Source organism: Octopus bimaculoides, chromosome 7 (genome assembly GCF_046866305.1).
Source record: "Octopus bimaculoides isolate indiv1 chromosome 7, ASM4686630v1, whole genome shotgun sequence".
Classification (NCBI taxonomy): Eukaryota; Metazoa; Mollusca; class Cephalopoda; order Octopoda; family Octopodidae; genus Octopus; species Octopus bimaculoides.
Genome location: NC_142934.1, coordinates 76,690,224 through 76,762,312, shown reverse-complemented (window position 1 = coordinate 76,762,312; position 72,089 = coordinate 76,690,224). Strand labels below are relative to the sequence as shown.

The window sequence follows — 72,089 nt, the reverse complement described above, 5'->3', positions numbered from 1 at the left end:
CGACAATACAATTTTAATTTCCTCCTAACTTTTCCCATGCATACGCATCAACCACATACAGTCTATCATCACACGCCAAACCTACATTGATTCCATAAGCAGGGACCACATGAGCGTCATCTGGTGGGGGCTATGCCAATCTTGACTCTTAGGTAGTAGAATGAGTTCGACGCCCGACTTTACACCATCTAGTGCTTGCATGCCTTTAGCAGACTCCACTCTGTTGTAAGTAGTCAGACCAGGTCTCTTGTTTTGGGGAAACCTTCCAAATACTGCAAAAATAAATAAATACTTGTGCAGCACTCAACTAGAGTTCGCTCAGTCGCTCCGGATTATGGATTTTGCTATCAGCGAGGATTTCCTTGACCGAAAGCACATTAGACACGAACCCCTTCCCTTTATATGTATTATATGTATGCGCAGATAGATAGATAGATAGATAGATAGATGGATGGATGGAAACAGACACACATGCACACGTACATTTGTACATACGTACGTGTGCATGTATGCGCGTGTATGTGTTTTAATATAACGTTGGTAAAAAAAAATATGTGCAACACTTTAAGACGAAGTCAGCAAAATTTATTTGTTGTTTAAACTATTTATAGAACTATAATAATAAATTCCACGAAACCTGCATATTAAACTATGTTTACATGTCAAACAATTTTTCCCCCCTTTTACTTAGCGATGCTGAACAGAGTTCTTTGCCCTCGTTCCCATCACACTCGGTTTATAATAATAATAATACAATTAGTCATTTCTTTGTTTCCACATATTCTACATGTTTCTTTCCAATAGTAGGCTACGAAAGCAAAGTTGCTTGTTTAGTCGGTTAGTTATGTGTATATAAAGATGTATCACTTAGTTTCTTCTTTACTATCGTTTAATGTCAAGACTAATTTTGTAAATGTTTTGCATGACAATGACTTCTTCACATTTCTGCATCTGTCACATCTAACTATATTGAATAGTGAAGAGAAATATTAGAAAACAGTAAGTTGTGCACATATATCTCTAATCATGAACAACTTGAGATTAATTGCATTGATTATTTTTAAATACGATGAGAAAACTTTAAAAATAGTCTCCTAAGTCTGTGAAATTTCTATTTCTGTTTGTTATTCACCGAAAATATTTTCAAACAAATTTTTCGAGAGGCATAAATCAATGTGCGCTACACGGTTTTGCTTTTCGCGGATCACTTAATTATTTCGTTTTCCATGTATCACTTAGCCATTTCACTTTTTACACTTATGTCAACTACACTACACGTAAAAAAGATATAAAATTACAGTTTTAAGAAAATATGACTTGTTCAGAGTTGGAAGGTCATCGATCATGACCTTTTTTTTTTGTTTCCGAAAGAGAGTGGTAGTAGGTTATCCGACCAGAGATTTGGCTCGAATGCTTACAACAGAGTTCGTCCGATAAAAGCATCCAAGAGCCATGTGATGGTGTTTAACTATTCCAGGGGTTAAATACTGCTCAAGAGTAGGAACAATCGCTTCTTTTATATTCTATATTTTGCTGTCTACGCCTTTTCTCTCTCCGGACTTTGGTGGCACTCGGCGATTTATAGAAAATGCTTGTCCAAAATGCTGCATAGAGGGATTGAACCCGAAACCACACAGCTGATTGTAAAGTAACAAAATATAAAGAGCAGACCCCCACCTCCATCCTATTCTTGAAACATTTAAATCAGTAAGTAAAATAAATAAATTAGAGAAATAATTTCAATAACATATTTATAAGTGAAGGCACAATAGCTTTGACGATGTCTTTGTGACAGGCTAAGTTCTTTGATGTTTATTCTTCGTTTCCTCACAATTGATTTTGAAGAAATTGTTAGGTCAGGTGCGAAACTGGCACCAAGATCGAACGTGGAACCTCGTGATTGCAAAGCGATCAAACTCATTTTTATACTCAAAATATTAGTCAACGTAGAATTAGTTAAAGGCGATCTTTTGAATTCAGTATTCCACTTTATCGATTAACAGATGTTTGGCGGTCGGCGAAGATTTTCTTTTTCTTTTCATATTCTACCTAGCAACTTCGATACCCTATTCATGAATTAAATTCAGTACTCTATTTATTTCAGCATTTTATCATTTTAGTGTGAATTCTCTGGAGAATGTATCAGATTATTTAGAATTTATTATGATGGAATATAAATTTTGGCAAAGTTACTGTTTACCATTCCGTTCTCACTTTGTCAAAAGAACTTTTCATTTGACCTAGATCATTCCATATTGCCTGTCACTTCTGATGGTGCTTTGTCGCGACCTTTAGCTTTCAGTTTGGTCAATCTTTATCTCTCCATTTGTCTTATGGCAACTAATTTTCTTTCAGCTTACGTCTACCAAATCCACCCAGGTTTTGGTCAGCCCTAATTATAGGAAGACACTTCTCCAAAGATCTTATAATTGTGTTGCTTGTAAAAGGATCTCGGTCAGTTTCAATGATATTGCCTGTTGTCAGGGAATATTTGGGGTTGCAGTTGGAGTTTTTTTTTTTTTTTTTTTTTTTTTTTGGAAGGATGTGATTGTATCAGATAATTTAAAATTGTTTCTGTTTTTCATTGCTGAATTATTTAAGATATCAGAGTGAGTGAAGATAAAATAAATTTAAATTATTCATTTAATGAATGATTTCAATTATAATAATAATAATAATAATAATAATAATAATGCTGTAGTAGTAATCATTTTAAACAAATGAAAATAATATTGTTAGAGCAATAATTAGTGCCGTCCTTGATGCCACCAGTGTCAAAGTTGCCCCTAGCTGCTAACTGACAGAAGGGTAGTCCTAAATTCAGTTCTACAGCAACAATAAAAATAAACATTCAAAATAAATTCTGTTCATTCTTGTATCTTTGGGTGTTCAATTTTCTGTTTCTTTTGTATAGATTTTACCTGTCTTCAAATTAGATAAAAATAAATACTGTTGTTTAGCCCCAGATCACCAGCTGCCAAATCTTCCTTGTTAATTAATACAACCACTATATTTGAAAACCTGGTAAACAGGTGTCTACTGTTACCTGTATATCAGTATAGAGCTTCAGTGACACGTTGGAAATGAAAAGATCTCTGATAGTTGGAAGTTAACGAAGGGACATAATACTTTTATAAAATAGTTTTGTTGATATTAACATTGCTACACTACAATCATTGACAGATCTCAAATAAGCCTTCTTTCTACTTTTACCATATATTGCAAAGATGGAGATTTTATAGACCACACAACCTTGATGGTTGTTTTCATTTAAATATTAAGATATTACAGTTTCCACCATTTTCACTTAATCTTTGCTAAACTGAGGTTGTATATTCACTAGGGGATACCCTCATTGATAGTGAGGGATTGGATTTGTAGCTGCTTTGAAGGGTTTTTTTGTTGCATGCTGTTAATGTTTTGAGAGATAGGACATATTATTGTTATGTTGTTGTATGTAGTGGTTAAGTTCTTGTGCTGTTGAAAGAGATGTTTTAGAGGTTGGTGTTTCAATATCCTTTATATCTTACAATACTGTTTCATTGTTTCAGGGTATTGCTCACCTTTGATTCACCAAGAAATTAATAAAGGATAGGAAAGACTGAAGAATAATCTTATCAAGATGACATGTAATGTCAGTTACATAACTTTGATATAATTTATGAAATTACGAAGAAAAGAATTAAAGCTGTAGTTTATGACCACCAAACAACAATATGGAGGAGACATGTGAGAGTCAGACTCATGATGAAGCAAAATCTGAGAAAAAAAATATATCTCATAGGACACAGTTAAATACACCAAAGAAATTCTACACCTGTAATATATGCTTACTGATATTCTCTGATATTGACAGTTTGACTAATCACAAAAATATCCATGCAGATAAAAAGCCATTCCTGTGTAATGTGTGTGGTAAAACCTTCTCTGAGAGTTCAAAATTAACTCGTCATAAATGCACACACACAGGTGAGAAACCATACCACTGTGATATTTGTGGTAAGACCTTTTCACAGAAAACTAATTTAACTCGTCACAAACATGTGCACTCAGAAGCAAAACCATGCCAATGTGATGTCTGTGGAAAAACTTTCTCAACAACTGGAAATTTAGCTTCTCATAAATGTATTCAATCAGAGGAGAAATCATTCACTTGTGAAGTCTGTGGGAAAACGTTTTCTAAAAGTAAAATATTAACCATCCATAAACGTATTCACATGGATGAGAAACCATACCACTGTGATGTCTGTGGTAAATCATTCTCCCAAAGTGGGTATTTAACTTACCATAAGCTTATTCACACAGGAGAGAAACCATACCACTGTGATATTTGTACTAAAACATTTTCTCGAAATGATTATTTGAAACGTCACGTACGTGTTCATACTGGGGAAAAACCATATGAATGTGATATCTGTGGAAAAACATTCTCTGGAAGTGGAAATCTAACATGTCATAAACGTATACATACAGGTAGTAAACCATACCATTGTGATATCTGTGATAAATCATTTTCAACAACTGGAAGTTTAACTTCTCATAAACGTATTCATTCAGGTGAGAAACCATACCAGTGTGAAATTTGTTTGAAATCATTCTCTCAAAATGGACAGTTAACTAATCACCGAAGTGTTCACACAGGTGAGAAACCATACCACTGTGATGTCTGTGGCAAAAGATTTTCTATAAGTGGTGATTTATCTCGTCACAAACGTATTCACACAGGTGACAAACCATACCAGTGTGATATCTGCCGTAAAAGGTTCAGTGCAAGTGAAAATTTAACTACTCATAAACGTATTCACATAGGTAAGAAACTATACCAGTGTGATGTCTGTGGTAAAATATTTGCAAGGAGGAGGTATTTAATAATTCACAAACGTATTCACACTGGTGAGAAACCATATCATTGTGCTATTTGTGGTAAAACATTCTCTCGAAAGGAATATTTAACACTTCACAAATGTATTCATTCAGGGGAAAAACCATATCAGTATAATATCTATGGTAAGGCACTGACAGAGAATTCTGAATTGACTTACCTCAAGCAGCTTACCACAGATGATAAATCATACACTTGTAATATCTGCGGTAAAACATTCACGCATAATTTGGTGTTAGCTATTCATAAACGTATTCACACAGGTGAGAAACCATACCACTGTGATATATGTGGTAAAGCATTTTCAATGAGTGGAAATTTATCTTCTCATAAACTCACCCATTCAGATAAAGAGCCATATGGGTGTGATGTGTGCGGTAAAGCATTTTCTGAAAATGATCTTTTAACTAAGCATCGAAGTATGCACACAAGTGAGAATCTACATCGTTGTGATAAAACATTTTCTCAGGCTAAAGATTTAACTTCTCACAAACAGACTCACATTAATGAAAAACCTTACCGCTGTGATAGTTCTGATAAAGAGTTCACTGTAAGTGAAAATTTAACTTCTCATAAAAATATTTACACAGGTGAACAACTACATCAGTGTAATACCTGTGGTAAAGTATTTGCACAGAAAAGAAACTTAATAAGACACAGATATATCCACAGCAGTGGGAAGATGTACCATTGCAATATATGTGGCAAGAAATTCTCTCGAAATGAGTATTTGACACTTCACAAACGGATTCACACAGGAGAAAAACCTTATCAGTGTGATATCTGTGGCAAAGCATTCTCAATGAAGAAGAGTTTAACTAGTCATAAACAAGTTCACTCAATATAAAAACTAATGGATGGATGCAAATATGGTCATGTGGTTGGCTTCACAATCACGTGGTTGTGATTTTAATTCCACTGATTGGTACATTAAGTAAGTATTTTCTGCCATAGCTTCAGGCTGATCCTAGTGCAGGAGTTTGTTGAGTGGATTGTATCTGTTGTTGGGTGGTACATTTAGTCCATTGCTTAATTAAGCATTATCACCTAGTCGTTGGGTGTCTTTAGAGGAGACCACTTAAAAAAAAAAATTCAGACAAGGTCATCAAGTATCATGATTGCTGTTCTTCTTTCCCATATAATTCTACACTTCCTCTTCAGACAAGCCATGAAGTCATATCTTATAATGATGATTGTATCTCGATATGTATATATGTGACTAAAAAGAAATCTTCTATCACCTTTGCTAATTAAGTCAGGCTATAGAGATTTCAATTAGTAATAATTTCAAAAGCAAAACTTCTACATGCTGCAATCCAAGATTCAACTAGTAGCTATCAGATCTTCAGTCTAACTCTCTCTTTACTGAGCTGTTTCAAGTATATGCAAATGGCTTCATAACTTATATAGAAATATATTTACTGTCATTAAAATGGAAATGTTTTCTTAATGGGTAGAGAAAGAACTCATTCTTAATTAACTAGTTATTAAAGGTACAAGAAGTTTGTTGTATTTTTATACAATTTTACATGTTTTTGATTTGAAATGTGAAATATATACCAGAAAACTGCTTGAGGTTGTGGTGGGGTATATTTCTGCTAGTTGTCACAATGAAAACACTCATTACATAATTAATCACAGTCCTATAAAAGTAATTATTGGAATTCATATAAAATGTTGCAAAATTTGTGAAAATTATATTTATAGTGTTTTCAAAACACTTTAGTTGCATTATTTTGAGAAAACTGTATCTTTCCAGTAGTTGAAAGTTTTTTCCCCCTCAAACTAACAAAAGTTTGAGAGCTTTTCTAATTTTATTTCTCTATTTTTCATTAACTTTATTATAGAACCCACCATAACATTGTATTTAAGCTGAATGTAACAGTTTATGTATCATTATAATCATTAACATGGTCATATCGTTGTGTAAATGTTAAAATTTGTAATTGGGCTATTTATTAAAAAAATGTGTCTATGTTTGAAAATATATATTTGCTTGATGTTTACCTGAAATACAGAAGCAGACAAGAAGAGGAAAAAAAAAACATTTTCATGAGATATTTCTACAGTAATAGTTATTTGAATTTTAAAAGATGACACTTTTATGTACCTGAATTTTATCTGTCCTGAAGTATTGTTTTAAAATATGAAATGGTAAAAGATGGAACAAATCAGCAATATAATGTAAAGGAGAAGGAATAAATAAAAATATATTAAATTGCTTGAAAATACAATGAATGTATCACATGTTTGTTTTGTATTTTAAAAAAGGCACAATTTAAAATTTATTCCTTAAATTTTGACTCTATAGAAGATGTAACCAACTGTAAGCTTTTCCCTTGTTTGAATATCTGAATGAAATTATAATTTATGTATTGTTGATGGCACAAATCTTTTATTTCTCGATGGTATTGCACCAGTAATGTATTATCTACTAATAAATAGAAGACTAATGATGCTGTGTAGCCTTGTGGTCAAGGTGTTGGATTCCTGATGTGATGTTGTTGTCTGATGTGACTCCTGATGTCTGATGAGATTCCTGATGTGACGTTGAATTCTCTGAGTACTATATTGTATACTTGAGCAAAATATTTCATTTCATATTGCATCTGTCCACTCAGTTGGAAATGTGTGCCAGCAAAAGCTGGGAGTAACCCAACCTTGTGACAAATTTGCATCTTGGTCAGTGAGATGTATTACACTCTGGGTTGCTCATGCACCATGGAAACTTGAAGAAGCTCTGACTCTAATGATCCTGTAGACTAATGTCAGACCTATTTCTTTTGTATCTCTCTTTTAACTTGTTTTAGTCATTGGACTGCAGTCAAACAGGGGCACCACCTTGAAGGGTTTAGTTGAACAAATCAAATCCCGTGCATATTTTTATGTCTGCTACTTATTCTTCCAGTCCCTTTGGCTGAACTGCTAAGTTACAAGAATGTAAACAAACCAACGCTGGTTGTCAAGCACTGGTAGGGAACAATCACAAAGACGTACTCATATTTATTATATATATATATATGATAGGTTTCCATAATGTTTCCATCAACCAAATTTACCCACAAGGTATTAGTCAGTCTGGAGCTGTAATAGAAGTCACTTGCTCAAGGTATTGCACACTGAGAACCTAAAGCCACATGGTTGCAAAGCAGGCTTCTTAACCACACAGCCATGCTTTCACATATATCATCATCATCATCATCATCGTTTAACGTCCGCTTTCCATGCTAGCATGGGTTGGACGATTTGACTGAGGACTGGTGAAACCGGATGGCAACACCAGGCTCCAGTCTGATTTGGCAGAGTTTCTACAGCTGGATGCCCTTCCTAACGCCAACCACTCAGAGAGTGTAGTGGGTGCTTTTACGTGTCACCCGCACGAAAACGGCCACGCTCGAAATGGTGTCTTTTATGTGCCACCCGCACAAGCCAGTCCAGGGGCACTGGCAACGATCTCGCTCGAAAATCCTACAGGAGCCAGTCAGGCGGTACTGGCAACGGCCACGCTCAAAATGGTGCATCTCATGTGCCACCCGCACAAGAACCAGTCCAGGGGCACTGGCAACGATCTTACTTGGCTTGCCGGGTCTTCTCACGCACAGCCCATTTCCAAAGGTCTCGGTCCGTAGTCATCGCCTCGGTGAGGCCCAATGTACGAAGGTCTTGCCTCACCACCTCAGCCCAGGTCTTCCTGGGCCTACCTCTTCCACGGGTTCCCTCAACTGTTAGGGTGTGGCACTTTTTCACGCAGCTATCCTCCTCCATTCTCACCACATGTCCATACCAGCGCAATCGTCTCTCTTGCACGCCACAACTGATGCTTCTAATGTTCAGCTTTTCTCTCAAGATACTTACACTCTGACGGGTATTCACATTGACATTACACATCCAACGGAGCATACTGGCTTCATTCCTTGCGAGCTTACGTATGTCCTCAGCAGTTACAGCCCATGTTTCACTGCCATGTAGCATGGTTGTTCGTACGCATGCGTCATACAGTCTGCCTTTTACTCTGAGTGAGAGTCCCTTTGTCGCCAGCAGGGGTAAGAGCTCTCTAAACTTTGCCCAGGCTATTCTTATTCTAGCAGCTACACTTTCAGCGCACCCACCCCCACTACTAACTTGGTCGCCCAGATAGCGGAAGCTATCGACTACCTCTAGTTTTTCACCCTGGAATGAGATAGAAGTTGTTTCCTGTTTGTTTGCAGTCTTTATTGCACCTGAACATCTGCCACAAACAAAAACTAACTTGCTAGTTAACCTGCCTTTGATGTTGCTGCACCTCTTATGTGTCCATAGCTTGCACCGGGTACATCTTATAGAGTTACTACCTACTCCTTTTCTACATACTGAGCAGGGCCATCTACCTGAAGGGGTTTGTGTTTTATCTACCTTCCTACTTATTAGGATTTTGGTTTTAGCTAGGTTGACTCTAAGGCCCTTCAGTTCTAGACCTTGCTTCCACACCTGAAACTTCTCCTCTAGTTCTGATAAAATAGGTATATTGAATTAGGAGTAATAATTTATTCTAACTTGTTTGTGTGCAAAATCAATGGATAAAGTATAAAATCTTGAATTTAAAGATTGTTCAGTAATGGTAGGTAATTAAGAGAAAGAAAAAAAATGAGGAAAATGCTCAGAATATTCTGCACTGTGCTTCATGAGTTAATTTTACTTGCCATATGGTGTTCATGTTTGTGGCTTCCTTTAAGAAACGTGATAAGGAAGGTTCATTGTGTAGAGAGGTTAATGTTTTCCATGTTTTTAGAAGTCATGTAGACTGCTTAGTGCCTAATAGACAAAAAGTTTGTGATGAGAGGATTTCAATCCATTGTGAAATTTCCATTTTGTAAAAAGAATCTCTTTACACTCTTGGTTTTTCAATGTAACACATTTGGATTCATTGTGAACTGAATGTTTAAGTTTGTTTATATAAGTTCTATAATTTATTCATTAGCTTTCTATCCAGACTCTATCTACCTTTCCATTCACTCTTGTAAAAGTATAATACTTTTACAAGAGTGAATGGAAAGGTAGATAGAGCAAAGATAAGTTCAGCTAGAATAAGATGCCATTTGGTTCTGTATTGGAGCCTGGGACTATTGTCACATTTGAAGCATAGCAGTAAAAAGTGTAGTTCTTAGCCAAGAACTAGTGTACTTTGTTGATGTAAAAAATACTAATGACAGGATTTCAGGATGTAGGGTGAATTAAGACAGCTACAAGGAGATGAAAGAGCCAGAAAATGATTGAAGTTAGGTATAAAAGATGTAAGTAAAGCCAGGATCTGCAGAGAGTTCACTTATGTAGGGTGTTACAAGAGCTCTCTTCAGTTCACCTTAAAATGCTAGTAATATGGTTCTTTTTGCAGAATCTACTAAAGAGCTGCAGAAAAAAAAAATTCCTAGCATGGAAGAATTTCTGAGTGTCCTAAAATCAGTAAGGCAAGAGCCAAATGTATATATATTGGAAATGGCGAACACTATAACAGAATGCCAACTGCGAAATAGTTTTATCTGATGTAGCAAATAAGACATTAAGAAATTAGATACTGTGTGTTGAATACAAGTAGGATGTCACAAAGCTGTCCCATAACGTCGAATGTGCTAAACATCGTTATTGGCAATCCCCAGGAGTTGAGGATGATTATCTCCAGATTTAACTTCTGTCTCTGTTGTCTTTGAATACAATTTTCATTCAGCTGGAAGTGAAATAATTATGTGGATAACTGATGGTTGGTCATTCGTACGATATGGCCGCCCCACCGAATAAAAGCCCGTTTCAGGCAACAGTAGTAATATTAGATTAAAATAGCTATCTGTGTATCATACATAATGTAAATACATCTTGAAAGGCAAATTTACTGTGGTATGCATCCTGAGATAGTACCTCTTATGGACGTGTTGTGTGTAAAGACAATACACGTCGGAGGCAGGCGAAAATCGTCCAGCAGCAGCTGATGAGAATGCCAAATACATTTCTGCATCGCCGAGCGTTGTCAATAGCATATACTTGCAGTCAACGGCACACTTAGACGCAATTTGCCGTTACCAATATAGGAAAGCAATGATTAAACAATTGTTGGTGTTGCGAATAGCCATCTGGCTGAATAAAAATTCCATTAAATGCAACGGAAGCTGTATTAGATTAAGTTATCGACGGTGAAAATAAATGTGGAATGACGTGGGTTTGCAAAATAACTGTCAATATGCAACCTTATGAAAACTTAAGTTCGACGCTAGGTTTTGAAAAACTGGACGAAAATTTTATGTTGGATTCAAAACCATAGTTTGTGAAGAGTTGTGGTCGCGCTTAATCCTTGGCGCTGCCGCATTCCCGCAATTGTGCAGATAATTTGAAAGAACATTGTGAATGCATCTGTGTGCTTTAGTACCGAAACAGTTGTGATAGTAACAAAATCGCGGAGGTGTCTCTTGAGGACTGAATGAACGATAATAGTCCGAAAATATCCCCAGCCGCCTGTATTTAACAACTGCATAAGACCCATTTTTGCCTATTTAGCAGACAGAAACCGTGGGTCATACATCGCAAACTACGGTATATATACGTACATGACAGTGGTTCTCGAACTTTTGGCATCACCTTCCCCTTTCACCATGTTTGAGATGCTATTCCTCCTTATTGTCAGGTCATTCCTCATATTGATTATCCGAGGGGTGAATTTCAACCAATTTACCTATTTTCAGCAGAAGAATCTTAATAGCATCCCAAAATGTACAGAAGTTTATGTCAACTGGACCACTAGTATGCACGGAAAACCACAATTTTAGTAGAAACACCGTCTTCTCTTCCTCCCCTGAAAGTTTATCATCCCGTTCCCTGAATTCCTGATACATAACATGACAATATACATATGTATATATATATATATATATATATATATATATATATATATATATATATATATATATATATAAGAAATTATTTATTCACAAAAACAGACCATCTGTCATTTTATTTACAGCAAAGTAACCAGCTGTATTATGTTCGACTCTGTTTTGGAGAGGGCAACTCTCATTTCTAGTGACATTCAGTTGATTTCGTGACTTCGTTTTGATGGCAAGAAAAGTGGAAAACGCGGTCTCACACTCATATGTGGTTAGAAATGGCATCAATACTTTAAGAGCCATCTTTGCGACATCAGGATATGTCTGTGCCATTTCAATCCAAAAGTCAGAACAACACATTTCACGGAAAAAACATTTTGCACCTCCATCATTGACCAAATCAATGAACTGCTCTTGAATTAAATTGTCTTCTGTTGGTAGACCGCTAACATAGAGCACAAAGAGATTCCTGATAAAGCGGAAGCATTTGTCAAAGTCATGAAGATCAAGAAAATCAAGAGAATATTTCTCTGCTAAGTATTGATACGTGTTGGTTCATAAGTTCAACGATATCGTCGTCGACTTGAAGCTCGTTTTCATGTTTAGTTGAGGAAATGATGCAAAGTTCAAGCTTCATTTTGAAAGTAATTAGTTTTTCATGAGAATGAAACCTGGTTATATCTTTTCCTTGCAGTCAAAGATTGACGGCATTCACTGACTCGAATATGACCAGCAAAATTGCCAAGCAGACCAGAAAACGAACATCAGGGAATTTGGCGTACAAATCTGGCTTGGTATCATGTAAAAAATCGTGGATTCCTTTTCGTAGAAGGAAGACCTTCTTTATTGTTTTTTCCCCTCACTTATGAGATGGCTTTCGAGTGTTTCGAATTCAGAATCACTTTCTTTGCACAACTCGACAAACAGACGGGAGTTGATTGCGTTTGCTTTGATGAAGTTCATCTTTGTAATCACGGGATTCAGAACATTTTAAAATCATCGGGCATAGTTTTCACCATTAGTGCTTGTCGATAAATTGTGCAGCGTGTGCCAATAGTAGTTGGAAATTTTTCTTTCACCTAAGTCTGAAAACCGGAACGGCAGCCAAACATCTCCTGCGCACCGTCGGTGCACACCCCAAAGACATGCTCCCAATTGATATCATGTGCCTCAAAAGATTAGTCCACTTTGTTAAATATTTTCCTTTCGGTTGCTTTGGTGCTGAGGGTTTTGCAAAACAGGAATTCGTCCTCCGGGTGATTGTTTTGTACAATATCCAGAGTGTTGGAGCACTACTTCCCTTTGCCATGACTGTTATCCAGCCATGCGTTAGTTGGTTAGTTCAGCCAACTGCTTTGCCTCGCGCATAGATACACACTGCTGCCAATCACAAAGTCACCGTAAAGTCTAGGTCAGTCCCAGCCAAGCCTCCAAGAAAGTCAGATGTAATTTGTCACGACGCTGTCGGAGTTCAACACTCTAGAAATGAATAGCGATTTATGAACTGCCGAACATTTTATCCTGTTCACATTTCACAATATACAGTAATAGTAAGCGTTACATGTTATTTATGCTGCATACGCCTTCTTCTGGATTTGTGGCCCTATAACGAGTAGCTCGAACATTTCTTCTGTTCCTTTAGGACACTGTTATACCATACCTCTGAATGCTATATCCTGTATGCTGTCAAGCAAACCTTGATTTAATGCTATCGTCATTTCCTCTAATAATAAATTACTATGTTCTATTAAACCTTCTGAACTTTGTCTATTATTGCATTACAAGGTATCATACTACCGCTATTATAAAATGTCAGATGTTATTTTAGCACTTATTCACTAAAAATTAATGATTCCGAGCTAAAAGAATTGCAATCTTCACTCGCATCGCCACTAAAAATTGGTGATTCAAGTGAACCTCTAGCTCTTTCATCTTGAACTTGCACTTGATAGAATATGCATCCTTCTTCCAAGGAAATACACAGTGTTCTTTCAAATAATTTCCTTTGAATATACCTACTAACTGTAGCTTAAATTTTGTTACGAACACATTAGCAAAATTAACTGCCGCGGCGGGTGTTCATGGCTCATTCTTACATCTTTTGTAAGGTGGCGAGCTGGTAGAAACCTTAGCACGCCGGGCGAAATGCTCAGCAGCATTTCGTCTGTCTTTATGTTCTGAGTTCAAATTCCGCCGAGGTCAACTTTGCCTTTCATCCTTTCGGGGTCGATAAATTAAGTACCAGTTGCGTACTGGAGTCGATTTAATCGATTGGCCCCCTCCCCAAAATTTCGAGTTTTGTGCCTAGAGTAGAAAAGAATATATTATTTACAACGAAGGCGGCGAGCTGGCAGAAACGTTAGTGCGCTGGGCGAAACACTTAGCGGTATTTCGTCTACCGCTACGTTCTGAGTTCAAATTCCGCCGAGGTCGACTTTGTCTTTCATCTTTTTGAGGTCGATAAATTAAGTACCAGTTACGCACTGGGGTCGATGTAATCGACTTAATTCCGTTGTCTGTCCCCTCTGTGTGTAGCCCCTTGTGGGCAGTAAAGAAATAAGAAACGTTAGCACACTGGGCGAAATGCGTCGCGTCATTCCGTTTGTTTTAATGTTCTGAGTTGAAATTCCGCCGAGAGCGACTTTGCCTTTCATCCTTTCGGAGTCGATAAATTAAGTACCAGTTGCATACTGGGTCGACCCAATCGACTGGTTCCCCCCCCCAAAAAAAAAATTTCAGGCCTTGTGCCTAGAGTAGAAAAGATTCTTACGTCTTTTGTTAAATTTTTTGTCCAAAGCTCATTGTGTTGTATTATAATACAAACTTCAATCATTTTCAGAGAAAATTAGAAGGAATACTTTCGTTTAATCGTTTTTCAAAGGCCTCAATGCTCGCTTCATTACTTTATTATGGTCCAATGTTGGGGTAAAGTGAAGAAACATCCATGGTTACCATTAAAAAAAAAAAAAGATAACACGAAACGATTTCGGCGCTTAAAAAAGTTGTAAATTTGGAAACAAAACAAAAATATTCCAACTATAAGGGTTCGATTTTTTTGCTATAGGAAGTAGAAAGTCATACAGTGTCTCCTGAAATTTTGGCCGTACAACATTCATACCCACTGCAATTTTATTTATTTTTGGAAGGTCATAAAAGTGTTCCTTGCTCTGACCTCAGTAATCTGGATTCAATGGTTTTTTATAAAACTGTTTTCGGCCATTCCTAAATTATTTTGCCAAGTTCAGTTTGAATCGACAGGTAATACTCATTAAAATTCTCTGTCCATAATTACGATAACTCCTCTTTTCTCTTTCCATTTAAAATAACATTGTAATCATTGTTAGCCAGATGACGAAGTGTGTTTACACAGGAAATTAAAGGCTATCCCAAGTCCCCACCCGTCTTTTTTCTTGTCTTAAGGCTTTCCCTAAAACCTGTCTGACGAGATTCGAGAAATTCTAGTAGAGCCTGCGGGTCTCTCCCGAACTACATCCGGATACCAATTTGGATTTTATGCGATGTAGTTATTTCAGATTCGATCATCATCTTCTTTTTCAACAAACAGGGGATTTTCTGACCCCTATGTTACCCCAACCTCACAAGCAAATAAAATTCTTTAAACTTGTTGCGACATGGGTTCGCATTCAAGGCAGGTCAAATGAAAACTTTTCTGGAGAACTTCCAATGACGAGTTAAAATATGTATGCAAGGGCAAGAAGACTAAAATTGTGTGAGCCAACCTGGGAATTAGTTATTTGAACTTCTTGAACTATGTTTGTTTGAGGTGAGAAGAGTGTTATTTGCGCAGTTAGCTTTTGTAATACGGATATTTTAACTCATAAACATAGATGTCTCTAAAAAAACCCCAAAAAATAAGAACTGGTTGATAAAATAAAGTGATTGTTTTGGGTGTGATAAATAAATAATGCGTAGTGTGGGTTGTATGTGAGAAATTCGGAGTATGAAAAAAATATGCATTTGAATTAATCACTAGAAACTTGAATGTTGTCAACATTTTAAGAAACATGTGCCTGCAATCACTATAAACACGCATTGTGTGACGTCATCAGCGTAAACGTCATCAATTTATGAGTAAAACACAGAAACAAACATGTCGGCGTCCACGGAGTTTGACTTTAGGATAGCTCGAAATGACTTCGGGGTATGTTATTTTGTCAATATTTTCATACAGATTCCTGCGCATAATATCATTCTCGTTTTTTATGTAACGTGTATTCTCCGAAGTGGTGAATGTATGGCCTTTGTTCATTGTAAGCGTTTTAACTGCGACGATTCGAAACTTCTTGTTGCCGATCTTCATGGCGGGCCGGTATCAATACATAAATAGACACTCGAGTTTTCGTTCACTCACTGCATTTCAAGTATTTACTATTAATAAATTAATATATAATTGTAGAAGTGTTAATATTCCATAATCATCATCAAGCTCTATGGTTGTTTACAAGTGGTAAGCTTGTATCATACTACAACTTTAGTGGGTTTTTGTTTTTTTAACCAGTTATCATAGGTAGTCCGCTCAGAAATAAACTTGAAACACTCTGGGGCCATGGAATTCACTAAGAATCTCAAATAAAAGTCACTTCTTCCTTCGACTATAAGAAATGGATTATTTAAAAGTGCATGAAACCTCAGAAGTTTCCTTCTCATGGTCCACATCTACTCTGACAATTGTAATTTTAATGAATCAAATTGAAATCTGAGCAGCTCCTGATAAAAATCAATCTAACTCTTTTTTTTTTTTTAACCATATTTCTGTTGAAATACATTGTCTTTGTCCCGATTAATTATGAAAATAATGAGTAAAATAACTTTGCCATTATTAATCCGGTATCTGGAACATAGATTAATGTGAAATTTTAGTGTAAAGTTTTAATTCGTATTACTTTAAAACAGGTAGTTTGTATCATAGAACCAAGGGCGATTTTTGACATATTGGTATCAGAAGGGTTAAATTAAACTTTAAGTTACCAAAAGTTCCAATGACAACTACTAACAAACCGTATAATTGTGTATAGCTTCAGGTCAGTTGTGAATCAAAAGGCGATATAGCTTGCATATATAATAGTAATTCAGCGATTTGTATTGTTATTACAATATAGCATTATTTGCATATAACTACTACATATAAATATGCATATAGGCGCAAGCGTGGCTACATATAGGTGCAGGCGTGGCTGTGTGGTAAGACGCTTCCCAACCAGATGGATCCGGGTTCAATCCCACTGCATGGTACCTTGGGCAATTTTTTCTACTATAGCCTCAGACTGATCAAAACATCGTGAGTGGATTGGGTAGATGGAAACTGAAAGTAGCCTATTGTATGTACATATATATATATATATATGTGTGAAGACGCATGGCTCAGTCGAGCTTATAATCGTGAGGTTGTGAGTTCGAATGCTGGACCGGACTGTGTGTTGTGTTCTTGAGCAAGACACTTTATTTCACATTGCTCCAGTTCACTCAGCTGTAGATAACTCTGGTGGCGTGGAGAGGGGAAGCCAGTATGCATGGGTGACTGCTGGTCTTCCATAAACAACCTTGCCCAGACTTGTGCCTGGGAGGGTAACTTTCTAGGTGCAATCCCATGGTCAGTCATGACCGAAGGGTGTCTCAGCATATATCTATGTGTGTGTGTGTTTGTGTCCCTACAACTTAGTGGTTTGGCAAAAGAAACTGATAGAATAAGTATGAGACTTAAAGAGAAAGAAGTGCTAAGCCTGGGGTCGATTCATTTGACTAAAAATTCTTCAAGGCAGTCTAATGACTGAAACAAGTAAAAGATAAAAGATATATTTAGATGACAAAGATGATATTAAACAGCAAAGAAACTATTAAATGTACTGTCCTTTGATTGGGTAGTCAATTCATTATCCTCATCTTCATCATTCAATGTGACACATGTTGAAGATGCCCATACAGTATGCAACCCTTTTTGTTTGTAAACCATAATGTATTATTTATTTACCATCATCATTGTGTGTTTGTATATTGTTGTGGGTGTTTTTTCTTTCTCTGGAAGTCATTTCTATTGCCAACCATTTTAAAGCAATGACTGAATATATTTTATCATGCCACCAGCATTCTAATTTGTTTGAATTTTTATTCACAGTTACTACTCATTTAGTCAGTTTGTTTATGCTGTGGCTTGTAGACCTTTTGTTTCTTCTATTTCATTTTGCATACTATTTTTCAATAGAAAACTACTACAAGAGAACACCCATCTCTTTCTCATTGTTCAGTTTTTTTCCAAGCTTATGATGAATTTTTGATATATTACAGCAAGTCTTGCAAAGCCTGCTCACCAAGAATCTGCTCAGTCAGTGTATACCACATGTCCAGAGTTACCATGGCAAGTAAGTATTTCAGTCAACAAATATGCTCTAGACTACATTACCTACAATATATGTAGCAGCTAATATATAACAGGTATGCCGGTGGCATGTAAAAGCACCCACTACACTCTCGGAGTAGTTGGCGTTAAGAAGGGCATCCAGCTGTAGAAATTCTGCCTAATCAGATTGGAGCCTGGTGTAGTCATCTGGTTTCATCAGTCCTCAGCTAAATCGTCCAACCCATGCTAGCATGGAAAGCAGATGTTAAACGATGACGATGATTATTGACAACTCTATAGCTACTAACAGCGCCCAAATTACAAAGTCATTACTCAACATATCATCATCAACATTTAATGTCCATTTTCCATGATGGCATGAGTTGGGTGGCTTGACAGGAAATGGCAAGGCCAGGGGCCACACCAGATTCCATAGTCTGTTTTGGCTTGGTTTCTACAGGCTATAAAACAAATATGATGCCACCAACTACAGTGATGACAACAAGTCAATGTTATAAAAACAATAAAATATTAAATAACTTATATATTATATTAGGTATAGTACATATAACATAGATACTATAATAACATATACACTCATATAAACTACTATAATTACTGACACTATCTACATCACATGTTGAAGCTATTTTTATAACATATATACTTTTGTCAGTACTGTAGTTAACATCAACACCTACATTGTGTTTGAGCCAACAAGGGAACCTCTAAATGGTCCTTCAACCAGTCAGAAATAGCAGTCAAATCTATCTCAGATCACACCCAGTTGTATCAGAAAATGAAAGTCATTGGACAGTGTAGTCTGAAATATGTAATAAGATGAGATGGTTGATAATGGGTCTGTTCAATCAGGGTTTACTTTGGGCTAAAATCTGAAATGTATCATCATCATTTTTATGTCCACTTTTCAATGCATGCATGAACTGGATGGGTTTTCTCCAGCTCAGCATCTTACCACATGCATTTCAGCTGTCTAAGTGCAATAAAATGGCATAAGGTTACACTTTTGTCTTTGTTATACAATCTCTGATGATTTAATGATGTAGTATGATTGTGAGATAATTCTTTGCATAGCAGTCATGTTCATTAATGAAATACATGCAAGAAGTACTGAATAAACATAAAATCATATCTCAGTTCTTGTTATAGATATGGATTTCTATACAGTAACAAATATCTATGTATATAAAAATTTTTACCAAAATTTCCTATTGCTTTCAGTGACAGTGAGAAAAAACTGGCTTTAGATCAAGCGCTCCGTGATATTGTTCGCATTGTTATAGTAAGTCAACTCTATTTTCAGATTATTTTTATTGTCATCATTATTAACTGCATGTGGTAGATTGGCAGCATCAATAGAAAGCTGCAATATTTTGTTATATCCTTTTACATTTTATGTTCAAATCTTACCAAGGTTAGCTTTGCCTTTCATCCTTCTGTGGTTGTTAAAATATAATACCAGTCAAGTACTGTAGTTTATTTCATTTACTATACCCTCCCTCCACCAAAATATACAATCTTGGACCCAGCCTAGAAATCGTTATTATAATACTATTATAATACAAAGGTAATGGAGTGACAAAATCATTAGCACACCTAACAAAATACCTTGTAGTGTCTGTTCACAGTTCTTTACGTTTTGTGTTCAAATTTCATTGAGGTCAGCTTTACTTTTCATCCTCCAAAGGCTGATCAAAATGAAATAAAATACCAGTCAATTACTGGGTTCAATACGGTCAACTACACTCTTTGTCCAAATTTTTTTTTTTCTTTTATTCTTCCCTCTTCTTTGTGTGAGGGTGGATGCAGTTGTGTTCGTGTATGAAGGTGGTTGTGTTTGTGTGTGAGGGTGGATACGGCTGTGTTCGTGTGTGAGAGTGGATGTGGTTGAGTTCATGTGTGAAGGTAGATGCAGTTGTGTTCGTGTGTGAGGGTGGATGCGGTTGTGTTTCTGTGTGAGGGTGGATGCGGTTGTGTTTCTGTATGAGGGTGAATGCGGTTGTGTTCGTGTGTGAGGATGGATGCAGATGTGTTTGTGTGTGAGGGTGAATGCGGATGTGCTCACGTGTCCTTCATCCAAATATAAGGCCTTCTGCCTCTGTAAGAGAAATTATCATCATAATCGCAGGTATAACAGAAATAATAGAATGCTAGTTTGATTTATTTATTGTTAGAAATTAAAATCTATTGGGTATTAACTTAGCCTTTTATCCTTCCATAAGCACTACTAATGAAGTAGAGGTCAGATTCATCTGTCTTGTGCTAACATTTTCTTTTTGTGTGTTTCAGACCGAAGAGATGGGCTGTTCTGTATACAGAGAAGTGATCACAGCAGCTATTGAAGCTGCTAATCAAGGTAAGACCAGCTTTCTTTACAGATATTTTAAATGGTGAAAATCACAAGTAGTTTTTCAAAGGACTGAACTCATTTGAATTTCCCTTCTCTGTGTGCTTGCAAATTTCATCCGCTCTTTCTGATTCCTTTGTCACCACTCTCTTTTCTATTCACCTTCTTCGACATGTTATTTTGAATGTTTAAACACATCATAGGATAGTGAGGACTGTAGCCTTGTGTGCTGCAAAGCAACCTTCTGCTAGTGTTATGATAAAATGCATCCAATATAGGTGCAGTTGTAGCTGTTTGGCGAGAAGTTTGCTGTCCATCTACATGGTTCTGGGTTCCGTCCCACTGTGGTACCATTGGCAAGTGTCTTCTGCTGTAGTCCTTGGAACTCAAAAATTTGTATGTGAATTTAGTAGACAGAAACTGAAAGAAGCCTGTTGTGTATTTGTGTTACTGTCTCTTTATTTTGACAACTGAAGTCTGGACAGCTCTCAGCTGGCCATCTCCATGTCAAACCATCTAACCCATGCCAGCATGGAAAGTGGATATTAAACGACGAAGATGATGATGAGTGTAATCTGACTATTATTTCTAGCACGTCACATTACCATGCAGATGGCTTTCCATATGCTTGATGACCATAAAGTTTCAAGATTAAGAAATAACAAAGTCATTGTCACCCTCACCATTTTATGTTCACTTTCCATGCTTTAATTGGGCTGGATGAGTTACTGTGGTCTGAGCTAGATTTTATTCAGAGTTACGGCCCTTGTCCATAAATTCCATATTTTGCTTGGATTCCATGGCTGAATACCCCTACTATCACCAACTACTTTACAGAGTGTACTGGATGCATTTTATTGTGGCATCAACACAAGAGAGAGTGTCATATACTCAAAAAGACTAAAAGATTTCCTAACCACAAGTTATCTCAGCTCATTCATCAACCACTTGACAAAGTATCATCATTGGTTTAATGTCCACTTTTCTATGCTTGCATAGGCTGGACAGAATTTGCCTGAGGCCAGTTTTCTACAACCAAATGACCTTTCTTTCACCAACTCACCTGTTTCCAAATAAGGTATTATTTCATTATGATCAGACATGTTTTTGCAGAATATTGGAACTGAAGGACACCACCTGCATTATGGTGATACTCATTTTCATTAGTGGTCAGTACTGGTCAGTAGATACAAAAAACAATAAAGGACTCATTTTCTTTCAAGGCAGAAAATCTCCCAGAAAATAACATGATGAAATTGAATGAGAAATCATTTGTCAGGTCATTTTCACTCCAAGAAGGAAGTGTTATTCCATTAAGTACAGGAAAGTAATTGTGGCAAAATCACTGGGCAAGAATTTTACTATTTTCTGCAAAGAAAAGAATTTGGATCTCCAAATAGTTCGAAGATGGCAAGTAGCCTTCAATAAATTCAGTCAACAAGTGGACAAGAGAAATGCAAAGAAACGCAAGTGTGGATCCGCATGAATTTTGGAATCTGATGATTTGCAGGACAATGACATGACTTTTTGAATATGTATATATATTACACACACACACATTTATATACGTGTTTGAATATATATATGTATATACACACATCATCATCATCATCATTTAATGTCCGCTTTCCATGCTAGCATGGGTTGGACGATTTGACTGAGGACTGGTGAAACGAGATGGCTAGACCAGGCTCCAATCTGATTTGGCAGAGTTTCTACTGTGGGATGCCCTTCCTAATGCCAACCACTCCGAGAGTGTAGTGGGTGCTTTTATGTGCCACCGGCACGAAGGCCAGTCAGGTGGTACTGGCAACGGCCACGCTCAAAATGGTGATTTTACGTGCCACCTGCACAGTAGCCAGTCCAGCGGCACTGGCAACGTTCTCACTCGAAGGTCCTTATATGTGCCACACACATATATATGTATATATCATCTCTCACCTTTCTACCTTCTGCTTCTTCATTGTTCACGAATCTCTGTATCTTCTTCTTTGCCACTATATCTTCCTTATCTTTCTCCTTCTGTCACTCTCCTTGCATTAGATTAATTATGTTGACACAATATAAGATTTAAAAACAAAAAAAAGACTTTGGTGATAATGCTAATAGTGATGAGACAACGTTCTTACTCTGTTTGTAGATGTGTGTTCAGCTTCCACACCATTTGTACTTCTATCAGACGTCTTTGACATGATCATTTTGGAACAATGTGAGGATATCTTCAATCTGGTCGAAGAAAAAGTCAGCACTTGGAAGTCTGTAAGTATCACTTGAGGAAACGTTGCATTTCATGTTGGCTGGGCATGGTGTAGAGATATGAAGAGCTCTGAGTGTGTATGTGTAGATTGTTACATAGCCTTAGGTCAGCCCTGATCAAGCACTCCTATGGCACAAGTAATCAGCCAAATTACAAGATGCAATACACAGTTCCAGATTTCTTGTTATACCATATTTTCATATCTTTGTGTGTATAGGATCTGTACGTTCTGTGCATATATAAGAAAGTCTAGGTATAGGTTGAGATTTTGTTAAGGTACTTTGGATAATAATGAGGTATGAAGTTGAAAGATTTGCTGATGGCAATGATAGTTAGAATGACATGCATAAGAGGATTTTATTGTGTATGTGTGTGTGTATGAAGTTGATTGTGTATAGAGTGGGGAGGGGGTAATTTAGTGTCGTAAAACAGTAACAATAACTAATAATAAAGTGTTATATATCATCATTGTCTGCTTTTGTATGCTTGCATAGAATTCATTGAGGCAGATTTTCTATGGTTAGATGTCTTTCTTGTTGCCAGCCTTAACTTGTTTGCATGCAAGGCAATATTTTCCCAGAGCTAAACATGTTTTTCATGGAAGACCGGAAATGAACAACATTGTCTGTATGACAGTGATACTTGTTTACAATCATTATATGATATCTAGACAAGGTCACACACATACACATATAAATATGTGAAGGGCATCTTTCAGTTTCCATCTATGAAATCCACGCTCAAGGTCTTGATTGGCCTGGAGTTATTGTAGAAGACGCCCAAGATGCCATGCAGTAAGACTGAATGCAAGGCCTATTGGTTGGAAAGCAAGCTTCTTAACCATACAGCCATGCATATAATTACTGTATATAGTACTTATAAGGTTTTGATGTATTTATGTAGTGTTAGATATCATGTTAGTGTTCAAATTAGTAATGCCACACTGTGAAATAGAGTGGTGAAGTAGTGTTAGATGTAGAGATGCTAGCATGATAATTCAGTGTTAGATACATCAAGATTAGTCAAGTGTTTATAATGATCTTGTACTCTTTGTCCCCTCAATAGCTCTTTCATTTTTTTAAATAAATTAAAAAGGAGCAGCATCTACAAGCCCTCAGAAACTGCAGTGAGATTGGTGAAGTTAATCTTCAGTTCAACATCCATTGATCAATATCTGCAGGAAAAGAAAAAAAAGTTCATGTAGTGTGTATTAATTCTAGCTATACAAGTCCATGGTGTATAGAAAATGTTCTGATATTAATAAAAGAGTGTTGTAGTTTACTTGAAGCATAGCAGTGTGTTATAGAAGGTAATAATAGTACAGAAAAAACATTAAATATCTAAATTAACAATAATAGCAACAACAAAGATATCAAAATGTTATTGTGGAATTGTTTAATTAATCCTGATATTTTGAGTTAAAAACACCTTTTCAAAAGCTTTCAAGATCAAGAAGAGAAAGATGTGTTATATGTCCACTTTATTGGCATGTTGAATCCTTGTCTAATATTGGTTTCACTATTAATTCAATGAAGTTAGAATTATAAATCTTTTAACTTTCTACTGTGTTGTTGTTTTACAAACTCTTAGCCCTAACTAAGGAAGCTATGAGGGCATTAATCAAGGAATTGTCTGTTCTCAGTTCAGCTCCTTTATTTCTTTCTTCCTCATTTTCACAGGACACCTTTTACGATGCTGGTAAGAACTATCTGCTGAGAATGTGCAATGGTAAGTAACCCCTCAGTAACCTTTGATTATATGTTTGCCTTTAATGGTGCTGCTTCATTAAACTCTCAAGTTGCATGTATCAATGAACAGGAGGGAGATAACACTTGCTTATGAGATAATGCTAGTTGAGGATTGTATGAAATACCCTGACTTGCCTTTTGTGGGTATACTCCATTTTCTTTTTTTTTTTTAAGTGTTACATATTTACTATATTATTATCATTATTGTTATTATTATTATTATTAAGGCAGCGAGCTGGCAGAATTGTTAGCACACCAGGCAAAATGTTTCATGACATTTCATCTGTCTTTACATTCTGAGTTCAAATTCTGCCAAGGTCAGCTTTGCCTTTCATCCTTTCAGGGTCAATAAATTAAGTACCAGTTGAGTACTGGGATCAGTGTAATCAACTATCTCCCCCCCCCCCAAACCCAGTCCTTGTGCTTATAGTAGAAAGGATTATTATATTTTATTGTTTATTTACTATACTTTGCTTATCATTTCTATATCTGTTATTTAGTTTCATATCAGCCCTAAATGAGCAGACCTATAACCAAAAGCATTAAATCCATTACCGTCTTGCTTTTTGAATCCACCATCAGAATTGATGATGAGCATTTAGTTATGCAATCAACTGCACTACATACTTATTGACTTACTATGTAAGTAGTTGAGTACTTTTAACGTAATTCTCGGATAGAATCAGTGTGATGCAATATGGAACCAGACCTTTGAATTATAAGTACAGTCCATCCAGTAGGCTTCCATTTACTGTTTTCATCTATCCACTTTCACTCACAAGGTTAGATCAACCCAAATACATAGTAAAAGATACTCACTTGCTCGAGATGCCACAGTGGGATTGAACCAAGGTTTTGTGTTTGCAAAATGAATTTCTTATTCATATGGCCATAACTGCACCCACTTTTGTATATATAGAACTACATTGTCTCATGTCTCTCCATTTTCTTTTTTTAAGATAGTAGATTTTGATTTGAGATAGATTTGGCTGCTATTTCTTGCAGGTCGTTTGATAGCATAGAGGTTAGTCATTGGCTTGAGAGATATTTATACCGTTCTGCGTGATGTGTTTTATCTCTGGGTGATGTTCTTGTTTCAGTTCCTTAACCTCACACCTATATCTCTTACTGTTGTTCACTCATTCATTTGTTTTGCATGTTTTTACATGCTAACATGGGCTGGACAAATACATATTGAGGCATTGTTTTGCAACCAGATACCTGTGCCCATAGCCATGAACGTGTCTCTGACTATGCATATGCCTATTGCTATGCTTAACCGATTTTATTTATTTATATATTTCAATTTCAGATTTGCTTAGAAGACTTTCCAAATCTCAGAATACTGTGTTCTGTGGTCGGATACAGCTGTTCCTGTCTCGGTTATTTCCACTCTCTGAGAAATCAGGTAAATTAGTCAACATTAATCCACAGAATTGCATACTCACCTCAGTGATCTTGAGTTTTAGTGTCAAGACAGGAGAACAACAAATATACAAAATTATACAAAAACAATTAACTCTTAAATCTAAGGCAAACAAACAAACAAAAAAATAACAAAATATATTGAAGAGTAAGCTGTCTCATTCAGAAGAAGGAAAACTACAACAAACTGGTGATATTTGTGCAAGTATGTGCTGATGATTCCTTAGTTATAGAGGCCATTTTAGGGACTTAGTTTACAAGTTATGAGATGATCACTAGTGCTGATGCTACAAAAATCACCCAGAACACTCTGTAAAGCAGTTGGCATTAGGAAGGGCATCAAGCCACAGAAATTACATTAACCCTTTAGCATTCAGTTTACTCTGTCAGATGTAATGCTTATTTATTCATACCGACTTTAATTAATCATGATTAATCTCAATGCTTTGAGATTCCAATGATATGATTGTTTGATTTTAGAATAGTAATGTAGGGTAGGTGTGAGAAGCTAGATCTGGTCAGTTTGAACAAAAAACACAATAGAATATTTGGGCCAGATATGGCCAGTTTGAATACTAAAGAGTTAAAGTGATTTCTGGTGCAGACTTCCAACTCATCAGACCCTATCAAACCATCCAATTCATGTTAGCTGGGAAGTTGGACATGTATTGTTTACCTAGTAAGAATTTAAGAACTTTGGGAGAAATAAATCATTTTACTCAAAGGAGATAAAACTATAATAGCATATAAATATGGATTAAAAACGTTTTGAATGAAAAAAATCGAAGGCTGTCTGTGGGTCTTGAAGTCACATCTTCTTTAAATATGACAGATGTTCTACCATTCTAACAAAGTAATTCTTCAGATTTCTCTATCTATTTTACAAGCTTTGTTCTTATCAGTAAAAATTGTATATTGTTTACATCATAAGAATTCAGAAACTTTCAGAGACGTGAAATAAATCATTTTGAATGGTGGTACTCAATTACACTGCAAGCATTTTTTTCTGGAGAAAACACTTCCCTTTCATTGTCCCAGCTAATTGAGGATCTTAGAAAAAATAAAGTGACATCCTGTCCAGAGTGGTATCTATCTTCCTCTTAACACCATAAATCCAAGTGCTAAACTTTTGCTCTTGAAAGCTTCTAAAGTTTTGCAAACAAGTTTTACATTTTGCATATTGTAGTCCACCCATGTACTGTAGTAGATATGAATAATGCCCTAAGAATATAAGTGTTAACTATCATTCACTTTGAAAACTTTAATTTCCTTTTAGTATGTCATCCTCACCTATATCCTTACCTTTATTATCATTGGTATCTGTTACAGCTTTGAACTTAATGAGTCAGTTTAATTTGGACAATATCACTGTTTACAACACAAATCGAGAGGAATCTCGCTTAAAGGTAAGATGACTTGCAGCATTGGTTTACTTCACAATGACACCTATATCATCCATAATCCCTTCTAAAAGACTTTACAAAACTATTTCTCAATCCATGTCTTATCACCCACTGCATTTGATGTGTTTTATAAGTTAATGTCTTCCCATACATTTTTCAAGTAATCACTAATAATCTCTCATGGTGATCTGATATATAACACTGCCAAAACTGCATTGCGTAAACTAGGATTCTCTTTAGTTCCAAGAAATGCAAGAACAGAGGAGGAAGAGTAGTGCTATGATCTTTTGCTGAATCTCTTAGGCTTGGTGATGACCCAAGAGAAGATGAAGAGACTATGACTCCTGTATTACTACAACAAGAAGCAGCACATCCTGATGTCTTCAGGTTGGATAACTGGTCCAAATTCAAGTAAAGCCACACAAGGTTCAAACGATGGTATTAGATCAAATGACAGATCATTTTTTGCCACCTGATAACAAGTTAGGTTTAGTCCATCTAACAAGCTTCTCCACAATGTCCATTTATCCAGTTCTGCTCAGAAATTTTGGTTTGACCTGAGACTGTGGTAGATCATGGCTACTTGCTCATTGAATTATGTGTAAGTAACCTAAAATTTCATGCAGTGGAATTACATCCAGATTCATGTGACTATAAAATGAATTTCTTAACCACACAGGCATGACTGTGTCTGTTATTAGTCTGATGCTCTGCTGATATCTTTATTTTGTATAAATAATTATATTTCTTTATTTTAGAATGAGGTGAATGAAGACAGAATGGAATTCGATGGAGAAATGGAAGAAAACAACAGGTAAAACTATATCTAATGTTTGTGAATGTGTGTGGGATCTCTTTTTTTTTTTTACTTACATATTTTGACAAAAAATATAGAATTTTTTTTATCCAACCATAGTGCTTCTATATCTTCTTACTTTTACATTAGTTTGCTTTATTTCCAGTCAGGTACGCTGCTCTTATTTTTCAGATGAATATTTTTTTTTTTTTTCTTTTTATCTCACACATTACTATTACACTCCTAAAAGCTTCAGCATTAGTTAAGGAAGGCACAGTGGATACAAATTTATTCAAAGACACAGTCTCCAGTCCTATAATTTATTAATGGTAATGATAATTATTTCAAATGTGCATATTGGTGTGGGGACATAATAGCCAGAACAAATACTGCAAAACATTTTGTCCAATGCTCTAATGATTCTGCCAATACAAATAATATTTTCTCCTCATTCAACATGCCCATCCAAAAAGAACAAAAAAAAAGGAACAACCAATTATCACTTAGTTATATTTCTGGTTTGTATTAATTTATTGCTAACAATATGTGTGTTTAATTTTACTTTTGGTTGGTTGTATGTATATAGTTAATATCTATGTTCTCTTTTCTGCTTTTGTAGTAATGTACCTATTGATTTCAATCTGTACCGCAAGTTTTGGGCTTTACAAGATTTCTTCCGGAAGCCTCTTCTTTGTTATGAGAAAGTGGCATGGCTGACCTTTACATCAGTAAGTATTTTTTTTTATATATACGCTTATATACCTGGTGGTACTTCATTTTATGTCACAACATGGCTTTTATTTCTGTTCTGTGATAATAGCGATACAAATAGTTAACAGTTCAGCGGGAATAAGAAAGAAACATAAGGGCTGATGTAGCCTTTTTTGATTATAAGTTCGCCAAGGTGCTCCTGTATGATACCTCGAGCTCGTGTTATCTTCTATACCATAAATGCCTTGGTCAAATACAAATGCTTTGTGACTTTTAGTCTTCTAGGTTATACACTTTTAGGTGAACTTTGCTGTTTTGTCAACTGAAGTGGGTCTTTCCAATGATATGTGTGAAGTTGGGTTACTTGTGACACAATTATTCGTTACTGAAGCAAAATACATAATTCTGCTTTTCTTAGCTTCCCTAACTGAGCAAAATATAGGCTTTACTATTAGTAGTAGGAAAGATGGCTAAGTGTATAACCAATTGCTTCAACATAAACCATCCAAGCCAAAAAGAGATTTAAAATGATTCAACACACACACATATTAACATACACTATTACATATCTATATGACCAACAGACACTGGAGAAAGGGAGAGGAGCGAAGCGTAGTTATTATATACACAAATAACATGTTATTTGAGTTGGGTTAGTGCCTATTTTTCATCAGAACATAGTTTTGTTTGCATTTTCATGTTTTATGGGTTAAGATGCTTGTTTTCTGATCTGTAGTCCAAGGGTTCGTGCTTTACCATTGCAGTATAAATTATGGTGACTGTCTTCATCAGTGACATTGAACTTGGCAGGAAGACATTGTTTGTATTGTTTCTTCTCTTTGTAGAACGCCAATGAAGTGCTCACAGCATTTTCTAGTTACAAGCTTGATGATATGAAATCCCCTCGCAAGAAACTCAACCGCTCATATCTTAAGGAAACTCAGACTTATTTTGCCAAATACTTGACCAGTGAAAAGGTAAGTTCATTTTCTGCTATTCATTTCTCCTCATTAAAACACACACATACAATCATATATATATATATAAAGAATAAAAAGTTTAGAATGGTACAACAATGCACTATAAAACAAAAAATGGACTATATACCTGTTGTAATTTGGTTATCTATAGTCCGATGATATTTCGGAATTCCTTCTTCAGATCTTCTTAGCTGGAGTCTCTGCTTTATAGTGCATTGTTGTACCATTCTAAACTTTTTATTCTTTACAAACAATACACAATGCTTCAAGCGAACTACAATACTCTCCTATATATATAGCATTACCATCATTTAACATCCAGTTTCCCATGTTTGCATGGGTCAGAAGGTATCTGTTGAGGCAGGATGCCCTTCCTGTTTCTTAGCAAAATAATATTTCCCCATGGTCAGGCATAACACTGTATGACAATGACAATCATTTACAACTATCACGTAATGTGAAGACAAGGAGACACACACACATATTTTGGTTAACTCAGAGCAATAGTGGAAAACACTTGTCCAATGTGTCACACAGTGGAACAAAACACAAAACCCCATGGTTGGGAAGCAAATTTCTCAGCCACACAGCAATGCCTACTCCATCAAGATTTTTTGTATATTAGAGTCTACATTGTCCTGTCTCTCCTTGTTATTGTTTAACCCCCAGGTCAATCCAGATTGAGTAGGCCTATCATCAAAGACATTCCAACCATAACTATGTTGTCTTTTATTTTAAACATTGTCTCAAACTACATTACCCTGTTGATATATTTCTTCATGTTAGATGCTAAAGTGTGATTTGAGGTAAATTTGGCTGTTGTTTTTAGCAAGTCAAGTGATCTCAGAAGCTTCTTTGCTAAAGTGCACACTGCAATTTGAGGGAGGTTTGGTTACAGGATCTAGCAGGTTGTGCCAGAATGCAGAAGCTTCGTCATTGCCTCGTTTTCACTCTGTGTAAAATAATGACATGATTGTCCCTCTCTTTTTATTTATGAACATTGTTTGTTTTTTTTGTGTGATGCAGCTGAATTGAGTATAATTCTTCTTTCATTTTCACATTGCAGTTACTTGATCTTCAGCTCTCAGACAGTAATTTCCGGAGATATGTGCTAGTACAGTTCCTGATTCTCGTCCAGTACCTGAATGCTCCTGTCAAGTTTAAAAAGTAAGTCAGCTGCTGAAACAGCATGCTTGTGCACAAACACAAGATGTGCTTGACTACGATCCTTGAGACTGATTTCAAATTTCCAAATTATTGTTTTATTTGATTGCCTGTCATTATGTCTGTTAGTCTCAAAACATTTGGAACGCTTCTCATTCATGTGCATGTATATATAAAGTGATGAGAGAGGGTGAAGTGTATGCTTACATGAGTCGGATGGAATTTGTTGAGGCAGGTTTTCTACAGCTGCATGCCCTTCCTGCCACCATCCCTTGAAATTTTTCCAAACACAGTGATATTTCCTCATAGACATGTTTTTCACAGAAGACTGGAAATGAGCAAAGTTACTTGTATGACATTGATGCTTATTTGCAACCATCACATGATATCCAGACAAGGTGCATAGCTCAGTGGTTAACATGTCGAGCTCACAGTCATGAGGTAATGAGTTCAATTCCTGCAGCAGGCTGTGTTTTGTTCTTGAGCAAGACACTTTATTTCACATTGCTCCAGCTCATTCAGCTGTAGAAATGAGTTGAAATGGTGCCAAGCTGTTTCAACTTCTGCCTTTTTCTTGGATAACATCAGTGGCATGGAGAAGGGAGGCTGGTATGCATGGGCTACTGTTGATCTTCTATAAACAACCTTACCCAGACTTGCGTCTTGGAGGGTAACTTTCTAGGTATAATCCCATGATCATTCATGACTGAAGGGAGTCTTTATTCTTTTTATAAATATATATATATATAATCATTTTACGTTCCTTTTATTTATATTGGCATATGTGAATCTGTCTTGCCGTCTCTCAGCACAATCTGCATTGTCTGAAACACAACATAGTGGGCCAGTGTTCTCTGTTGCTTGGCAACACACAGCTACATTGAAAACTGACCAACTTGGTGGTTGTGTACAGCTGGGTGCACTTTATCATCTTTATTGTGCCACCTTCTTAGTCTAGGCACAACAACAGATCTGCAATTTGAAATGTCCCACATCTCAATCATACTTTTCATTTTTACAACATGTACTGGTGTTAGGAAGGGCATCCAGCCATAGAAAACATGCCAAAGCAGACATTAAAGTCTAGTGCAGTCCTCTGGTTAGCTAGCTCCTGCCAAACTGTCCATCCCATACCAGCATAGAAAACATATGTTAAATAATAATGATGATGATATACTGGGTGCATTTTATTATGCTACCAGCTTTAGAGAGGAATTGTCTGTCACAAGACTAAATAATCCTCTCTACTTCTCGTCAGTTCTTATTCAGTGCTTTCCTTGAAGAGTAGTCTAGGATGTGGCTTGTGAATCCACATTTTGTTTGTACATTCAAGTGAAACCCTCATTCATGAAAACCAATGTTAGATTTATCATTGAAAGAATCTACCTAGAATCATCATCATCATCATCCTTTTAACATCCACTTTCCTATGCTCACATGGGTCAGACTGAGTTTATTGGGGTTGATTTTCTATGGCCGAACATCCTTCCTGCCTCCAACCTTCACCTGTTTTCAAGTAAGGTAATATTTCCCAATGACTAGATGTTTTCACAGAAAATTGGAAACAAAGTACACCACTCACACGATGGTGACACTTGCTTACAATTATCACACAATGTCAAGGCAAGGAGAAATTACACACATACATACACTCACATACATGTTTATACGTCATAAAAAATGGTTTGTATTTTATTTCTTCTCCACTTTGGTTCCTTCAGTGCCAACTGTGTCCTGTCTGAAGAACAAAATGTTTGGATTAAAACAACAGAAGAATGGGTTTACCAACTACTTAAAGAAACACCTCCTGATGGAGAGACTTTTGCCAAATCTATACTGGTAAGTATTTCGTTTCTGTTGCTTTTTTTTTTTGACTCCCACTTTTCCATGCTGGCATGGGTTGGACAGGATATTCTGTGGCAGTGTTTAATGATGCCCTTTCTTATACCATTCTGTTTTGTTGCCTTTTGCCTCTCACACATGCACTTACACTACATATACTTATTCTAAAGACCAAGATACACATGGTATATATATATATATATATATATATATATATATATATATATATAAATATATACATATATATATATATATATATACACATTGCATTTCGTATTATTAATGACGTAACATTTTCTTATTTTATTTAAAAGCTACTTGTTGGAATTCAATGAAGTTTCCACAGAATGATGGCAACAGTTATATGTGTGTGGTGTGTGCAAGTGTAAACAAACCATGGCTATTTGCATGATTTCCACAAACTTTCAGTGTTCCAAATTATAAATGAGCGGTCTGATAATTGTGTAGTTATGGGTCGTAAATGTGACTTAACTGCTTCATAGAAATTTCTTATTACTTCTGAACTTGCAAAATGTAAATCAATATTAGAAATATCTAAAATAATTGGAAGGTATCACCAAACTGTGAAAAAAAATTTGTTACAGCTCCTACAAAGATATGTAAGAGAACCAACAAGGGTCAGTCCCAAGAGCTGTTTCTCAACGTTCTGTCATGTATTAAGTGTGAGGCTTTAAAGAACCCAGGTCTTACAAGTGGAGAACATTTCAAGCACCTCAGCAAAACAACTGTGTTCAGAACCACCCAATGTCATCTTCTGAAAAAGGTTGGTAAATCAGTGACATCAGTTAAAAGGCTTCCTTCAGACAAAATCCACATACAAAATCGTCTGAAAGGGCAGAAGATAACATGAAGGTTGACTTTTCAAAATTTTTGTTTATGGATGAAATTTGTATTACTCTTGATGGACCTGATGGTTGGAGCAGGGGGATGGGTTATAAGTGAACGAAATCATCGTCGACCTTTGAGATGCCAACAAGGTGGAAGAGGCATCATGACTTGGGCAGGTATTATGGTTGGTCCTTGAAAAGTGCCTGTTGGTGTTAAAATGACTGTGGATACTTATATAGCCTTTCTGAGGGAACACCTTGAACTTTGATTAAAAAAAGCAAAGTATCACCTTCAAGACAACCACAATATTCATGCAAGATAATGTGTCCTCACACTCAGCAAAGAAGACTACAGAGTATCTGCAACAATTAGGCTTCTGTGGACCTCTGAAGATGAAGTGACCTGCTTGTTCCCAATACTTAAATCCAATAGAAAACTTGTGGAGTATTCTAAAGTGACAAGTTTATGAGAATGGAAGCCAATTTAGGAGCAAGGATGAACTGTGACAGGCAATAGTGGATGTATTTTGTGGTATGACATCAGAAGAAATCCAGAAATTAGCATGTTCCATGGACCAGTGCTTTTTCTAACTTATTTCAAACAAAGGCTCATATATCCCTTACTAACCAGCTCACCTATCATCTTTGAATGCAGTTTTTTGCTTATTTCTATTTCTTTCATCTTTATGACTATGTGTTCATTTCAGTGCATGCATTAAATAATTAAGTTGATATTGTCTTGTTTACATGAGTTTTAATTACACCTTGCTAATAATTTGAAACAGTGAAAGTTTATGTAAATTTGGCAAATAGTCATAGTTTCTGTGTTGTTTTATGGAACTTCACATTCTTTTACACAGCATTCTGTGTAAATTTTGTTGAATTCCAACAAGTAGTTTTTAAATAAAATTGTAAAATGTTAACTTTGTTAATAATTTGAAACGTAATTTGTGTGTATGTATATGTATGTATATATATGTATGTATATTGTACTGTTCCATAATAGGTGAAGTCAACAAATGAAATATTTCTCCATCCAGTGAGAGATAAATATACACAGGATATTAAGCTACTATTAGTATCTTCATGCCTCAGAAAATACAATAATTGAACAAGCTTGTATATATACCCAGCACACTATACAAGTTTGTCCAGTCATTGTGTTTTTTTGAGACATGAACGAATAGTAGCTCACATTTAAATCCTATGTATATGAAATGATATATCTTTATATATATATATATATATATCTTTATATATACACACATTCACACACACACATGGTTTTCTTTGTGTGTAGTTCTGTATTAACTTTGACAGTGCAAATAACTCGGTAAATCAATGACTCACTGATCTTTTGTTCCAAATTTGACATACATCTGCAGGTCACACCTACATGTATTATTCAATCATTTTTAATGGTTTTCAGTTTTGACACTTTTGATGTTTTTCATTTCACTGTGGGGCATTGTGTTATTCTTGAAAACCTACCTAAATGTGCATTGGTTCTTTTTTTTTTTTTAATTCTCCTTGAAGCTTCCTGTATCATTGATATTCTGAAGTGATATGTAACCCACTTTTCTGGATATCAATATAGGGTAGGGGACATAAGGAAGCTAAAAAACTGAAAGTATGTGTACATATGTGTGTGTATATATATATATATATATAGATATATATATATGTAATGTCAATGTGAATACCCGTCAGAGTGTAAGTATCTTGAGAGAAAAGCTGAACATTAGAAGCGTCAGTTGTGGTGTGCAAGAGAGACGATTGCGCTGGTATGGACATGTGGTGAGAATGGATGAGGATAGCTGCGTGAAAAAGTGCCACACCCTAACAGTTGAGGGGACCCGTGGAAGAGGTAGGCCCAGGAAGACCTGGGCTGAGGTGGTGAGGCAAGACCTACGTACATTGGGCCTCACCGAGGCGATGACTACTGACCGAGACCTTTGGAAATGTGCTGTGCGTGAGAAGACCCGGCAAGCCAAGTAAGATCGTTGCCAGTGCCCCTGGACTGGCTCTTGTGCGGGTGGCACATGAGATGCACCATTTTGAGCGTGGCCGTTGCCAGTACCGCCTGACTGGCTCCCGTAGGATTTTTGAGTGAGATCGTTGCCAGTGCCCCTGGACTGGCTTGTGCGGGTGGCACATAAAAGACACCATTTCGAGCGTGGCCGTTTTTGTGCGGGTGACACGTAAAAGCACCCACTACACTCTCTGAGTGGTTGGCGTTAGGAAGGGCATCCAGCTGTAGAAACTCTGCCAAATTAGATTGGAGCCTGGTGTTGCCATCCGGTTTCACCAGTCCTCAGTCAAATCGTCCAACCCATGCTAGCATGGAAAGCGGACGTTAAACGATGATGATGATGATGATGATGATATATATATGTACATGGCATTAGGAAGGGCAGCCAGCCATAGAAATCATGCCACAACATACAGTTGGAGTCTAGACCACTTCCTGCTTGCCAGCTCCATGTCAAATCATCCAACTCATGCCAACATGGAAAGAGGACATTAAACGATGATGATGATGTATATATATGAATGTGTGTGTGTATATATATAAAAATATTTGTGTTTATGTGTGTCCTTGTCTAGATATCATGATGATTGTAAATGGGCATCATTGTCATACAAACGAGGTTGTTCGTTTCTAGTTTTCCATGAGAGACATGTCTAGCTATAGAAAAATATTACTTTGCTTGGAAACAGGAGAGGGTTAGCAACGGGAAGAGCATCCAGTGTAGAAATTCTGTCTCAACGAATTCCATATGACCCATGCAAGTATAAAAAAAGTGGATGTTAAGTGACGATGGTGATATACAACCATTTATGATACTTAATTTAACCCTTTAGCACTCAGATTATTCTGTCAAATGTAAGGCTTATTTATTGACATTGCTTTGAATTAATTGTGAATTATCTCATAGTTTTGAGATTTCAGTGATATGATTGTTTATTTTTAGAATGACAGAGTTGGATAGATGTAAGAGGCTGGACCTGGCCAGTTTGAACAGGAAATACAGAGAGAATATTTGGGCTGGATATGGCCAGTTTGAATACTAAATGGTTAAGGTCTGTTTAGAAATACATTATCTTATTTGTTATCTAATTACTACCTATGAATTAATTTATTTGGCAGCATATATTAAGACGTGAAGAGAACTGGAATGCCTGGAAAAATGAAGGTTGTCCGCTATTTGAACGTCATGGTAGTGCTGGTGATATAAGGCCTAAAACTAAGTAAGTTGATGTTTACTCTATGTATTACTTCTACATTGTAACTATTTTGTGCTAGGAGCCATTGTCGCACAAGCTTTTCAAATCATTGCCTGCTTTGCATATTAATGAGTTTTCAGTTTTCTTCTCACTGTTTCAAAATTTACTTGTATTACTCAGGTCTAATTTTACTTTACTATATCTGCTGCATATAATGGTTGTGTGTGTGTGTGTATATATATATATATATATATATATATATATATATATGTGTGTTGTTGTACTTGGGGATGGTCATATTGCCAGTTTAGCCAATAAAAACACATGCACTGTATATTTGGTGTTAATTTGCTTCAGCTTTATATTACATTAATCTTAATCTTATTTCGGCCAGAGTTCTTTCGTCACACTTCTGTGACCTCATCAGTGGTCTTTTGTTTCCTTCTTTCTTATGTGTGTCTCACCTTGCTAAATATCAGCCATTTTGTATTTTGTATTCCTATTGTATGTGTCTACGCATGCGTGTCTTTCAATGTGTCTGTGTCTTTTGTAAGTGCATGTGTGTATGGGGAGTGTCTGTATCACCTATATTCTCTGTTAATACGTGTTCGTTTGTATTTGTTCTTATTTATTTATTTGTTCATGTGTGTGTGTTTGTTTGTTTGTTTTTTGTTTTTTTTATCTACTGTTTTTTTTTTGTTTTTGTTTTTTTGTGTTTAATTAAATTTTGTTAACGTATGTAGTATTTAATTCTATTTGTTTATCTATGTATTGTATTATATTTTGTTCATATTATTATTGGTTTATGGGTAACATGTCATGTTGTGGTTTGTTAGTGGTGTGTGTTAGTGTTCCATTCTAGTTTCCTATTCAGGCTAGGTTTCTCTTCTATTATGTGTGTAGCTTCAGTAATTTGTCTAAGTGCTGCATCACTGCTATGTGTAGATAAGATTTTAATTTCTATGTTGTTGATTGAGCCTCTATGTTCTTGCTCAGCGTGCTGGTACAGAACTGATGAGTTCTTCCCTTCCTTAAGTTGTAAACGAACATCACCATCATACAAGTGATATTGTTTGTTTCTGTCTTCCATGGAGAAATATTACCTTATTTTTAAGTGTAAGCATCGGGAACAGGAAAGGGCATCTGGCCACAGAAAATCTACCTCAGTGAATTCTGTCTGTTCTATGCAAGATGGGAAAATGGACATTGAATGATGATGTGGTACTAAGATTATGAATATTTCAAAATTACACAAAGATATGACTGGTAAACAGACATAGACATGTTGTTTCAACAGTTTCACGTAAGTTTCTACATCTCCCAGCTGCACCTCTGTGTTCCTGAGATGTGCATAGCATTATGTTTTGGAGATATAGACTTGTGTTAGTATATTATGTCAAATATAATTGTTTGTGCTAGTGGCACGTAAAAAGCACCTTTTGAGCCTCACAGAAGCAATGTGGCTGATGCCGGTGTCGTGTAGCTTGCACCTGTGCTGGTGGCACGTAAAAAGTGCCTTTCAAGCATTGGGCCTCATGGAGGCAACGACAAATGACTGAGACCTTTGGAAATATGCTGTGCTTGAGAAGAAGACCTATCAAGCCAAGTGAACTCATAGTCGTGACAGATATTGGTGTCACGCAACTGGTATCCATGCTGGTGGTACATAAAAGCACCCACTACTTCTTGGAGTGGTTGGTGCTAGGAAGGGCATCCAGCCATAGAAACCATGCTAAATCAGACTGGAATCTGTTGCAGCCTCTCAGCTTAACAACCCTGGTTAAACCATCCAAAACATGCCAGCATAGATAATGGATGCTAAATGATGATGATGATGATAATGGGGATTAGTTTGTTGTTTCTGGTGCTATTTCAGTGTTTACTCTGTCATGTACAGTATGTGCAGAGTGTGTTGTATTGTTTTGTTTGGTGATTATTTTTCATATCTACTGTTGATTGGTGTTATGTGTTATGCTGATAGGTGGTTATTATGTATAGTTTGTGTGGCATTAATGAACTGAGACTACGTAGAAAGTGAAGTGTGCGGTTGTTAGTGTTGTAATGTCAGGTATTAGTTATGTAGGAGTCTGTGTGTTGTCATGTTGTTAGGTGGAGATCATGTATAGTACATGTTCTGTTCTGTATGTAGCATGTGTGGTTAGGTATGTGCTGTGTGCAGAGAGTGTGCTATTTCAAGTTGTACTTTTGAGCTGAAAATATGTTGCACAGATTGTGAACTGTACCTAACAGAGCTACTTTTTGAACTGTATGTAACACAGTCCAAAGTTTTGGTATGGCTTCTATGTTTTTGCTCACATTGTTTTTATCATATCCAGTGTTATAACTGTCACTCTTGCTTACTTCTATTTCAAGATCCTTGTATTTGCATAGTTTCTCTACCTCTTCCCATGCAATGTTTTAGCCAAAGCGGACTGTGATGTCTATCAGTGTGTTCATATTTTCTTTCCAGTCCTTCATTTTTAATTTTGAACAGTTTGCCTTGATTTCCTTGTCACTTTGAATAGACACATCCAAAATGATTAGAACTAGGTCATCGTCATGTGCCAAGATTGGTTCATATCTTATACCCTTTCTTGTCTGTTTTCATTTAAGTGCTGGCATATGGTTCAGTCAACATTGCTACCAAATCTATCATATCTGTGTATATATATTCACATTTGGTAAGGAATTGGTAGATGGAGAACATGTTTGACCATCTCATTGCGCTATAATTTGTGCATAACATTAGCAACTTCTTTTACTCTTTCATCTTTGAAGTTGTTTGTGGTTAAACATTGGTCTTCTGTAGCTAACGTCAAACCTTCAGTGTCTGAGCCTTGTTTGTTTTTCAATCTGTCAAACCTTACAAGATATTAGCCATGGAGTGAATTTTCTCACCAATTTTTTCTTTCGATATGTTTTGAAAATCTGTTTTGAATTTCTCCTTTATATTTTCTGTACCCTTCAGCTGTATTTTAGCTGATATGGCTAGCATATAATAATAATAATTGCAGTAGCTAATGCATTTATTCATTAGCTAAATAATTGCCCCAGGTGCTATATGCAAAATTAGGCTCCCTATAAACTAATTTTGTCTAAAAACTTTTTTGACTGGCCTTCGTACCAGTGGCACGTAAAAGCACCTACTACACTCTCGGAGTGGTTGGCATTAGGAAGGGCATCCAGCTGTAGAAACTCTGCCAAATCAGATTGGAGCCTGGTGTAGCCATCTTGTTTCACCAGTCCTCAGTCAAATCGTCCAACCCATGCTAGCATGGAAAACGGACGTTAAACGACGATGTGTTGTTGATAGTGGGGTACATCTTTTATGTCATCAAAAATAGTCCTTTTCCAAAATAGAACACACACCAACAGAAATAAGATAGTAAGATATAAATTTGCCACCATTCCAATTATTGGCAGACTCATTAAAGAATATAAATTGTACTAGGTCTTTACATTCCAAGTTCAAATCCTACCAATTTCAACTTATCCTTGATCCTTCTAGAATCAATAAAATAATGTGTCAATTACTGGGGTCAGTATAATCTACTGTTCCTCTCCCTCCAGATTTCTTTTTGCCTTTGTTAGAAACTATCAATGCAGTGAGCTGGTAGAACTGCTAGAGTGTCTGTAAAAAAATGCCTTGCTGTATTTCTGCTGATTCTTTATGTTCTGAGTTCAAATCTCACCAAGGTCGACTTTGCCTTTCATCCCTCTGAAATCAATAAAACAAGTCAAGTACTGGGGTTGATGATATCAACTATCCCTACCCCTGAGGTTGTAGGCTTATGCCTAAGTTTGAAATAGTTGTTGTTGTTGTTGTTGTTAATCAGATATTGGTCAGTTTAATCATCTGACTGAAAAAAATTCATCATTATTATGATTTCTTAACAAAGGCGCAGGGGAAAGCAGTGGATTGGTAGACTCAAATAAGCACCAGACAAACTGCCTAGTGTTGTTTGTTCTGGCCCTTTATTTTCTGAGTTCAAATCCTCCTGAGTTTGAATTTGCTTTTTTTTATTATTATTATTATTATTATTATTATTGGTAAGGTGTTGAGCTGGCAAAATTGTTATCATGCCAAACAAAACACTTAGTGCCATTTCATCTGTCTTTACATTCTGAGTTTAAATTCTGCTGAGGTCAACTTTGCATTTCATCCTTTCAGGGGTCCATAAAATAAGCACCATTTGAACACTGAAGTTATTGTAATTGATTTGATCTTCTACAAATATTGGGTTGGCAAGAAAGTAATTTTGTTTTTCGCAAATAGAGAGAGTTTACGTTTTTTTTTTTAGTGACTTTTGTCAATGTTATGATTTTTTTCTTTTTGACATTTGATAGCCACTACTTTTAGCTTGCTTTAGAAGCAAATTGTGCATAATTCTGTTTACAGCTGTTAGTGTCAATTTTAACATGGAGTGCAGAAACGAACAGTTTTGTCATATTTTGCTTTTTTATTTCCGTAAAGGCAAGAAAACTGCTGAGGCTCACAAAGAGATATGTGAAGTTTATGGTGTTGATTGCTTAACAGAATGCATGTGTCAGAAATGGTGTAAAAGTTCCGTTCTGGAGATTTTTCACTCAAAGATGACCAATGTTCTGGTCAACCTACTGAAGTTGATGATGACCAAATCAAAGCCATAATTGAATCTGATTGTCATATAACTGCAAGAGATTGCAGAGGTTAAATATATCACATACAACAATTAAAAATCACTTAAAATATCTTGGACTCATTGGGTTCCACATAAATTGAAAGAGATTCACTTAACACAACAGATCAATATTTGCGACATGCATCTCAAACACAATGAAATCAACCGAAGTTTGCAAAATTCTTTGAATGGTAAAGCTTTCAATAATGATGATCTGAAATTGCACTTGCTTCAGTTTTTGGCTGATAAGAACTAGAGGTTCTATGAGCACAGAATCATGAAGATGGCAAAAGGTCATCAAACAAAATGTAAAATATATAATTGATTAGAGTTCATTCTTTGTATGAGAAAAAAAATGACTTTTATTTCACACTAAAAAACCAAAATTACTTTCTTGCCAACCCAATATTTCATGCTTTATTCCCATAGTAGCGAGGGTTATTATTATTTTTCTTGTCTCTATAGAAAAAACCTTATTGATTTTCAAGTGCCTTAGTTTTGACAAAAGTTGTTGGGGGTTGTTTTGCTGTTTTTTTTTTTTCTTTTTTCTTTTGCCTGAATGGGAATTTATTCCTAGTGTTTATTGCTGATATTTGCGAAAAAAAAAAACTGACAAATTTATTTTGATGCAGTTTGCTTTGTTGTGATGACACCCCCATAAGAGTGTTGCTTATTTCTAACATCATGATTTTGAAAAATTCCTATTTTCTTTGTGAAAAAGATGGATTCCAACTTAAGAATATTGTTTGAAGAAAAACATAAGACAGAAAGAGAGAAAGAGAATCAGTTTGATGACGTGAAACTGAATGGTATTGCTGGCTTCTCTTCTGGAGCCAGTGATGCTGTTAATGCTAAAGCAATTAAAGGTATCAGTGTCATGATGACTATTAGTTGAGATGAATAACACCAGAAGTTTTTACAATAACAACACCTTTCACCAACTGAAAGTGGCCAAATATTGCAGGAAGAATGGTCACCAGCATCATCAAGAAGAATCACCTGCACCAGGAAGAACTACCGTCATTAGGAAGAACCACCATTATTGAGAAGAACCACTGTTGCCATGAAGTACTGCCATCATCAGGAGGAACCATTGTTACTAGGAAGAATTATCATCACCAGGAAGAACCACCATCACCTAGAAAAGCCACTGTCACCTGGAAGAACTACCATCACCAGAAAGAACCTCCAGCAGCACAACTTCTGTTTCTATGATGGATGATGATGCTAATAGCAACACCATTATGTCTCTTAGCAACTACAACATCCCTACCACCACCACCACCACCACCATCAGTGGAGACAAATATTTCAAAGCTATTACCAACAGCAACATCACCTATACCATCATCCGGGTTGCTGGCATAAACAAGGCAGCATAGTTTACAAGTAACTCACAAGTGTGGATGCAGCATTTGCTTTCCAATAGTAGAGTTTAGGCAGACACACAAACATTGCTTAGTTGTGAGCTGACTTTCTTGCACTAACAGAAAAGAAAGAGAAGCTAAGAGAACTCTGACTACAAATGCATCTAGAAAAATACTGAGTTAACAACCTGCATTCTAGCACAAGTTGATAAGTGCATGATGGGTATGTGAGGTTGTATATTGCACGTAAGAAAGAGAAGGCAATATAGAATGGTGGCCCTAAGTCTCAATGAAAAGGGGACAAAAAATGCCACACATGTATGCTTCTCCAAGAAGTATTATTGCCATCTTATATGGGTTAGTAAGTAATGTAACATTTAGCAATGCGCTATATGAAATGATTATCAAATACTTTGTTGTCTTGGAGGAGTGTAGAGAAGTTACAAACTTGGAATCAACTGTTCCCTCTCTTTCCTGTAAGAACTGGGCAGGACTCAGAATAGAAGTCTAGCTGCTGCTTACCCATGAAGACATGCAAAGATCACTGACCTTATTTCCATGGAGAAGAGACTGAATAAGAATTGTGGTAGAAGGCAGAAGACCCTGACGTTACACTTGCAGTAGCATCACCCATCAAGAGCTTCCTGTCCACAAGTGAAGGATGTGCAAATGTCCTTGCTGCAATGCTACAGTGTTGGCATCAATGACAACACCAATAGCAAGGGCAGCAGTGCATGCCAAAACAACTACCAGTGCAGCAGAGGGATAACTACCGCCACCACCACCTTTGAAATAGGAAGCTTTACTGGAATGCTCTACTCTCCAGCACAACAGTAGCACCAACATAAATGCATACACTCACTCATTAACCAACCAACATCCTCTCTTCCAATTTCTTGTCAGGTGACAAGAAAGAAAAGACTGGAGCATGGCATGTTATTAGAGGTGCCAAAATGGAAAAAGAAAAAAAAACAAATGCTGGTAGCTCCACCACATAAATACAGAAAGGTAGATGGAATGCCAAAGAACCTGAAAACTATTCACTCACCAACACAACCACAAAGACAGCATCAATAACTAAAAATAACAAAGCCCAAAGCCACAACAGCCAATCTCCAAAAGAAACAATAAGAATATGAACAGCAACAAAAGCCATATACACGAAAAATGGATGCCATTGACTTCACTGTTATAAACAGAAACTACAGTGAGTTAATAGGAATACATATGAAAACAACTCAAAGATGAATAGAAAACAAGAGAGGGTTTTTGTGGTATGCATCTCCAAAGCTCAAAGATAGGGTACTATAAAAGATATCTGCAAATGTCTATCAAGCATTAAAGGATAAATTTTCATGTAGTGTCAGAATTTTCTGAAAAAGAGAGGACATATGGTCTTTTGAGGAACTCCTCCTGAAGAGAAGGTTGGATTGCCCACCCTCATTCAAGATCCAAGGTGAGTGACCTGTTCCTTTTTCTATTCTCTGATAGACATGGTCATACTCAGAGTGGGATGTAGAAATTCATGTGGCATTTGGCAGACTTGGAAGCAAGGTTATTTGCTCAACCACCTCTGGTCATTAGACATAGATGTAGACCATCAACCAGACTGTGATTTCTGAAACACTTGCTAGCCCACATTCTGGACAATGCTTTCAATTGACTCAGATCAACTAGCATGGCAGTGTTGTTGAGGAAACTTCTGGATCATCATCATCATCGTTTAACATCCGCTTTCCATGCTAGCATGGGTTGGACGATTTGACTGAGGACTGGCGAACCAGATGGCTGCACCAGGCTCCAATCTGATCTGGCAGAGTTTCTACAGCTGGATGCCCTTCCTAACATCAACCACTCCAAGAGTGTAGTGGGTGCTTCTATGTGCCACTGGCACAAGGGCCAGTCAGGCGGTACTGGCAATGGCCATGCTTAAATGGTGTTTTTTACGTGCCACCTGCACAGGAGTCAATCCAGCAGCCCTGGTAATGACCTCACTCAAATGTTTTGTTCACGTGCCAGTAAGGCAACGCTGGTAACGATCACGCTCCAATGGTGCTTTCTAAGACAGCTGCTCTAGCAATGATTCTGCTCGGATGGTGCTGTTACCGCTCCACCGGTATGGGTGCCAGTCATCGAATTTGGTTCAATTTCGATTTCACTTGCCCCAACAGGTCTTCGCAAGCAGAGTTTAGTGTTCAATGAAGGAAGGTTAGCATGGGTGCCAGTCATCGAATTTCGTTCGATTTCAATTTGGATCTAGACATAAAAATAGTTACTGCATCTTACCTGGTCTAGAAAGATTTCAGGAACCAGATTAGAAACTAGTTAATCAGGACTTAATGGGATGGAGTATCATTAACAATAGGTGGTTGGTCTCTCACAAGAGGAGAGTTGGAACAGATGTAGAGAATGTCTTTAGTGTTTACCTCAACAGTTTGCTACATCTGTTGGCAAAAGATATAGAGGGCTGCAAAAAGCTAATTATAGCAGCTGAGATATGATTGGTGGCAAGTGTCTGTCCTATGAGTTTTATGTATGTACACCAGATTTGTCCTCTAAGTTCCATTGCAGCTGGCAATGGAATGGGAAAGTTCACAGTTTTGTGAGACGAGGTGTAGTAGTGTTGCTGAGAAAAGTCATGAACAGAGAAAACATAAATGATAATTTCCAGCCCATTCTCTGGTGAATGTAGAGTTTAAGATTTGGGATGAGATGCTAATGGAGAGGCTAGTGCTTGTTGGTAGTTGGTTGGGAAAGAACAAACCTGTGTAATCCAAAGTGGATCCATTCAAGACAACCTTCAGGTTAAATTAATTCATAATAGGGAAAGTGGGTAACAAATCTGACTTTGATGAAAGATCTGATCAGTTTTGATTTATTTAAAGTTTTTAATTGTGTCAACCATTGTTGAGAGCTGTCCTCTAGACAGCTGGTTTCATGCCATTTTCAGAAGCTGGATCATTTTGATGTATAGCAGCATCAGTTCACAGGTCTGGAGATACTGCTGTGGAAACTGGATGTAATGAGGGTAATCCTATTCAAACTAATATATGGGAGAGCCTTGTTGGCAAACGTGGACAGCATTACTGTAACGGTGTCAGACTCTATGGAGGCTCGGGTGGCTGGCATGATTGTAAAGGAATACAACACAGTGACAGGCATAAGACTTAACTCAGACAAAATTGTAGGTTTTCAGGTTGGCACTTGGAGAAGCAAGTCCATGTTTTCTGATGAGGTGCTGAATTAACAGTCTGGTTAAATTGCTTGGAGTTTGGTTTGATCCAAATCTCGATGTGGTTAGCAACTGGGACAAGGTTATGAGAAAGGTAGCTAGTCTCATCCAGACATGGGCTGTAAGAAAGGTATTCTTGAAAAGCCAGAGAGGTGGCAACAGGTACATCACCTCCAGTATTACCACCTGACTTTTGTGCATTGCTCCAGTTTTTCTTTATCTAGATTGGAGTTTCTGATGTTCTGCATCTTGTTTCCACTGATTAGGCAGTCCATCTGCCATCAACACCCTCTACATACAAGGCTCAAGATGCAGTGGTTAATGAAGTACAGACATGTACTGAGGCTGTGGGCATCAATTAAGCAGGTGGTGAGCAGCTCAGTTCATATTTTACTATAGCTTGTCTATCTGATGGAGATGCAGACTTGTGTCAAGTGATGAAGACTAGGCATCTGACTTCAGTAATGTTAGGTGCTCACAGCTCTCCACCATTCAGACAAAGCAACTGGCTGGTCTGTTCTGGAAGACTTTTGGCCAGAGGATTATAGATAACTTCTAGAAATCCCTGGCCTGAGAGTACTGTCAGAAAGCATTGCTAGTTAAAGACAGAAGACAGTTTCCACAGGCATGGAAGTACCTTCAACTGAGCAGTGCAATAAAACCGTTCAGCAGCCATTTTTTCAATGTCCAAGCATTGCTGACTTGTGGAGTTTCGCGAACTGCTATTTTGGTGTTTGCAGGATGGATCCGGCTATCAACCATGTTCATCATGAAGATTACTTTACTGGCTTCCTTTCACTAGGAAGGAGAGACAGTTTTCTTCTGACTTGTGGTTATAGTGAGAATGGTTATGTGGTTGACGTAACTAAAAGGGCTGAAGACAGACATTTTTTTTTTCTTTGGCCAAGCTCTTCTCCAACATTTTCCCATTTCACTTGGAAAAGATGGTGAAGATGGAGATAGAGGTCTTAAAGATTTGTGAGAATTGTGAACATGGCCCAAGTGAATGAAGTTACACTCAGCACATGCCTGAAGGCCAGAGAATGACTGCAGGGAGAGGGCACTTTCCCTCGATAGTCCAAATAATCCAGGATCAAAGGTCATTTAAAAATATTTTTGTCCATATATACTTTCATTTTCCCATTCATTTCTTTAAACCCCGCACTTTTTTGTGACCTTGTTTATGTAATATACCCTCATGAGCTGGCAGAATTTTTAGCACAGTGGACAAAATACTTAATGGGTTTTTTTATCTGCTTTTATGTTTTGAGTTCAAATTCTGCCAAGGATGACTTTGCCTTTCATCCTTTTGGGGGTTGAAAAAATTAAGTACCAGTGAAACACAGGGGTCGATGTAATCGACTAGTGCCCTCCCCACAAATTTCAGGCCTTGTACCTTTAGTAGAAAGGATTATTATTATTATTATTATTATTATTATTACTACTACTACAACAACAACAACAACAACAACAGGCTGACAGAATCATTAGCATGATGAACAAAATGTTTCACTGCATTTTCTCTGGCCATACATTTTGAGTTCAAATTCCACCAAGGTTGACTTTCATCTTTTCAGGATTGATAAAATGAATACCAGTTCAGCACTGGGATTAATGTTATCATCTTAACCCCTACCCCAAAATTTCAGGTCATGTTCCTGTAGTTGAAAGGATTATTGTTATTATATCCTCATTATCATCGTCACTATTATCATTACTTTCCTAGAAAATGGATTGGATGAAATAATAGATTCACATTATTTGTACCAATCCACTATTAGCAATGAAGATTCAATGCAAATGTATGTGGGGGCAAGCTCATTGCATGCAGTTGTATCAATTTCTTTTATTACTGTTTTTGTAAATTATGTGTCAATATATTGTTATCTGTGTTCTAAATAAAATTTTGCTACAGAAATCCTTACTGCTATACATATACATATATAAACAGATACACACACACTCTCTCTCTCTCTCTCTCTCTCTCTCTCTCTCTCTCTCTCTCTCTCTCTCTCTCTCTCTCTCTCTCTCTCTCATATATATATATATGTATGTGTGTGTGTCTCTTTCTCTCCCTCTCTAGATTTCCACACAATTCCTGTCTACCAAATTCACTCACAAAGCATTGGTTAACCTTAGGCTGAACCTAATACCATGTGATTGCAGAATGAACTTCTTAATTACACAGCCATGCTTGTGTCTGAAAGGGAAATTATAGCAGATTTGACTAAATACCTTGACGCATTTAGTTACCTTTATTTTTCTTCCGTCTGAGGTTGATAAAATAAATAAACCAAATTATGTATCTGAATCAATACTCCTTCTTTAACCCTTTAGCATTTGAATTGGCCACATCAGACCCAAATATCCTACCTGTTTTATATTTAAACCAGCCAGATCCTGCCTCTTGCATCTACCCTACAAATATCATTCTAAATATAAACTATCACATCATTAAAATCTTGAAGCTACAGGATTATGCATGATTAATTCAATAGAATAAGCATTTCATTTGACTGAGTAATCTGAATGCTAAAAAATTTTAAAGATGTATGGTATCGTGCCAATGTAAGATATTCTCTGCTAGTAATTGGGTGCTGTACTTGGTGTAGTGTATTTGTACTGTGTATACTGGAGTTGATTCTATTGGTTGGTCTTTCTTCTCCTCACAAACTCTATGGCTTTGTGCTTATATGGAAAATCTCAATATATATATATATATATTCTGGATAATGAAGTACCAGTCACATGCTGGTGTCGATTTTATTGACTTATTAATTCTTATTTATTCTTCATCCCTGTTATTTGTGGTCATGTGCTGATTCCAAAAGACTCTCCTTACTATCTATTCTATATAATTACACAGAGTAAAGAGGAAGAGTGTTGGAAGTGACTTAATAGCAAGTGGAGGGAAGTTGATCAAAATGGGAAGTCCAGAGCTGACCCGATTATGGAATCTATGTCCAGACAACACAGAAGCCTGCAAATCAGAGAAAAGGTGAGTGGTATTTCATATCTTCAACATCTGCTGGGACCAAATTATAGTAAAGTTTTACTTAGGAGAGGATGCTGAAAAGTTCCTGGCTTTGGATAAACAAAAACACAGGAGGATTAGTTAATTATGATTTTATTCAACATATTCCCCTCTCAGATTCACACACTTATGACAGTGGTCCTTCAGTTTTTCTAAGCCCTGTAAAAGATCTCGGAAGGTAGGGCCTCCAACCAGACCTTTTACGATACATTTAAAGCCAGGAACTTTTCAGCACCCTCTCATATTTATATTGCTCCATGACCCTTTATTGGGTTGGTGGGGCAGCACTAAAGACTTTAATTTCATGTCAGATGTACTTCAACAAAGATTCACTCACCAACATGTTACAGGCTCTAACCCATAGACAAGCAGTTCCTGATTTTTACTTCTTCTATCTCTATGACAATCTCAGGTGCTTGTGAGTCACTTCTCAAATAAAAGGTGGGTCACACCTGAAGAATCTTTGAATCTAGGTCAGCTTCATCAGAACTGAGTTTGTTCTAAACAACTGTTTGGGAAGAACCAAAACATTGTGAGAATTTTCACCTTAAATAGCTAATGGTGTAGACTCTACCTAACCTCTGGGTATGTATTGTATTGACCCCTTTCATCTTTGTTTCTATTGACCTCAATCATCTTTTGCCATTTCTGCAGAGTGTTCTTGCCAACTTTGGAAGATTTCTTTGCTGATGCCATTGAACAGTCTGACCCTGAAGCAATGGTTGAAGACGAATACAAGTAAGAGCAGATTTGTTTTCTCTTTGTGCTTCATATCTGGATTTTTGTGTGTGTTTGTGTGCATGTGTTTATGAACACACGACTTTTGTTTACTTTTGCCAGAGCACCAGCTGTCTGGCTTCCGTGCCGGTGGCACGTAAATAGCACCATTTGAGCGTGATCGTTACCAACGTCACCTTCCTGGCACTTGTGCCAGTGGCACGTGAAAAGACATTCGAGCGAGTTCGTTGCCAGTACCGCTGGACTGGCTCCTGTGCAGGTGGCACGTAAAATATACCATTTTGAGCGTGGCCGTTGCCAGTACCACCTGACTGGCCTTCGTGCCGGTGGTACGTAAAAGCACCCACTACACTCTCGGAGTGGTTGGCGTTAGGAAGGGCATCCAGCTGTAGAAACTCTGTCAAATCAGATTGGAGCCTGGTGCAGCCACCTGGTTCACCAGTCCTCAGTCAAATCGTCCAACCCATGCTAGCATGGAAAGCGGACGTTAACCGATGATGATGATGATGATGATGGTGATGATGATATATGTGTGTTTGTAAGTGAATGCATGTATTTGTGTGTGTGTGTGTGTGTGTGTATGCACTCTTATCTGTGTGAATGAGGGATTCTTACAATATGTGTGTTTATGTTTGTTGCTGTGTATGTACAGCCCTATATAAGTGAAGACACGATTGCAACTTTATGATTACAGATTCCATTCCACTGTGTAGAACTTTGAGCAAGTGTCTTCACTATTGCTTTGGCTTGATAAAACTGTACAAAGCCATGTAATTTGTGTGTGTTATGTGTATATGCACATGCCCAAACATGCACACACACACACACATGTATTCGTTCATTTTACACACATTTTTGTATGTTGGCATAGCTTTGATGGATACTTAGTAGAAGGCAATATTTTACAGCTGGATGCTCTTCCTGTTACTAATCCTTAGCTATATGTGTGGAGGGAGGAGAATAGGACAAGAGAATCAGTGATTGGTTTAAGAGAGTGTGAGAGGAGGTAGTAATGGAAGCGAGAGAGTACTGGAGGTAGAATATGATAGGAAAATTAAGCAAATGAAGTAAGAAGGTGCTATAGGTGCAAATAATGACAATGCTTGAATGATCAATGGAAGAGAGGTAACATTGGCACTGAATATTAGAAAGAGTGATCAAGTGATTGGAAGTAATAAAAATAGGTGATGATAAAAGAGTGTAATGAGACCTGGGGTAGAGAGAATGATGAATGGTGATGCAGAAAGGGTGACAATAGGATGTACTAGATACAATCAATATCTTGATGTATCTGTTGTACAGTATATAGCTAACTGTATAATATTATATTATAAATCTATATAATTATGATCTACTTGTGTTCCAGGTTGGTCAAGGATCAAGTGTTTCAGTGGAAAGCACTCAGGTTACTGGCTCGTCGCAGTCCTCATTTCTTTACTCATGCTCCCCAGCCAGCAGTTGAATTACCTGTTTATCTTGAAAGTATGGTCACCAGACTAGCCAAAGAGATGCCAGTAAGCATTAAAGAAAACTTTTCCTAAACTTTTAACAGGTTATTAAAGTGTATTTAGATAGAGCAATAAGAAGTTTTATTTTCGTTATAACCATCTTTTTTGGTTTTCAACTGATGGGAATTGAGTGTCAGGCAGATGCTTTGCAGGCCATTGTTGTCGTTATAGCTGTCAGGTTAAATTGCTGGGCTACTAATTACATACCTAAATGCTCAAATCTTACCACTATCATTGTGTTCATGAGTTAGGCTTAAAAGTTTTCATCTTAATTCGCTAGAACAAAATTCATACTGATTTTGTGATGTATTGTAGCCCCCAACACTTGATACTGCAAATAACATAGCTCTGCTGAGGTTTTTTCATATGTATATATTCATTTTCGACATTGTTGTGGACTTGAAATTATATTTGTATGTATATATATATATATATATATATATATATCTGGCTGCTGACAGATTTTTCTGAAAAATATGGATAATTTATCCTGTTCATGCTATTATATTAGCATTATTCTGCATTTGAGAATAAATTATTTCCTTATATATATATATATATATATATATAAATTTATATAAATAAGGATAAGATCGTTATTTAAAATACTGATCTTATCAGGTGGCCAGCATGGGAATAAAAACCTCAAAAGGTAATAATTATTATTAAAATTATAATTAAGGGTATCTAAGAGATACCACTATGCTTAAAATAGCAGCCAAAACTTGTCTCTAAAACCACATCCTGGTGCTGTATGAACATTTAATGTGGTTTTAGAGTCAAATTTTGACTGCTATTTCAAGCATGGTGGTATCTCTTAGATACCCTTAATTATAATTTTAATAATATATATATATATACACACACACACACACATATATGTATGTATATAGGTATATAAGATCAAATGTTCTCATTTCCAAATAGCCGCCACATGAAGAAATGAAGACTGAAATTGGAGAAGAAGAAGACATAAAGGCTCCCTCTCCGGATGATGGGGAAGAAATCAAGAATGATGGCAGTAAGTTATCCTTTCTACTGAGAGATAAAGAGAGAGAGAAGAATGTTGAGTGAGGAGTGTGCGAGTGGAGTCAGCCTAAACAGGATTTGCAATCAGAACATAAGTGGATGCAACTAAATAGTTCATGGTCATTTATTTATTGATTTTCCCCTGTAATAATGATTTCTTACATTGCTAAAAGGTTGTAAAGTTGCAGGGAATGGTTTAATAGATGAAATTCACTTCTATACATGCCACTTATTTTAATGACCCTGCAGATACAAGGTCATCTTCAAGCAAGTTTTGAACTTGGAATATGCATTGAAACTATTTACAATCAAGCATTTAGCCCAATACTATTTCTGCCAATTGTCATCATTTTATGTGCTTTTTTTTTTTGTTATGTTTATATAGTTTGGACATCTCTTCTTTAGCACAATGACTTGTTATTTGTCACAGTTCTTTGTCATTCCTTTCATGAATTTCATCCTCTTGATATAAGCTTCCACCACTTCCTCCCACCTGTCCTTGGTCTTCCTCTTCTGCATGTTCTTTGGACTGCTTGACACTTTTTTACTTAGCCATCACCCCCCCCCCCCCTAATCCCACCCCCACCCTGCCCATACACATCACATGTCTGCATCAGCATAATCTTTTCTGTTACTCTCTATGTCATATATATGTAGTTTCTCTTTCAAGTCATTTGTGATCTGGTGTCCATGCACTCTAACAATAATCTGAAATGGGCCTCATTGTAACAGTTTTGGTTCTTTTGTTTCATTTAGTCTTGACAGTGGTACATATGCTGTCATGTTGCCTATAATTAATGTATGCTAATTATTCTGTGTCATACACTGATTACTTCAATTACTTTATCTACTTTGCCAGTGCTGGTGCCATGTAAAAGGCACCTCGTCCATTCCGTAAAGTGACTGGCATGAGGAAAGGCATCCAGCTGTAAAAACTGTGCCAAAACAGACCTCACCAGTGCTGGTGCTGCATAAAAAAACCATCCAGTCCAGTCTGTATAGTAGTTGATATTAGGAAGGGCATCTAGCTGTAAAAACCACACCAAAGCAGACCTCGCTGGTGCTGGTGCCACGTAAAAAGCATCCAATCCGCTCTGTAAATGGTTGGCATTAGGAAGGGCATCCAGTTGTAAAAACCATGTTGAAACAGACAACGGAGTTTGGTGTTGTCCTCTAGCTTGCCAACCCCTGTCAAACCATTCAACCTATGTGACCATGAAAGGCAAACATTTAATGATGATGATGATTTTCTCTGTCACCAACTCCAGCACTGTTACTTACCTAGAAAATTTGTACCTGTATTCATTACCCATAAAGAATCCAGTCAAGAATCCCTTCCATTTCAAACTTTGTACACAATACTCATTTACTTGCCTCCACTCTCGCGTCTCAATAATCTTTCCTGATCTATTTTTCATGGTAACCCAATGCTGATGTAGACAACAACAAAGTTTTGCACCTGACACAGAGAATTTCTGTTAGCATTTTGGTGGCTTAGTGTCCGTTTTCTACATCTGAAAACAAGAGAAATACGATAATGTTGAGGATGTTGATGACAATAATAGCATTTGTCATAGAATTAAGATTAAGTTCCCTGTAGGATGTCACCAAGTTCCTCATCTTTCAAGGTCAAAACCTACCAAAAGTGGCTTTGCCAATCAACCCTCTTCATCTTTTTCTTTTTCTTGTTTTTGGTGGGGGCTGGAGGGTGTGTCGGCCGAAACATTGCTTTTCGATGCTTAGGCCACCACCACCACTATCCTTTTTAAGTGGTCATTATGTCTAGTGCCCACCTAAGTGGCGAGTGAGGTATCACAACTAAACTAACTTCATATGGATAATAATTTATAAATTTTACTCTTAAAATGGATTGTATAAGCTTTTAACAGTGAAATGATAAAGAAGTTTATAAAGACAAAAGTTGTGAATTTGACTTCCCTGATGAATTCTCATTTTATTTTAATGACCATTACTAGTTTTATCATGTATAATATAATTACTACATAGATAAAATTTAGTATGTTAACTATGTTCCCTGACCACCCCTCACCCACTAAAGCCTAACTCCCCCTTCAGCATGTCCAGTGTCCCCTTAGGGGCAGTACCGCCTTCCTTGAGAATTTCTGCTCTTGGGTCAATAAAATAAGTACTTGGCATGTATTGGAGTGGACAAAATCAGTAATGTACATCCCAGTTTCTTGGCTGAACTCACAAAAATTCCATGTTTTGTTCTTATTTGTAAATGTTCTTATTTTTACTTTGATGTATTACATTTATTGATCTTCATAGCGTTGTTTCAGTTTGTTAAAGAGGTGTGGTGTGTCTTCAGTTTTGTTCCATAGTAAGATTGTTTAAAGCAAAACATGCAGAATTGTTTCATTTTTAAAAAAATATATTTGATTGCTTTTTCCAGTTTCATACTTTACTTAATGGTGTTAAAAGAAACCTAATACTCAAACTTGTTACATTGTGTTAAAGAGTTCAATTATGCTTTCAATTTCATTCCATGAATAATATTGTTGAAAGTGTAACAGGAAAACACCCATCGTTACAAGCAAAGTAATACTATAAATAAATAATGATAATGGCTTCTCATTTATGCCAGTAGGTTTTAGGGGTTTTGAGGGAAGGGAATAAGTCAATACTATCAACCCCAGTAAAAATGAAAGACAAACTTGAATTAAAAACATAATGTACTGGAAGAACTACCACAAGGTATGTTTTCTCTGACCTTCTAATGATCCTATCAATCCACTTCATAATCATGATAATGGTTTCAAAATTTGGGGCAGAGCCAGCAGTTTCTGAGGGGTGTGTGAAGTCAATTACACTGATCCCAGTACTTAACTGGTACTTATTCTATCGACCCCCAAAAGTATGAAAGGTAAAGTCAGCCCTGACAGAATTTGAAATCAGAATGTAAAGACAGTTGAAATACCTCTAAGCATTTTGTCTGATGTGCTCACCATTCTACCAGCTCACTGCCTTAATCATTATAATGATAAGCCTTTCTGTTATAGGCACAAAGCCTGAAATTATGGGAGAAGAGGGTTAGGTGATTAAGGTTAGGCGATTACATCAACCCCAATGCTCAGTTTATACTTAGTCTGCTGATTCCAAAAGGATGAAAGGCAAACTTGATCCACATGGAATGCAAACTCAGAATGTAAGGCCAGAAGAAATGTCATTCAGCATTTAATCGGCTTGGCAACAATTCTGAGAACTCATCTAATGATGATGATGATAATAATAACAATAACAATAATAATGGTTTCAGATTTTGGCACAAGGCCAGCAATTTTGAGCAGGGTAGGGAGGTCAATTACATCAAGTCTCGTGCTCCACCAGTACTTATTTTGTCAACCCTGAAAAGATGAAAGGCGGAGTCAACTTTTGCAGTGAGCCAGAGATACAATCAAGTAAAGTGACTCCAGTACCTTACTGGTATTTTATTGACCCTAATAGATTTTTATCTAAGAATATAAAGAGACCACTTAATGAGCTTCATTCTTTCACCTTCTTTGTGCCCTTTCTTTTTTCATGATATTATCATAAGTTTTTCTCTTCTTCCATTCTTTTTCCTTTCTAATATCTTTTGTTTGTCTTTAGACTGGGTGTTGAATGTAAATACTTATTCTCTTTAAGACCTGGCAGAATAAATACCATAATGTATTTATTTTTTTCAAATACACCAGTTCATGTGCAATTTTCTCACCAGTGTACGTCCCTTGTTATACACTAGCAAAAGTTATATACACCACTTACCATCATCATTGTTTTAGCATCCACTTTTCTGTGCTTGCGTGAATCTGACAGAATTTGTTGAGGTTCATTTTTCTGTGGCCAGATGTCCCTCCTGTTGCCAACCCTCGACTGTTTATGAGTAAGGTAATATTTCACCATGACCAGACATGTTTTCATGGAAGACTGGAAATGAAAGAAACCACTTACTTGATGATGATGATCACACACACACACACACTCTCTCTCTCTCTCTCTCTCTCTCTCTCTCTCTCTCTCTCTCTCCACAACAGGCTTTGGTCAACCTGGGGCTATAATAGAAGGTAGTAGCCCAAGGTGCCATGCAGTAGGATGGAAACTAAAATCATATAGTTGGGAAGCAAACTTCTTAGCTCACAGCCATGCTTTTGCACCCCAACCATACACAAAAGAGACTGCTGCGTAATTTCCATCCATGAAATTTCACTCACACAGTTGTGGAATAAAAACACCTGCCTGAACTATTGCACAGTGGGTTCAAACCACAACCACACAGCTGCACTGACATACAAACGAGTAAAATCAGTGCCTGTTTCTCATAACATTTCTTTTTGCAAGTAACTCTCTCTCTCTCTCTCTCTCTCTCTCTCTCTCTCACTCTCTCTCTCTCTCTCTCTCTCACTCTCTCTCTCTCTCTGTCTGTCTGTCTCTCTCTCTCTCTCTCTCTCTCTCTCTCTCTCTCTCTCTCTCTCTCTCTCTCTCTGCTAGACTGAAATGAATGCTCTTGTTATAACAACAATAATCAGTCAAAGGTAGTCATGCTCTGCTCAGCTTCATCCTGTAGAGGGAGCTCTGTTGTTTAATCACAAGGTGTTTTGACACAAGAAGGCTGACACATGTAAACTTATGTACAATTTTTTTTCTTCATACACTCTCTCTATAATTGTTAATTCCCTTACATAAAGGCATGCATCTATTCACACAAAAAGACACACATATTTAACCACACATGATGTATTCATCATGTATGTCTTGTACTGATGGAGCTCTCTCTTTTCACACCATCTGTTAATTGTATAGTTCTTGATGTGTGTGTGTGTGTTTCCCAGGCTTTAAGGTTGATGTTCTGTAGAGCAGGAGGTTTTGAAATGATGAAAATAATAACTAAAATGTATGTATATAGAGAGAGATGTATATATGTACAAAAGCCAATATGCATATATATATATATATATATATATATATATATATATATATATACACACACACACACACACAAACACAAACATGTGTGTTCACACATGTAGTTATGATATTGAAAGTGATTGTGGTAACTAAAGATTGTTTTTAGGTTTTTGTATGTATTTATAAAACAAGTAATGTGTTATATACAATTGGCTAATGCCATCTGTCATTTCAAGTTCCATAAATACTTGATCAATCAATGGTCATCTTGAAATTAATTTAATACCCACAGAACTTGGATTAACAGCAGATGATGTCAACTGAATAAATATAATTTTACATAACACGATATATTTATTACTTTTTCTTTTGCTCATTCTGTGTGTATACATGAATATCATCATAATCATTTTAACATCCACTTTTCCATGCTTGCATGGGTCAGACAGAATTTGTCATTTTTGATGTTGTAGAGATGTATTGAGATAGGATTGGTAGGAATGAGTGAAAGAGAGAGTGGGAGAGCATTAGAGAATATATGTATGTAGATAGAACATTAACCCGAAGGATAGAGATGTCAAGATAGCATTGGTTGGAAGGATCTTTTATTTTAGCCTTTTATTTTTACTGTTAATTTGATACTGATTTCTTGGTTTGAAGTGTTCTTGGTAACAACACCCACCTCATTCAGTAAAACAGGATAATGCAATTTTCACAGTGAGCTTGAGGCAAAATTAATTAACCACTTTCCATCAACCTAAGTGGATAATGTTTTCAAGAATTCTTAATGTTCTATATATTCTTTGGTTTCTAGCCAAAATCCTTCATCTGAAATGATTTCTGCATGTATTTTTCAGCTGATATTCCTTCTTCCACTTGGAAATTCAACAATGATTTTTTACAAGGTCTGTATCTGATGTAAGGCATCTTATTTATTGGACACATTCCATGCTGTTGCACTTGGCTTAATGCTCTGTAGATTCTGCTGCTTTCACTCCTGCTTTCCTTATCTCCACAAATCTCTCACCTATATTCCTTGTAAATAACATGCCACCTTTTAAATTCTATGTCTTTCATACCTTATTTGCTAGCTCCAATCACTGTGCTGGAATGCATACTACTGATAGTAAATACAGAGGAAGAGAAACTGTTATGCTTTGACTAGTGCACCTTACCCAACTCTGCTGTGAACATACAAAAACAGACTGGATAGTAACTGAGTGCAACATGATCCAGATTATCACATATAGTTATCCCATAAAGTTTGTCAGTGCATGTCAGAATATGCAGTATGGTGCTCAGCTAGATGAAGGCTTGTTATAACTGCCTAACCAGGAGACACACTGAAGACACACTATAACAACTACTACCTGTCCATTCAATTTGTGAACTCTTACTTGATATTACTAAACCCTTTTCTAGTTGTAATATTGAATATGCATGAAGCAATTAATGCTTAAATTATGTTCTCATCTCACACAGCCTAATCAAGGGTGATTTGTTCACTCAATGCCATAAAAACCACAGCTCATCACCGATTCATTAAAGTGCTTTGGGGCTTAAGAGACATTAGAACTTGACATTTATACACCATATCATGTATTGTTTCTGCTGAACTTACTAACTGGGCAGCTGTCTATCTGCAGAGTATATTTTATTATCATTATTGGTAGGGTAGCAGGCTTGCAGAAGTGTTAGTGTGTTGGATAACATCCTCCACGATACTTCATCTGATTCTCTATGTCCTGAGTTCAAATTCTACCAAGGTCAACTTTACCTTTCATCCTTTCGGAGTCCATAAATTAAGTACCAAATACTGGGGTTGAAGTATTCAACTAACCCACTTCATCTGGCCTTATACCAAAATTTTAAAGCATCATTATTATTATTATTATTATTATTATTATTATTATTATTATTATTTAGGTTTGCCAATATTCTACAGCATGTAGACCAGAGGTGTGAGGTGTTCTGCATTGCAAGACATTGTATCAGAGCAACTTAGGTCATTGTGGGAGAGAAGTGTGTGCAGATGGATAATGGTATAATTGTACTTAGTGGTTCTGAAATAAAAGAGGCATGGAAGTGCTACTATGAAAGGCATCTAAATGTGGGGAATGCATGGGAGAAGGAGAGCCTTCCTAATGTGATCCAGACGGAGGGACCAGCCATTCAAGTTGACAACACTATGATAGATAAAGCAGTTAAGGATATACAAACAAGGAAGGACCCCTGATTTATCAGAGATTAAGGCTGAAATGCTTAAAATACCTGACAGAGCAAGATACAACTTTGTTACCCATATAGTTTAATCAGGTTGTATTAGAAATAATTGAAGCTAGCATGCTCCACTGAAAGTGCAGTATCAGTGTGTTTGTATGATAAAGTACGAATGAGTTGAGCGAAAAACTGGGCATAAGATGCATCAGATGTAATGAACAAGAGAGAAGATTGTGCTTGTGCAGTCATGTGATGCATGTGGGTGAAGAGCTGATCTTTAAATGTTGATGGAACTCATGGAAGAAGGGGACCCAGGGAGACATGGGATGAAGTAGTGAAGTCAACCTCAGGTTGTTGAGATTTACAGAGATGGCAAAGAACTGACAAGAAAGGCAATTCAAGAAGACCTGTCCATCTCAGCAAGAATGAGGTCCTAAAAGCATATTATTAATATCTTATTTCCTTATTGCCCCCAAGGGGCTAAACATAGAGGGGACAAACAAGGACACACAAAGGAATTAAGTCGATTACATCAACCCAGTGCGTAACTGGTACTTAATCTATTGACCCCGAAAGGATGAAAGGCAAAGTCGACCTTGGCGGAATTTGAACTCAGAACGTAACAGCAGACGAAATACCGCTAAGCATTTCGCCCGGCGTGCTAACGTTTCTGCCAGCTCACCACCTTTTCATTAATATCTATCATTAATATCATGTCCCCATATCATTAATATCTATGTCCCCATACTCAATCTGAATCTATCAGTTTCTCTTCACAACTCATCTTCATAACACCCATCTATCCCCCATCCCTTTAAATGCAACAGTTTCTCAGCTGCTATAATTGTATGAGAACAGAACTTCACATATTCCATTCCACATTATGTGATACCAGTAATTCCTCTTATTAGAACCACTTCCCTTGCCACCCATCCTGCTTTCCCAACCATTTATCGTTATATATATCCACTGAACACCCTCTCCTCTACTATCTACATCCATTTCTGTAACTCCCTATATCCACTTCTATGTACATCTAACCTCAGCCTATCACTGTGCATCTTCTCTCTCCTATTCTTCACCTCTTCTCCCTATTTTTCATCTCTATATGATTATATTCTACCTTTGTTCTCTAACAACCCTTTCTTCTTATATACTGTCAAGATATTCTGCTTAGCATTTTTCTGATGTGCTTACAATTCTGCTTGTTCACCACTTTGATGATAATATGATATAGTATGTAAGTATAATATGTGTGTATGTATGTATATTGGCTGCCATGTAGACAATTCCCACGAGGGCATTTTCACCTCATATATTACTCTCATGTTTTTCCCTTATGTTTCCTCATCTCTCTTCTCTTTTCACTCTACATCCTATTCTCAGGAAAGGCAATGTAAAATAGTCGGCATTAGGAAGCACATCCAGCTGTAGAAATCTTGCCAAACATAAATCTCATGTAGTAGACAATGGAAGCCCCAGGCTAGTCAAATCCTGTTAAACCATCTAATCCATCAGCAAATGACACATACACACACATGTATGCAAAATCTGAAGTATCAATAGTGAAGCTTCAGCTCAAAACAAATGAAGAAACCTTCCCACTTTTACTGAGTACATTTTTCTTTCTCTCATTTGAGAAGTGCACACATACACACACATATGCATGCAAGCACATATATTTAAACATGGCTGTTGCACATACATATCTCCTCATTTTACCAATCTATGTGTTTGCTTGTATTTATGTACTCATATGTATAATGTTGACTATATATATATAGGGATGCACATACATCAGTGTGTTTGTGCATGATAAATTTCTAAACCATATTTTACCAGCTGATACTGAAGCACTTATTCTCCAACTTAGGTTTGTATTGCTAGTTTTTTTTTATTTGCTTTGCTCTGCAAGACATTAACCATTCCATCCATTTTCAGATTGCTTGCTATCTACCTGTGTTTAGTGTGTGTGTATATATCTTTTTTTCTCAGTGCATATTGTCTTCCAGACGCTAAAGATGATTGCATGGTCCTTTCATCACTCATTCATACATATTACAAGCACACACACACACACACACTTTAATGCATGTACATATCATGACCAAATGCATAAGAATAAAAAGGGCAGCTGTCTATGAAGATGGATTCATCATCATCATCACCATCATAATTTAGCAATCATATTCCATGCTGACATGGACTGAATGGTCTGGCAGGATCCAACACATCAGAGGGTTGTGATGAGTTCTATTGGTTTCTATTGTTGGATGCCCTTCCAAATACCAAATTACTAATTACTTCAGTAAAATATCATCTTGCCCTTGGTTTCAGTGAAATGGCTATTGAACAATAGATTCTGTTACTACACCATGTTTGAGAAGATTCACTTTGATACTGTTGATGAAGAAATCATGGCCGAATGATTATGCTTGAAGACACTCACCTGAGATGGCATGCAGTCGAATCAAATACTGCTTCTCCTCTGATCCCCTGTCCATATCTTCTCATGCTAACCTGCTTGTGCATTGAGTATTTGCTTCGGCACCCCATTACTATCGTCTTTATCTTCTTCCCAGTTATTCTCACCTATCCTTATATAATGCAAGAGAGCCATGTATTATCTCTCTTGCAAGGCACCTGTGCTTGTTCCTCTGTCATGCTTTAGTCTCTCAACATCTGGATTAAAGCCACCTCCCCCTCTTAAATACTCCTGAGGAGGCTTTTCTCTGTCCTTTTCCAGTCTTGCAAGATATTTGGCAACCTAACTAGTGCCAGTGACACAAAAAAAAAAGTATCCAGCCATAGAAGCTGTACCAAAGCTGACTTTGGAGCCCAATGTAACCAACCTTCTAGCTCAACTGGATCCCGTCAAACTGTCCTACCCATGCCAGCATGGAAAACAGGCATTAAACGATCACAACAACAATGTGGAAGTTTATGGTTGCGAAATAAACTTCTTGATCATGCAGCCATGCCTACACTCTTATCTCTCTGTCTGTGCATTCATCTGTATCTCTTCCTTCTTTGATCTGAGGTGAATCACTTCTTCTATGAATAAATCCCATTGTCAGCATAAAGCACCTTTTCACCCATTACTGATTGCACTGGATGTAAAGGTGCTTAATCATCACTACACTCCAGATATCAGATACCTTATTTTGGTGGTTTGGAAAAAAATGGGTGGGGCGGATTTTTTGATAAAATTTATCTTTTTTTGTTTTCATAGAATGAATTACGGTGAGCTCCTAATATGCTACAAAACCTATTTTTTTTTGCCCTGAAAGTGAAGGTGGGGAGTTTAGCTCTCAGAAATTTCATGCCCCCCTCCAAATTTCACAGGCAAATTCCCCCCCACCCCCCACCCATTTCACAGGGAAAACTTTGGCAAATTTTTACACAAGGGTCAGTACATGTTGACAAGGGAGCCTTTCCAGTAGCACTCGTCCTTTTAGAAATAACAGCCAAATCTCCCTAGCCACACTGCACCATCTTTGTTGAGCAAAACATAACTGTATGGTATTCTATCATTATCTTTTGTGTGTGTGCATGTATGCATGTGCATATATATTGCATACACATACACACACACACACACACACATAAGAATATACAGATACACACACACACACATAAGAATATACAGATACACACACACACACATAAGAATATACAGATACACACACACACACACACACACACATATATATATACAAATATACACACACATATATATATATATATATATATATATATATATATACATATATAGATATACACACATACACACACATATACATACATACACATATATATATATATATATATATATATACGCACACAAAAGACAAAGAAAGAATACTGTATGGGTACGTTTTGCTCAACAGAGATGGTGCAATGTGTCTAAGGAGATTTGGCTGTTATTTCTAAAAGGACAAGTGCTACTGGAAAGATTCCCTTGCCAACAAGTACTGACCCTGGTGTAAAAATTTGCCAAAAAATTTTTCTTTGTGAGATGGGGGGAGGAGGAATTTCTCTGTGAAATTTAGAGAGGGGGAGTGAAATTTCCGAGATTTTCACTCCACCCAGCCTCCGATTTCCAGACAATAAATAAGGGTGTTGTGGCATATTAGGAGCTCACCAGAATTCATTATACAAAAAGAAATTTTTTTCAAAAAAATCAGGTTGGGTCTGCATGGTGCGAGCCCCCTCCCCCCCTCCCACCTTTTCCAAACCACCAAAATAAGGGATTTGCTGGAAAGTAGGAGGTCAGGGAGTTGATTCCATGCGAAAAATCGTAGGATTTTTTTTTTTTTTTCTGTGAAAAGTGTGGGTATGTACTTGTAAAAATTTACCAAAACAAGGTCAACCTATATTAATCAGAAATGTAGATTGCCGTGTAACTCAAAATCTTCTCGCAACTTAGACCACCCAAAGGATGGGTGCATTTGCTAGTTTGGGATAATGTTAGCCATGGTACTTATAAGGTTGAGGACCCTTGGTGAAAAAAAAACGATTCCATTCCAGTTCGATACCGAGTGTGTCATCAGTATTTTGCTTTCTTGCTATTGCTGCTACTACTACTACTGTTGCTGCTGCCATATTTACCACCACCTCCACTTCCACTATTACTACTATTTCTACTTCTACTACATAATAATCATTGAATTACGTCACACCCTCTTTAGTTTTTTTTTTTTTTTTTTTTGTTGCTGTTGTTATTTTCTTAGTGAGTTGATTTCTTTTCTAGAAGTGATGTTTTTGTTCTTGTTGATTGTAAAAGCAACAGAGTTGTAGAAATCATAAAACTTTGGGGTTAAAAAAATATATCTTCTGGTACCTTGCTGTACTCAAGAAGCCCTGTCCACCACAGCAGAATTGTTAATTCTCTCCCAGCTGAAAGGGAGTTTTGCCTTGCAAGTGCCCTGTGCCAGTGCCACATAAAAGGTATCTGTGCTGGAGTCCTGTAAAAAGAACCTGTGTCGGTGCCACATAAAGCGTGCCCATGCTGGCATCATGTAAGGAGTGGCCGTGAGAGCCCATGCTGCATAGAAAGCCTCCCATGCCAGTGTCATGTAAAAAACACCCATCACACACTGTAAAGTGGTTGGCATTAGGAAGGGCATCCAGCTGTAGAAATCAAGCCAAATCAGACTGGAGCCTGGTGTAGCTCTCCATCTTGCCAGCTCTGGTCAAACTGTCCAGCTCATGCCAGCATGGAAAACTGACATTAAAGGAGGAGGATGATGTTGATGGTGGTGATGTCATTTACTTCCTCGTCCATCACCTACTCTCTTAGATCTTGCACTAATTACTTCACTTAATCCAATACTCTGCCTTCCTCATCTTATCCATATTTGTTTTGACACAGTCACATACAGTGACTCCCTCTTAACCTCTTCATCCTGATTCCAGTTTAAGAAACTACACTCTCTGAGTGGACTACACTCTCTGAGTGGTTGGCGTTAGGAAGGGCATCCAGCTGTAGAAACTCTGCCAAATCAGATTGGAGCCTGGTGTTGCCATCCGGTTTCACCAGTCCTCAGTCAAATTGTCCAACCCATGCTAGCATGGAAGGTGGACGTTAAACGATGATGATGATGATGATGATGAAGATATTTCATTTCCTTTGTCGTGATGAGGTTTTTGGGGTATACCCTGAAGGTAAAAGGTGAAAAGAAGTGAATTAGGACAGAAACTAGGATTGTGGACGGGTTGAGGTTACAAGAATGTATGAGGGAGTAGTAATAAATGGAGAATGCCTAAGGGGAAGTTGTTTATGTCTGTAAAGATTAGGTAAAGTTGGAGTGGTGGATAAAGGATGGGGACTGATCAATGATACATGAGTTGGAGGCAGTGGGGAGAGTAGGAGATGACTGCCAGTGCAGCCAAAAGAGGAGGGAGAGCAGCAAAATTGTAATGATGATACAAGAGACAGGAAGGTGAAGAGTGAGATATATGTTGTTAAGTAGGTTGCATGAGTGGTGGGGAGGCAGGTGTAGTGCATGTGGAGAGCAGGAGATGTACAGTGGTGGAGAGATAATTTGGTAGCTCAGAGGGGTAGGTTTTATCATTGTAAAATGTGGGTGGAGAGGACAGTGTTAATGGATGAAGGATGGATAACAAGTGAAATGGTGCCAGATAGTAAGAAATATATGGTATCAGGGAAGAAATGCTGTTAGAGAGATGATGGGTGGTGGAAATGTCATGAGGAAGAAAAAATTAGGTGAAGGACTCAGTTGTCATCATCAGTATCTTCCATGATTACGATTTCACTCAGCTTGTTGGATCTTCCTTCTCAAGCACACCATATTGCCAAAGGTCAAAGGTCTCGGTCATACTATTAAAGAATATACATCTTAAAGATTCACACTCATACATATTACAGCAGTATACAGTTGTATGTTGGATATAGTGAGAAAACATCTGTGATCATTCACCCTGTTAGAAATAGCAGCTAAATCTCCCTTAATCATACTCTAACAGCTTTGATTAATGCAGTCCTAAACACACAGACTCACACTCTTACCTCAACTTCTCCTCCCATCCTTTGCACACTCTTGTCCCCTCTTTCTCTAACCCTCCTCCTCTCTCCTCTCTTCCACTCACACCTACTTCCTCCCACTGACCTCTCTTCTCTTGCTCTGGCACCTACTTCCTCTCTCACTCCTACCCTCCCCCTTCCACCCTTCCCTCGTTACCCCACCACTACACATTCCAACCCACCATCCCTATACATCCCATCCCTTAGACCCCCACCTTTACATCCCCACTCTCGCCTCCTCCACACCACCATACCATGCCACACCACATCATACCACCCTGCACACACTAGCACCAACCACTTCCCAGCACTTACACCATCATCCATGCACAGACGCACACGTCAAGGCCACCAGTCCCCTTCCATACGCACATACACGCTCTCACATACACACGCACATTCATTTTGGGATCACAACTACTTTATTATCTCCCCTTCTTCCTAGCTCTCCTGTGTGACCCCTCTGTCCGGCATTCGCCATGATAGATCGCCAGTCACTAAACCTTTTTTTCTATTTTCTCCCCCTGTTTATTTCTGTGTTCCTTTCTGTCGAAGAGCGTAGGCTCGAAACGTAGAAGACATACTCTCTTCCCAAGCATTAAACTAATACATCTGTTTGTTGCTCACACACCCGTCCTCGCTTTTTGTTTTTTTGTAAATTCTCACTACACACATACACACACACACATATATATATATATATATATATATATATATATATATATATATGTATACACACACAAAAATAGATGGAAAGCCTATGATTGATGGTGTGCTTGATTATAGATCAGGGTAGACAGCAACATCAAGAGTTTTATTTCTGATGAACCAAATTGTTTAATGTTTATTGTTTCTCCTCCCTGACATTACAATTGTTGTCTTTCCTTTCTTAAACTTTTATGATCTCTAGGTGGTAGCACTGATGACCTCCCTATCAACAAACATCAAATCCATGACGTGGCTGAAGGGTTGGGTCACGACTGGAAAAAATTAGCTGTTGAGCTGAATTTCTCTGATGATGTGATTGCAGAGTTTGATAGTGAAAGTCACGATGTTTCTCAGAAAGCATTGAAAATGTTGACATCATGGTTTGTAAGTATTTCAAAATGGTGGCTTTAACCATTTTCTATTTTGTAAAGAATTAACCACACGGTTAACTGTGATATGGATAGCCTCACAACACTGTTTACTGTAGCATAAAACCTCACAATACTGTTAACAGTGGTATGGGCCTTACAACACTGTTTACTGCAGCATAAAACCTCACAACATTGTTTACTGTAGCATAAAACCTCACAACATTGTTTACTGTAGCATAAAACCTCACAACATTGTTTACTGTGGCATAAAACCTCACAACACTTGACAGTGATATGGACTTTACATTACTGTTAACTGTAACATGGAGCCTCACAACACTATTAACAGTATGGATCTCACAACACTGTTTATTGTGACATGGATCTCACTACACAGTTTACTTTGACATGGATTTTGCAACACATTTACTGTGACATTAATCCTTTTGTACCATACTTCAGTTAAAATACACTGCCTGTGTTACAATTAATTTTTTAAATAATGAAGAATTTAGTAAAGTAACTTTGTCATTGTTAAGTTGGTGTTTGGAACATAAATTAACATGAACCTTTGATGAACCTTTAATTTAAATCACTTTAACCATTTAGCATTCAGATTGTTCTATCGAATATAATATTTATTTATTCACATTATTTTGAATTAATAATGCATTATCTTGTAACTTTGAGATTTCAGTGATCTGATTCCCTTATTTTTAGAATGATATCGTAGGGTAGATGTGAGAATTCAGATCTGGTCTGTGTTAACATAAAGCTAGTCGAATGGCCAGTTTAAATTTTAAAGCATTAAACATATCAAATAACTAGAGCTGGTCTCAAGCAGGTTAGTATTAAGAGTGTTAGACCTTGCAGCACTCTTTGTGGTAACAAACTTTACGACAACACTGGTAGCTCACAGAGTCATTTATTGTGACATGGAATGTCACACTGCTGTTTACTGTAATATTGGATTCAAATTTTGGCACAAGTCTAGCAATTTTGGGAGAGGGTATAAGTTTACAGCGTCCCCAGTGCTCAAGTCATCATCATCATCATCATCGTTTAATGTCCGCCTTCCATGCTAGCATGGGTTGGACGATTTGACTGAGGACTGGTGAAACCGGATGGCAACACCAGGCTCCAATCTAATTTGGCAGAGTTTCTACAGCTGGATGCCCTTCCTAACGCCAACCACTCAGAGAGTGTAGTGGGTGCTTTCACGTGTCACCCGCACGAAAACGGCCACGCTCGAAATGGTGTCTTTCATGTGCCACCCGCACAAGAGCCAGCCCAGGGGCACCGGCAACGATCTCGCTTGAAAAACCTCATGTGCCACTCGCACAAGAGCCAGCCCATGGGCACTGGCAACGATCTCGCACGGAAGATATCATGTGTCGCCCGCACGAGCCAGTCCAGGGGCACCGGCAACGATCCCGCTCGAAAGATTTCATGTGTCGCCCGCACATGAGCCAGTCCGGGGGGGGGGGGGGGCACTGGCAAACGATCCCGCTCGAAAGACCCCATGTGTCGCCCGCACACGAGCCAGCCCGGGGGCACCGGCAACGACCAACCCCAAAAAGCTGAAAGGCAAAATTGATCTCAGCAGAATTTGAACTCAGAACATAAAGATAGATGAAATACCATTACACATTTTACTTTGTGTACTAACGACTCTGCCAGGTCACTGCCTTAACCCTTTGAGCACTGTCCTCCTGAACCTTATTTTACCATACACCTGGCACTCCACTGGTGCTACGGTATAGAGAAAAATAAGCCATCCACCGTTAAACCGGTGTTACAGGCTCGTTAATCTGTTCAATTTTAAAACTCATAGCATTTTACTGTGATAGAACCTTACAACACTATTTACTGTAAAATTAAACTTGACAGCGCTTATAAAATTTCTTTGTCTTTTCCTTACTGTTAATTTAATTTCTGTTCTTTTTTTCTCCTTTTAAAATGAAGGAAACCGAGGCTGAACATGCCACTCCTGGGTGTCTCCGTACAGCTTTGAATGAAATTGGATTGCTTGAAGTGGCCGACCAAGTATTTCCTGATATTGAAGCAAGCAACTGATGAAACGCATCCATGTCCTCTGTGATAAACACACTCTGCCAAGGATTCAACAGAGTTTCATTTCAAGGGACTGGGACATTATTACCATGTTTTATATTGTCCCGTTTTATTCAACACTTGAATGAAATGAAATGATACTATTATGTTTCATACTTGCCCACTTTGGTCTACACTGGATTGAAATGCGACACTATTACTACTGTATTTTATATTGTCCCATATTATTCAAAACTGGATTAAAACAGGACATTGCTACTATGAGAAAAAGTATCCTATTTTACTCAGCACCGGGGTAAAATGGGACACCTGTTACTACTGTGTTTTATATTGTCCCACTTTATTGAACACTTGATAAAAATGGGGAATTATTATTATGTGAAAAAGTATCCCATTTTATTTGGTACTGGGGTAAAATGAGACACTGTTACTACTATGTCTTATATGGTCCCACTTTATTGAATACTGGATTAAAATGGGACATTGCTGTCATGTGAAAAAGCATCTCATTTTATTCAACACTGTTTCAATCCACTGAGCAAGGGTGCATATTTGCAGTGTTAGCTGTATATCTAGTAGGATTCCATTTAATCCAACATCATTTTGTTCAGCTCAACCTGATCTTATTAAATGAAATTTAAAAGACAGATTTATAGCTTAACAAATCCGGAATAGTATTATCTATAAAAAAGAAACTGAAAAAAAAAATACAAAACAAAACCTGTTGGACTTTTTATACATTTTTCCAGGTTATCTGTCTCTTAAGTTTAATCAAACAAAAAGAAAAAAAAATAAACATTCCCTTGTCTAACAGCTTGTTTTTATTGATGCTATTGTTGTTCTAGCCATTGTTGCTTTATCTATTGAGAACCAGTACAATCCTGTTTGATTTTCATTGTACAAAGCCAGAATTGCTATAGTTTATCAAGAATCATCATTGGTGGCATCATCACCATTATCATCACTTGTGACATCGTTTTCACCATCACCCTCATCATCATTATCAACAACAACAATGAAATAATTTTTGTTGTCATTATTTTAATCATCATGACCACATTCAGCGGATGACAGATCAATCTTCCACTGAATTAGACACTAGTCTGTCTTCTCTCTTTCTCTTTCTTCACTTACGATAAACTGCACTTCTGTATGGAAAGCCAGCAAATCTCCTGTCAGTTGTGTAGTGCAGTCATTACTGAAAACAATGAAGCCTACCTGCTGAAATGTCTGCTTAGAGTAAGGTGAACTTGGTAATTAAGATTAAGTGTCTTTGACTTATACAAAACAGAATGGTGGTGTTAGAATATGAACCACCAATATCTTAGTTTATTATCTTGTGTTCTATCAGTTTAGTCATTTCAGAGCTGATGGATATGAAATGTCATGTAAGAGTTACACTTCTAATTCCCTAGCGTACCTCAAGGTTCAGTTTCGAGGCCAGTGTTATTTAACAATTATTATTACCCAGTTAAGTGTAAGGTGTTTTTTTAAGTCTTTTTTGTTTTTTTAATGTATGACTGTGTAATATTGATCTTGTGACCGTTATAAAAATCTTTAATCCATAACACCATTATGTACTATCCTGTGGACTACAGGTTTGTGTGTTCAAATGAGGCTAACAGTCTTTCCAACACAAACATTAAATACAATCAGTGGTACTGTGGACATTTTATGATTAGACTCCTAGCTTTTTATCTTGATGACAGGAATTGTTGAAGGATTCTCATACCCATCAAAATTAAATGTGGGTTTTCCAGAAGTATAACAATTAGAGTAAGAACAGGTTAGATGAAGTTCATGAAGCTATTATGCCTGCTAGTTTCAAAGAATTTCTTTCTCAGAATGAAAGGCAGATTATATGGTACTTGTGTACAAAATGCAGTGTTGCATGGTAGGGGTGATGTGAGCCTTGAATACAGAGGATTTGTGAATACTAGAAAGAAATGAAGCTAGCATGCTCCACTGGATGTATAATATTTGTGTGCATGAACAGTAGGGTACAAATAAACTGAGAAAGACCTAGATATAAGAGGAATCAGATGTAGTGGGCAAGAGAAAAGACCACACTGATATGAGCATGTGACACATATGGAGGATGGCAGGCATGTAAAGAAGTGCAGGGCACTCAAAGTTGATAGAACTTGAGGAAAAAGAAACCCAGAAAGATATGGGATATATTGTGGGGGTTGATCTCAGAATGTTATATCTCAAAGAAGGAATGACAAAGGATTGAGCTGTCTGGCAATATGCAGTAATAGAGAAGACTAACCCACTTGTACAAGTATGATAAAACAAATGTTAAAAGCATTAAAAACTTGTACTAATGATGAAGGTTGAAAAGCATCTACACATGTTTTTAACTTCATCATTCCTAGTAAGTCTACATCCGCTGCCTCATCATAAACTCTCGCTTCTCTTTCCTCTCTTCTGTACACTGTTCTACATTGCTGGTGTATCTAAAGATGACGGTAGATCTCTTGTTTTCATTGTACAATACTGTTTGTATAGCAAAGTTTATCCTGTCTGACAACCCACATCTCTGATAGTCTTCTTTTCACGGTGACAAAGAATGAAGCTATCTGCAGGTATTCATCTCTTGCCATCATGTTTATCACTTTACAAGGGTGGGCTGAAAAGTTCATAGGCTGACTAAGAAGGAGTTATCATACAGCAATTAAACTTGGCATGCATTACATTCAACCTTTACTGATGCTAACTGCATGTTTTTTTTCCTTATAAACCCACATTGAATATAGAATTGAGGACTTGGAAAAGTGGTACTAGAGACATTTTGTGAAAATGGATAAAATTTGGCACGTGATGTTATCAAATATCTAC

The 72,089-nt window shown here is 37.1% G+C and overlaps 2 protein-coding genes across 4 annotated transcripts; both read left to right on the top strand.

The window, feature by feature from the left end:
• Positions 1 to 87: 87 nt before the first annotated feature.
• LOC128246971 (uncharacterized) lies at positions 88 to 7,124 on the top strand. 3 transcript variants are annotated; one of them, XM_089355547.1, is made up of 2 exons: positions 88 to 225; positions 3,552 to 7,124. In XM_089355547.1, exon 2 carries the CDS (start codon positions 3,717 to 3,719, stop codon positions 5,727 to 5,729), a length of 2,013 nt encoding a protein of 670 aa, XP_089211673.1. In that variant the 5' UTR covers positions 88 to 225; positions 3,552 to 3,716; the 3' UTR covers positions 5,730 to 7,124. The 3 variants fall into 3 exon arrangements, with proteins under 3 accessions (XP_089211673.1, XP_014782755.1, XP_014782756.1); XM_014927269.3 differs by lacking the exon at positions 88 to 225 and adding an exon at positions 233 to 999; XM_014927270.3 differs by lacking the exon at positions 88 to 225 and adding an exon at positions 1,006 to 1,707.
• Positions 7,125 to 15,822: 8,698 nt separating this feature from the next.
• Positions 15,823 to 70,059, top strand: LOC106878146 (THO complex subunit 1). The gene is made up of 21 exons (XM_014927271.3): positions 15,823 to 15,892; positions 18,034 to 18,107; positions 19,328 to 19,388; positions 20,396 to 20,462; positions 22,594 to 22,712; positions 24,390 to 24,438; positions 25,771 to 25,866; positions 27,213 to 27,289; positions 28,045 to 28,100; positions 28,702 to 28,810; positions 29,639 to 29,770; positions 30,840 to 30,940; positions 32,659 to 32,776; positions 36,779 to 36,879; positions 48,982 to 49,113; positions 49,804 to 49,887; positions 51,254 to 51,401; positions 52,323 to 52,416; positions 58,187 to 58,234; positions 67,007 to 67,188; positions 69,141 to 70,059. Exons 1-21 carry the CDS (start codon positions 15,842 to 15,844, stop codon positions 69,249 to 69,251), a joined length of 2,010 nt encoding a protein of 669 aa, XP_014782757.1. The 5' UTR covers positions 15,823 to 15,841; the 3' UTR covers positions 69,252 to 70,059.
• Positions 70,060 to 72,089: the final 2,030 nt, after the last annotated feature.

What these genes read in the sequence shown, in the direction of transcription:
- LOC128246971 (XM_089355547.1), top strand. Translation starts at nt 3,717, where the DNA reads ATGGAGGAGACATGTGAGAGTCAGACTCATGATGAAGCAAAATCTGAG.
- LOC106878146 (XM_014927271.3), top strand. Translation starts at nt 15,842, where the DNA reads ATGTCGGCGTCCACGGAGTTTGACTTTAGGATAGCTCGAAATGACTTC. An exon ending in GTCCAGAGTTACCATGGCAA is followed by an intron (nt 18,108 to 19,327) that starts GTAAGTATTTCA and finishes TATTGCTTTCAG; the next exon opens with TGACAGTGAGAAAAAACTGG. An exon ending in AAGTCAGCACTTGGAAGTCT is followed by an intron (nt 22,713 to 24,389) that starts GTAAGTATCACT and finishes TCATTTTCACAG; the next exon opens with GACACCTTTTACGATGCTGG.